Source organism: Dasypus novemcinctus, chromosome 3, assembly GCF_030445035.2.
Source record: "Dasypus novemcinctus isolate mDasNov1 chromosome 3, mDasNov1.1.hap2, whole genome shotgun sequence".
Taxonomy (NCBI): Eukaryota; Metazoa; Chordata; class Mammalia; order Cingulata; family Dasypodidae; genus Dasypus; species Dasypus novemcinctus.
This window is the reverse complement of record NC_080675.1, coordinates 87,490,163-87,562,251: the sequence shown is the minus strand read 5'-3', so window position 1 is coordinate 87,562,251 and position 72,089 is coordinate 87,490,163.

Below are 72,089 nucleotides of genomic sequence, written 5' to 3'. Positions count from 1 at the left end.
TCCCTGTCAGCCATATATCACCTGTCATTGGTATCCCATACCAGTATCCCTCCATTGCCATTGTTGAAACACTCTGTGATCCAGAACTCCCCGAAATTTGAAGCCCAATATAATGTCATGGTCCCTTACTAGGGAATGGCATATAGCAATGGGTTTAAAGGATAGATAAAGAACTTGGATAAAGTTAGATAAAGAGCTTAGATAAAGAATGTTGACTTGAAAAAATTCCACATCCAATCTTTTTCTTTTTTTTTTTTTTTCCCCCCCTAATTATTCAGCTTTTCTTCACAGGAGTCCTAGACCACAGCAATGTATATATATAATATACAGCCCTCCCACACATCCACCAGAAAACCTTTTCCCTTCCACAGTGATACTCTTACGCCCTATTCATATCATATTTACTTAAAGTGATGTACAGAGTCTGAGACATTAGCTTTCTAACAAGGTGACATCTGTGCTTACATTATGGTGCATACTTTAGGATACACAGTTCTTTACATTTTTAGTTATCCTATGTTTTACATTATGGTTTACATTATCAGTCTGTCATCTCCTATATGTTATGGTGTAATATTGCATGTTTTATATCCATCCTTGTGTACTCTCAAGAAACTCCTCTCTTACCCCCCATTTACTTTGGTTCCACACATTCAACATCCATTTTCCCTTCCACCTTGGTGCCCACAGTGACAGCCAACCTCCGTTTCCTGAGGAGCCACTTCCAGAGATAGATGGAATAGTGTTCAGGGCCTAACTTGCTCAACTGCCCCAATGCCCTGGGAGCCACCCTTTCTCTTGAGGGATACAGTTCCCTCTATTTGATGGCATTAGTCCTCCCCAGGATGTGGGTCCACCCCCACTCTCACTACTTGGGTTTCTACCCCATGGTGTCACCCACTCTGACAGAATTAGCATTTAGACATTCCCCAGGAGCCCGTCCTGCATCAGACCCTCCCCTCCGAGCATTCTAAGCAGGTAACCCTCTTTATTATATTTTGATATGATTTTCTCGGCATTTTACTTTCCACCAACACCTGACCCTCTCCTGTATTCGTATGCTACCCCTCCCTCCCCCCACTTTTGGGCAACGTTACCCATCCGTCCCTCCCCAGCCACCCTCAAACCCGCAAAGCCCTAACCAAAGGCACCCCCTTGCCCCCCTTTTATCTCTTCTTTGTGTTCATACTTACCACCATCTCGTCTTAAATTCCACCCCTACAGACATCGGCTCATATCCTTCCTCCACCCTCCGATTTCCTGTAAGCCTATCGTTCAGTCTCTTGCTATCTAGGGCAGCTTGTTTATTTCATATCATTGAGGTCATGTAGTATTTGTCCTTCAATGTCTGGGTTGCTTCACTCAACATAAGGTTCTCAAGATTCATCCATGTTATCACATGTGTTTGTAGTGTGTTTGTTCTTACAGCTGAGTAATATTCCATTGTGTGTATATACCACATTTTATTGATCCACTCATCTGTTGATGGACATTTGGGTTGATTCCAACTTTTGGCAATAGTGAACAATGCTGCTATGAACATTGGTGTACATATATCGGTTTGTGTCCTTGTTTTCAGTTCTGCTGGGTATATACCCAGCAGTGGTATTGCTGGGTCATATGGCAAATCTATGGCTAGTTTTTTGAGAAACCACCATACTGTCCTCCAGAATGGTTGGATCCTTCTGCATTCCCACCAGCAGTGGATGAGTGTTCCCCTTCCTTCACATCCTCTCCAGCACTTGTATTCTTCTGTTTTTTTCATAGCTGCCAATCTTATGGGTGTAAGATGGTATCTCATTGTAGTTTTGATTTGCATTTCCCTGATAGCTAGAGATTTGGAACATTTTTTCATGTGCTTTCTTGCCATTTGTATTTCTTCTTCGGAGAAGTGTCTGTTTAAGTCTTTTTCCCATTTTTTAAATGGGTTGTTTATCTTTTTATTTTCAAGATATAGGAGTTCTTTATATATGCAAGTTATAAGTTTCTTATCAGATATATGATTGCCAAATATTTTCTCCCACTGTGTGGGCTCCCTTTTTACTTTCTTGACAAACTCCTTTCAGGTGCAGAAGGCTTTAATTTTGAGGAAGTCCCATTTATCTATTAGTTCTTTTGCTGCTCGTGCTTTTGGTGAGATATTCATAAATGCATTTCCTATTACAAGGTCCTGTAGATGTTTCCCTACACTGCTTTCTAAGGTTTTTATGGTCTTGGCTCTTATATTTAGGTCTTTGATCCATCTTGAGTTGATCTTTGTATAAGGTGTGAGATGGTAATCCTCTTTCATTCTTCTACCTATGGCTATCCAGTTCTCCAGACACCATTTGTTGAATAGGCCACTCTCTCCCAGTTGAGAGGGTTTGGTGGCTTTATTGAATATTATGTGGTTGTATATGTGAGGTTCTATATCAGAGCTTTCAATTCGATTCCATTGGTCTATGTGTCTCTCCTTATGCCAATACCATGCTGTTTTCACCACCGTAGCTTTATAGTATGTTTTGAAGTCAGGTAGTGTGATTCCTCCAATTTCGTTTTTCTTTTTCAGTATGTCTTTGGCTATTCGGGGTCTCTTTCCTTTCCAAATAAATTTCATAGTTAGTTTTTCTAGTTCCTTAAAGAAGGCTGCATTGATTTTTATTGGGATTGCATTGAATGTGTAGATCAGTTTTGGTAGGATAGACATCTTAATAATGTTCAGTCTTCCTATCCATGAACAAGGAATAGTCTTCCATTTATTTAGGTCTTCTTTGATTTCCTTGAACAATCTTGTATAGTTCTCGGTGTATAAGTTCTTTACCTCTTTAGTTAAATTTATTCCTAAGTATTTGATTTTTTTATTTACTATTGTGAATGGTATTTGTTTCTTGATTTCCTCCTGATCTTTCTCATTATTGCTGTACAGAAATGCTACTGATTTTTGCGCATTGATCTTATAACCTGCGACTTTACTAAACTCATTTATGAGTTCTAGAATCTTCGTTGTAGATCTCTCAGGGTTTTCTATGTATAGGATCATGTCATCTGCAAATAATGAAATTTTGACTTCTTCCTTTCCAATTTGAATGCCTTTTATTTCTGGTTCTTGCCTCAGTGCTCGAGCAAGTACTTCTAAGACAATGTTAAATAGGAGCGGAGACAGTGGGCATCCTTGTCTTGTTCCTGAGTTTAGAGGGAAGGAGTCTAGGATTTCTCCATTGTAAACAATATTGGCTTTAGGTTTTTCATATATACTCTTTATCATGTTCAAAAAATTCCCTTGTATTCCAACCTTTTGGAGTGTTTTTATCAAGAAAGGGTGCTGTATTTTGTCAAATGCTTTTTCTGCATCAATAGATATAATCATGTGATTTTTTTCCTTCAATCTGTTTATATGGTGTATTACGTTGATTGATTTTCTTATGTTGAACCATCCTTGCATACCTGGGATGAATCCCACTTGGTCGTGGTGTATAATACGTTTAATGTGTTGTTGAATACGATTAGCAAGTATTTTGTTAAGTATTTTTGCGTCTAGGTTCATTAGAGAAATTGGTCTGTAATTTTCCTTTCTTGTGATGTCTTTGTTTGGCTTTGGTACTAGGGTAATGTTGGCATCATAGAAGGAGTTGGGTAATGTTCTTTCTGTTTCGATGTTTTGGAATAGTTTCAGCAGGATTGGTGTCAGTTCTTTCCGGAATGTTTTGTAGAATTCACCTGTGAAGCCATCTGGCCCTGGGCTCTTCTTAGTTGGGAGATTTTTAATAACTGATTCTATCTCTCTGCTTGTGATTGGTTTGTTAAGATCATCAATTTCTTCTTTTGTCAATATGGGCTGCTTATGTGTTTCTAGGAATTTGTCCATTTCCTCTAGATTGTCATTTTTGTTGGAATATAGTTTTTCAAAATATCCTCTTATGATAGTCTTTATTTCTGTGAGGTCAGTGGTGATATCACCTTTCTCATTTCTTATTTTGTGTATTTGCATCTTCTCTCTTTTTTTCTTTGTTAGTGTTGCTAAAGGTTTGTCAATTTTGTTAATCTTCTCAAAAAACCAGCTCTTGGTCTTGTTTATCTGTTCAAGTGCTTTCTTATTTTCTATTTCATTTAGTTCTGCTCTTATCTTTGTTATTTCCTTCCTTCTTCTTCCTGTTGGGTTACTTTGTTGTTGTTTTTCTAATTCCTTCAAATGTGCAGTTAGTTCTTCAATTTTTGCTCTTTCTTCTTTTTTGATATATGAATTTATGGCTATAAACTTCCCTCTCAGTACTGCTTTTGCTGCATCCCATAAATTTTGGTATGTTGTGTTATCATTATCATTTGTTTCAAGATAGTCATTGATTTCTTTTGAGATTTCCTCTTTGACCCACTGTTTTTCTAAGAGTGTGCTGTTTAATTTCCAAATCGTGGTGTGAAATCTGGGCTTCTGTCCCTTGCCAATCTCCAGCTTGACTCCACTGTGGTCAGAGATAATGTTTTGTATGATTTCAATCTTTCTGAATTCGTTCAGCCTTTCTTTGTGGCCTAGCATATGATCTATCTTGGAGAATGATCCATGTGCGCTTGAGAAAAATGTATATCCTGCTGTGTTTGGGTGTAGCGATCTATATATGTCTATTAGGTCGAGCTCCTCTAATATACTATTCAGATGTTTTGTTTCTTTGGTGATTCTCTTTTGAGATGTTCTGTCCAGAGTTGATAGTGGTGTATTAAAATCCCCCACTATAATTGTAGATGTATCTATTCTTTCACTTAGTTTTTCCAGCATTTGCCTGATGTATTTAGAGGCACCCTTGTTAGGGGCATAGATATTTATGATTGTTCGATCTTCTTGACAGATTTTCCCTTTGACTAAAATGTAGTATCCTTCTTTGTCTCTCACAATTGTTTCACATTTAAAGTCTATTTTGTCTGATATTAATATAGCTACTCCTGCCTTTTTTTGGTTATTGTTAGCTTGTATGATTGTTTTCCAGCCATTCACTTTCAATCTCCATGCATCTCTGGGTCTAAGATGTGTCTCTTGTAGACAGCATATGGATGGGTCATATTTCCTTATCCAATGTCCCAGTCTGAATCTTTTGATAGGTGAGTTTAATCCGTTGACATTCAGTCTTATTACTATCAAGGAATTATTTTTGTTAGCCATATTTTGATTGGATTTGTGTTTGTCATATTTTGTTTGTATATTTTTTTTTGTCTTTTTAGTTGTTGTTGTTGGTCTTATACTCTCCTCCAACTTTGCCTTTCCTGTTTTTTCCTTTCTTCCTGCAGAACTCCCTTTAGAATTTCTTGAAGGGGAGGTTTCTTGTTGGTATACTCTTTCAGTTTCTGTTTGTCTGCGAATATTTTGAACTCTCCATCATGTTTGAATGCTAGTTTAGCTGGATAGAGTATTCTTGGTTGGAAATTTTTTTCCTTTAGTACCTTGACTATATCATACCACTGTCTTCTTGCCTCCATGGTTTCAGAAGAGAAATCAGCACTTAATTTAATTGAGCTTCCCTTGTATGTGATAGTTTTCTTTTCTCTTGCTGCTTTTAGGATTTTCTCTTTGTCTTGAGCATTGGATAATTTGACAAGTATATGTCTTGGGGTGGGCCTGTTGGGGTTTATGACTTGTGGAGTGCGCTGTGCTTCTTGGATATGTACATCTGTCTCTTTCAGTAGATTTGGGAAGTTTTCAGCCATTATTTCCTGCAACACTCCTTCTGACCCCTTTCCCTTCTCTTCACCTTCTGGAATGCCTATAATACGTATGTTTGAGCGTTTTGCATTGTCATTCAGGTCCCTAAATCCTAATTGGATTTTTTCTATCTTCTTACTAACCCCTTCTACTATCTGTTTGATTTCTGATGTACTGTCTTCCACATCACTAATTCTCTGCTCTGTCTCTTCTAGTCTGCTGATATTTGCTGCAAGTGTATTTTTGATTTCTTGAACTGTGGTGTTCATTCCCATGATATCTGTTATGTTTTTGCGTATGTCTGCAATTTCCCCTCCAAGTGATGTCTTCATGTTGTTAACCTCTTTCATTACTGCATCAAATTTGTCGGTGATAAATGTTCTGAGATCTTTCATTGCTTGTGCCAAGTTTTGCTCCCCTTCGTGATTATTGGTTTGTTGATTGGATTCAGCCATGTTTTCCTGATTATTGGTTTGGTTTGTAGATTTTTGTTGCTTTCTGGTCATCTCTTTATTTTGACGAATTTAATCAGTTCCTTAGCTTCTTTGTCTGCTGTTGGAGGTTAATTAGTTGTTATTTTTGCATAGGTGTTATATCTTCTCTTTGTCACTTTTTTCTTCTTATTCTAGTTACTTGTTGTTGGTTAAGCTCACTTTAGAGGAAAGTATTAGTGTTGGGGAAAGGCAATTGTGTAAGCAAGGGAAAAGTGTAAAGTAGTATTGGTGATGTATGTTAACAAAGCAAGAATATGAGATCTGGGAGGATGGAGGTTAGATTCGTGTAGATTGTATAGAGTTATAGCTGTAGGTAGAGTACCTTTTATGAAGTAGATGACTGAATATGGGAGGTATATGGTATGAACTACAAAGCTATTGTTTTCATGAGAGAGGGAAAAAGAAAAGAAAGGTAATAGTTTCAATAGTGGATAACAGACAGAAAACAGAACAAAGGTATTAGAAATTAAGAGTTAGACACTTTGTGGATCAAAGAACGGGAGGTGGGGGGTGGAATATAGGAGAGACAGTAGATGATAGTGGATATCAAGATGCAGGGGAAGGGGGATAGTGTAGGTAGCCTAAATCGGTTCACACAGAAATGAGACAGTGGAGGATGGGAAAACCCCAGCAAATGTGAGGTGTTCCCTGTAGCACCTATTGTATACTTGAATTAAAATAAAATAAGTGGAAGATGAGGGACAAGAGGGAAAGAGAAAACCGAAAAACAAAAAAACTAATTATAATAAAGAAAAAAAGAAAGACAAGAAGAAAGGAAGAAAGAAAAAGAGGATGGGCAAACGGTGGGGAACGGATAGGGGGAAGAGAGATACAGGTATACACGTGTCACAATTGCAACACTATCTAAAACAACAACTTCCCCCCGCTTTGCCCTAAAACCCCCCGTCTGTCTGCCCAAATGGGTCTGCAAGCACCTCCCTTCCCACAAACCCCCAATAGGCTGCCCAGGGCCCACAAACTCCCCAGTACTGCAGATGCTCCAAAAAAAAAAACCAAAAAAAAAAAAAAAAAAACAAAGAACAGAAACCCCTCCGCAGGCCCGGCTCTGCCCGCCGCTGCCCGCCGCGGAGGCCTGGACCGGCTCTGCCCGGCTCCTTACGCCGCCGCGGCCTGGCCTGGCTCCGCCCGGCTCCGCTCGCTACAGCGGCCCAGCCGGCTCCCGCGTCCACCTCCCGCCACCGCGGCCTGGACCGGCCCCGCCCAGCTCCGTACGCCGCCGCGGCCTGACCCGGCTCCGCCTGACTCCGCTCGCTACAGCGGCCCGGCCGGGCTCCGGCGTCCGCCTCTCGCCGCTGCGTCCTGGACCGGCCCCGCCCGGCTCCGTACGCTGCCGCGGCCCGGCCCGGCTACGCCCGGCTCCGCTCGCTACAGCGGCCCAGGCCCGGCTCCGGCGTCCACCGCCTGCCGCCCGCGGCCTGAACCGGCCCCGCCCGGCTCCGCACGCCGCCCCGGCCTCGCTCGCCGCCGGCGCAGCCCGGCCCGGCTCCGGCGTCCGCCGCCGCGGCCCGGCCTGGCTCAGCCCCACCGAGCGGGGCTAGATGCCTCGTCTCCGCCCACCCAAGGAGGGAATCCCCCACAGGTAGCTGGGATCTCCGTGCATACCCCACAGACGGACCCTCTCCGCTACCCTCCCTCCAAATCGATGTCCAGACACCTCCGGACCAGCAAAAATCCCGAAACAATCCGGTCCCAAAGAGTCTCCCTGTGACATTTTTTTAAATTCCCAGGCAGACTGAATTTTAGTTGGTTTTCTTAGTATTCTAAAACATTTTTCAAAAAACACATTCCCTCCCTGCATACTCCCTTGCCTCTTCACTCACCTCAATTTCATTGAAAGGTTTTTAAGAACAAATAAAACATACATGACCTGGCTATTATGATATTGCTGTAGGCATAATTTCACTTGTCTTCCAAATCCTAACTAAGCCTAGATGTAAATGCGATCTTAATATTTCAAATGGCATTTCTTCTTTAATCTTAATATATGTATATTATAAAGTAAAAACCCAGGATTTTCTCCCTCCATTTATTTGATGTGAACTGAAAAAGAGGGAGTGATAATTAAAAACACCTCCAGAAGATATTTGTAAACAAAACTATTGCTAAATTCTACCTACCTATTGAAAATAGTTTTATCCTAAATATTCCATATAATTAATATGTTACTAGTACACATATTATCAACTTAAACTACATTTTTAGAGGTATATTTTGGTTTTCATTTCAAATATTTGAGAGTTCAAGTATGTAATCACAAAATTTTAATGTGTGTAAACTGTATTAAATGTTTAAATAGATATAAATGAAACATATTAATTGAGATATTTTTCATTTCTATTGAATTTTCTAAGGTTAAGGTCACACTTTACATATTAACAGACTATGTAACTATGTAGTAAATAAGTCCTACCTTGGTGTGAAAAAAGTACATGTGTCTACTAATGGCTGATAATATTGAACACTATATCTTATACTTACTGGTCATTAGGATATCTTCTTTTGCTAAGTGTCTATTTAGGCTTTTACACATTTTAAAAATTGAGTTTTCTGATTTTTATTGATTTATAGGAGTTATTTATATATGTTCTTTAGATGAGTCCTTTATTCTGGTGGTTTGGAACTGTATGTACTCCAGAAAACCATGTTTTTAAATTTAATCCATTTCTGTGGGTTTAAACCTATTGTAAGGAGGGCCTTTTCATGAGATTACTTCAGTTAAGGCACGGCCCAGGGTGGATCTAAATTCTCTTACTGGAGTCTTTTATAAAAGGGATGAATACTGAGAAAGAGAAAGCCATGGAGGCAAGAAGATAAAGGCCAAGAAACCCGGAAGGAAAGAGAAAGACCACCAGATCAAGCCATATGTCTTGCCATGTGACAAGGGGGCCAAGGATCACTGGCAGTCAGTCTTTAGGTGAACAGCATCATCTTGATGGAAGATGCCTTGATCTGGACATTTCCAGGGCCACAAAACTGAAAGCTTTTAAGCTAATAAATTCCCAATACATTTCATTATATCTGCTTTGAGCAGCTTAAAAAACTAAAATATTTTTCATATATATATAATCGTCTTCCCTTTGTTGACTTAAATTCTCACTTTCTTCAGTGGTATCTTTTGAGGAAAAGATGTTTTATTTTAACATTTTGCCAGTCATTTCCTTTATGATTAATGTGTTCCATGTTTGTTTAGCCTTTTTAAAAATCTTTACCTAGTCCAAGGTCATGAAAATATTCCATTAATTTTCTAGAAGTTGAATTGTTTCACTACTCAAATTTAGCTTTATAATCCATATGAATTTAATTTTAGTGTATGAGTTTACATAGAAGTCAAAGTTATTTTTGTATGGATAACAAAGTTATTTTGTATTGTGTATTAAAAAGATCAGTCTTTCCCCCTGTGCCATATTAATGACCATTAATTATCTTCTGGGATTTTCATTAAAATTGCACTAAATCTATAGATAAATTTGGAAGTGAGCAATTAGCAGTATTGCAATGTCTAATTGAAGAATATAAGGTATTCCTTCAAGCGCTTATGCCTTTAAAATATTTTAGTGGGTACTCTAGAATTTATAACATGCAGTCTTTATTTATCAGGGTCTAACTTAAATTAGCACTTCCCAGACCCTGCAAGAACTTTAAAATATTTAAAAATATTTTCATCACTCTTTCATTATATACTAATAGTGTCTTAAAACTTTCTTCTACATATATTCTAAATCTAAGGTAGAGTAATATTGAACCCAATTCGTCTATTAAATATAGTTTCAACCATGATCAGAAGGTCTAATTGGATTCCCAAAAGAGATGATAAGAGTGAAGAGAGAATAAATAGAAGCACTACTCAAAGAAATATTGACCAAGTTTAGTTCAAACTGTGAAAAGATGTCAAACCATAGATACTACAAGCTCTACTGACTCCAAGTATCTACAAATCAAAATCCACCTAAGCCACATAGTAGGAAAATAATACACACACAAAAAAATTATTTAATACAGGCAGTAAAAAGTGCACATAAGCTTTAAAAGAATTATACCTAAATATTTTATGCTTTAAAAATGCATGTAATAAAATGTTTGAATTTGATAGAATATTCTCATTGATGGCTGAAAGATTTTGGTTTTTATTTGTATGCCAATAAATGCTATGATGTATGAAGTATCATATATGATGATATAGAAAATATAGTTTTTCAAAAGTGTGTATGTCAAGATAATATTTTTTATGTTGCTGGAATAAATACCCCCCAAACTTTAATGGCATATAATAAAAAGGTGCATGTCTATCACGTGCCTAGATACATGGCTTTACTTTTTGTTTCCTTTATCAAGGATCCAGAATGATGGTGTGTACACCATCTGATCATCCCTGTTCACAATGGCAGAAGAAAAGAGAGCATAATAATTTATTTATTGTCCCTTAAATCTTCTTCCTAGACTAGAGGCACATAGTTTCTGACATTTTATTGCTGAAGGAAGTCTTATTGTCATCTGGTCAGTGGGATGAGAAAGTGTCTGGAGGAAAACCATAAATCATGCAGAACAATGAACAAAGGCCTAAAGGTTAGGAAGAAAAATCATGGTATTACTGTCACTATCCTACCAATTTATATAATTTCTAGTGGGGAGATCACTTATGCTTTTGTTTTGTCATGCTTTGCTTTGCTTTTCAGTTCACAGGTCTCAAGTTCAAGAGAAACTATTTCTGGATCCGATATAGAAATATCTATGCATTATTCACCTCTGGTACAAGATGCTACAGGGCATTATCCAGGGTCTAAGGACTATGAGCTTGATGTTTAACATGAAGGGGATTTGGATTTTTTTTGTTGTTGTTAAAATGGGAAGAACATAGATCCATTGGAAGTTAAGTGGTAATCATCAGGGTTTATTAAAGATATTCTGATTATCCTTCTTATAAAAACATGGTAAGTTTGCATATTTTTGCTGTACCAGTGTGGATTTTGTCAGTAAAATGAGTTATTAAGTTCTATACATAAATTAACATAGGGTTTGATGTTTCCATGATGTGGAAGGGCTGGGGGAAAAGAGTACAGGGGAGACTGTGTGAAAAGAAAATGAAACTGCCACCATAAATTTAAGGAAGCAAAGTTGAACACCTCACAGTGACATATTGAAGAAGACATTTCTCAAAAGCTATCTGGAAGCTGTTGCCATTTTTAGGAATGTCTAAGAAAGATCTCACCACTTATCTCTGTTGACAGAAGCATAGGGGTGGCTACCAAATCTCACCTTTCACAGGGAAGCAGCTGTGAATCTCACATCTGTTCACTTGACTGATTGCACCACTTCTAGGGGATAATGACCTCTACTTACCTCTCACTTTCTAACAGGACATTCTAAGAAATACAGTCGAAAGCTTCTTCTCTGTTATGTAGAGAGACTTTAAAAGAGTGTGGGTCTAGCTATCATACATTCCAAGGTAAGACTCTCTGACAGAGTGCTGAATTTCAGGGATTCTCTGCTCTGCCTATAGTGTCTAGATGACTCTAGAACCCTCAGGAGCACCCCTACTGGAGGCACTGTTTTTCACAAGGTATACACTTAAAGCAATGAAGAGTTATCCAAATATTAATGACACACTATTACCATCCAGAAATGATATCCATTGTTATAATAGTAAAAAATTAAATAGTAGAGACGTATTTGCTTTAATGTGTTATCATAATCACATAATATAGTTAACTTTACATTCAATTTCTTTATAATGGTGCATGATGATTTCTGGACATATATCATTGAGAAGTTCCTTAAAAAGCAATTATATATTTGCTATATAAATATTTCTACACCTTAAGATTTTTCTTTTAATAACCATAAAAGTGATTGCAGTCAGTCTTATAAAGTCTAATACTCAAGGAGAGAAAAATAAATTGTGTCTATCTAATCTGTGTATGTCTAATTCATGCAACATTGATCAAAATCTCATTTCTGTTGAATAGTAATTCCATGTATAGTCCTCATTGTAAAGTAACTGTTTACATTATAAAATGGTATGGCAGTTTGATATGGTTATGAATTCCAAAAACAATGTTTGTAATCTGGTCTATTACTGGGCATGATTGAGTAATGATTAGGTCTCTGATTGGGCCATGTCATTAGGGCATTGAGTCCCTGCCCCTTGGTGGGTAGGGGCTCACAGATAAAAAGCATGGCAAAGGACAGAGCTGAGGGATTTTTGTGTTGGAGTTTTGATGTTGGAGTTTGATGTTGAAGCTTTAAGGTGGAGCTGTGGGAAGTAAGCTCACAGAGAAAATAGAAGCAAGAGCCTGGAAAGGAGGAACCCAGGAAGCCAGAACCCTTCAGATGTTGGCAGCCTTCTTGCTCCAACACATGAAAATAGACTTTGGTGAGGGAAGTAACTTATGCTTTTTTTTGGCCTGGTATCTGTAAGCTCCTGTTCCAAATAAATATCCTTTAAAAAAATCAACCAATTTCTGGTATTTTGCATCAGCATCCCTTTGGCTAACTAGTACAAATGGATTTGAAGAGTGTATTTGGTGGTAAGAATGTGTGAGTGTGTATATTAAAACACAAATAAAGAACAATGCCTAAACTTCTAATAGATTTTGGTTCCAGAATACATTTGTGCTTTCCACCAGAAAGATAATAAAAACTTAAGCTTACCTACTTGAAAAGGAAAGAGACTATACAAAGGAGACTGATTTGATGCAATATCAAAATAATTCTAAGTGTAAAATATGGAAATGAATGTTTGAAAATTCATTCAACATTAAACATAGAGGGAAAACTTGAATATCTTCAAAAGGAATGAACTGTTTATTATTTCAAATGAAATGAAATTCAGGAAGCCAATACCTGCACAGTAATAACATAGATAGTATTCTAACAATATACTCAAATTTTCCTAAGTTTGAGAATTCACAAATGACATTATACTCAAATTTACGTGAAGCCTTGTGGTTGCTGGGACAATTATGTTCTAAAAACTGAAAACTCAATCTGTTCATAAATCATTTGTTGCTTTTCTACAGCATGCTTGTTATTTATTTATGGAATGGTTTAGAATAAAGGAAAATGATGTGTTTCATACCATAGATTTTTAACTATTTGAATAATTTTCATCACATGATGATACTTTAGTTCACAATAATTTCCCCCAATTTCCTACTTTTGGAGTTACTGCTTCATTGCTAACTAGGTTGAAAATCTTGGATGTTTTTATAAAATCAGCATTTAATAAATATTTTGAGGTGAAAATTTTTATTTTTCCATTGTAATTGAGTCCTAATAACTTGAACTTGATTAATCAGAAACTGAGTACTGTTATAAGTATTGGTAGAATGAAAAGATGAGATCTGTTTTTTAAACCTGAAAGAAGGCCATAGTGTGAATTGGAGACCAGGGCTTATTAGGAAAAGAGCAAATGCTATTTCATGAAATAATGTTAGAACTGGATGATCCCTTGCATGACATAGAATTTGGTTTCAACATTTTGCACAATGAATAGAAGCAAAAATTATTTAGTAATTTGCTCAAAGTTATTCAGAAATTAGTGGCCAAGACAAGAATAAGACAATGAGTGGCAGCATGTGGTTGACAATATAATTGACATTAGTGTTAGAAAATTTCTTAATCAGCCACCTCATTTGATGAAAGTACGAGTCATCCTTAAACTCAATGGGCCTGAGTTGGATTCTATTTAGAAATGGGTGAATGGTTGCCAAAACATAGGATTGACAGGAAGGTTAAATAGGGTTATAAATGTAAACCATCTGGCATATAAAAGGAGATCAATCTCTTTTAGTTATTTTTCCTCTCTAATCATCCTATTCCTGTCTTCAAATAAGAGTCTGAAATAAAGCATAACTGAAAAAGTCAATAGGCAGAAATTTTATAACTGAGATGCTCAACTGTATCATTCTGAGTACAGTGAGGAGCTGTATAAAATGGAGCCTTCCACCAAACTAAGAGGGATAAGTTAGACCAAAGAAGGACTCAGACAAGTCCAGTTTAGTGAGTAATTTGGCATTTATTATGGGGCTACATGGGGTCCTTGTCCTCAGTAGTGGCAAGAAAGACAGTGTTTTTCGAGCTTGATTATTTACACCTACCAAGAACTTTGTGGGCCTTTTTTATTGTATTTGCTAAGTACAAGTGAGGCATAAGCATAACTCTGAAAGAATGGAGCACTTTGCTCATGATTAAAGGTACATACGTTGAAAGATGTTATCAGGGCATGCAGGAATGTGCTTCACTTCTACAGAATGCTTCTTTGATGGTACCATCAAAGATGTTCATATTGTTTATGGAAGGAGGGAACCATCAGATATTTAAGTTTTACTGACTTTAAGATCTACTGATTCTGAGGCAATGGTTACTTAAGCAATGTCTTGTACCTAACTGAATCTAGTTGGCAGTTTAAGGAAAGGGCAGTAAGCATTGGGGGATGTTAAATTACCTAACCACAGTACCTATCCCTATAGAGAAGGAAAATAGGAAGACAACTAAAGAGATAATTATACTATCTTTCAGAACCAACTAGTAACCTTTGAGAAAAGAGCCAAAATTATATTTGATAATGTTGATCAGGAAATGACAGTGGCAAAAAATTGATTTATTATTGTTAACCATGGGCTCAAAAGAGCCTAGAAGAGTTAAAGATTCCCAGATCTTATTATCTTCCATAATTACTAGCTAGAAGGAAATACGAAACAAGTGAAAAGTAATCCAATCTTAACTTTTTCAGGCTTCAAAAAAATTCTCAGCATTAAAAAAAAATGTATCCTTATCGATCTACTCCTGGATTAGTATTATTAAATGGAAATAACTACCTTTAAAAATCCTTTATTTCTCTTATGCTTATCCTGGAGTGCTTCAAGGAGACCTGTGAATTAACTAGGCAAACAGCTTGAGACATTGCCTTGAGATAGATTTATTTAAAATAAATGGGTACCATTAATCTAAAGCAGACACTTGGCCAGGAAGACATTTCTGCTTAAGTGTGCAACTGCACACTGCTGAGCAGTCACTCCGGGATGCAGAACAGATCTCTGAAATTTGATTTAGTACTGTATTCCCCCAGGTTTCTGAGAGTTGAGAAAGTAAATTTGACATATGGAATATTTTGCCTTTTTTGCCCAGTAGCCCCTTCAACAACCAAGTGCTATGCCCAGGGGACCAAAAATATACCAAGGAAATGATGCCCTTTATAGCATGACTTTTTCCTATGAAAAGACAAAGGAAAGAATAGTAGGATTTTTTAAAAAATACCCATCTTGACTTAGTTCTTTTTTTTTTAATCAAGAGTAATTTTTACATATGTATTGTACAAATGACTGTTAATTCAGTTGTGCTCGTCTCTGTAAGGGAAAGATTGAGAACAAGTAAAGCCAAAATATTAAGAAAAAACAGATCATGTTATGAATCTAATTTAAAGTTAGAACAATGTCTGTTCACAGATTATTGTGTAGTCAGGTGGGACCCTTGAGAAGGATACGACATTAGAAAGTCTGAAATACTTGGCCAATGAACACCAGTTGGTTTTTCACAGAGTTATCTAGATTTCTGGGTCAGAAGCCAATGGCATTGACCCATTACAACTTCAGGCAATGTATCTTTCAATTTCTGGGACACAGAACCTCTTTCTGACTCTTATTCCTGCAACTATGGAGAAGAGTTTAGAGACATCCAAGAAAAAAAAGTCTTTCAGTATATCTTAAATCATATGTGGGTTTTAAACACAGAGCTAGAGTGTTACTCCCTTATACATTTGCATGTTTTCATATACTATCATCTATGTATATGTTAAAATAATTTTAAAAAGAATTGTGCTAACTTAAAACATTAAGATTAAAATAAAATTTGGGTATAATCATAACAAAGGAATAGAATATGCAGATGCAGATTTAACTCCTGGATTAAATGTCCAGCAGAGCAATTTATACTGATTTTGAAGATTCAATACACAAAATACCCACATATACATAAAAAGCACTATAAGAATACCATTGCTTGATATCTTATTATGTGCATGGCACTGTATACATTACCTTAAAAGTTGATAATTATTGATGAGAAAATTGAGGTTTTGTAGGAATGAATATAAAGAGTAAGTGGTTGGATAAAGATTTCAGGATCTGGTTGAGATCTGGGTTTGTCAGAATCCAGCGCTAATAATGTTTTCAATGAAGATAATATGGATCTAAATATTCAAAAAAGAGCAAAACAAAAGATTTTATTAAAAATTAGCCAACACAACAGGAACAAAATGGAAATTGAACATTATTTAAGGAAAGGCATTTTTCTTGACTGTCCTCAAACCCTTTTTTTTTCCTTTGTGCTTACAAAGCCCAAGAAAGGTTAATTGCAATAGTGGTGTATACCTAAAATAATTCTTACTTGAATAATGTATACATACAAACATACACACATGCACACACTTATGAAGTGACATAAGATAGATGATTTTTAGCTAGGTAACTAGATAAGGATGGATGTGTGAATAGATGGATGGATGGATGGATGAACGGGTGGAAGGATAGGAGGGAAGCTGGGAGGAAGGTAGAGAGGAAAGAAGGGAGGGAAGGAAATGAAATATATTAACTCAGAGTTGGTTTCAACATTCAGAGAAAACAAAGCGAGCAAAGAGAAACTGCTATAGTGAGATTAGCAATGCTCCTTCCTTAGAAACAAAATCAAAAGTTTAAACCATGCATAAAATAACAATAAGATAAATAACATATTTATTCTATTTAGTGAAAAATTATCTGGCATTGCAAATATTTTTCACTAATTAAAGCCATTTTGTTTTGCTAAGTATACCTGTTAAGGACCAATTCTATTGGAAAATTGAAAGATCTCAAGCACTGAAATTTCTCTCCATTTGACATTATATCCATTGATTTTTCTTAAAAGATATTTTTGTGCATCAATGTAACAGCTTTCTAGAGGAAAGTGCATAATTATCTATTGACATTCTGAAATGTGTATTAAAATAGAAAATTTATAATTATTTTTATTTTGAAATTGATAAAATATGAGTTGAAATATTTCTTGCTATTTATGATAATGTCCATTTATTCCAATATTTGCTTCAAATCAGATCGTGATTAATTCATTGCACAAACCCACTGAGGTTTTCTTGCGATTATAATTAAACACTTTTTGTCTTTATCAGATTCTAAGTTAAAAAAAAAAAAGATGATTGATTTTGAAGCCAGTAAATTGTCTTCTGCTTCAAACATCAAGGCACAGTTTTTTATTGAGAAAGACATTATCCAAAGCATGCTTGAATAACAAATCATTGATCTCCTATCATAATTTTTGTTTTTGAATTTTTCTTCAATCATGATCATTTCCCATGAATTTTAGTCTTATATTTTTATATACACAAGGTTTAATTATTTGATACAAGATAGGGAGAGAGAAAAGCCAATTTACCTGCCAGTGGAAAAGCTTTAATTACTTCTGTCTTTGTGTAGTCCCTCCATTCTCACAGCACAGAGAATTAGATGTAAGCAGTTATCATTTAACTCTATGGAATCAAAAATTAATTAACATTTCTCCATCCCTTTTCTTTCCATCTATTTCCCCAAAGTCTTCAACTGTGAAATAGGATGTCCTGTATCAATCCCAAGAGAAAGGAAGAAATTGTGCACAATTAATTGTAATTTCTTTTCTTAACAACATAATTCATCTTATTATTTGAGGTACTATTACAACGTACACAAATCCATATAAATACTGTACACCATACTGCAGCATAAACAATGGAGGCAAACAGCCCAGGTTGAACCCTGTTTCTTTCATGTGCTAGAAGTGTGACCCTTCTGTGACTCCATTTTGTCCTCTTTAAACTATGGATAAAAATAGTATCTACTGAGAAGATGGGGAGAAAGAGGAACACTCCTTCACTGTTGGTGGCAATGTAGAATGGTGCAGACCCTGGGCAATACAGTTTGGTTGTTCCTCAAAAAGCTAAATATGGGACTGCCATATGATTTGGCAATTCATCTTTGAGGGATATATCCAGAAGAACTGAAAACAGTGATGCAAACAGACATTTGCACAACTGTGTTCACAGGAACCATATTCACAATTGACAAAAGATGGAAACAACCCAAGTGTCCATCAACCAATGAATGGATAAACAAATGTGGTGTATACATATGATGGAATACTATGCTACTGTAAGAAGAAATGAAGTTGGAACACGTATGAAAACATGGAAGAACCTTGAGGACAATATGCTAAGTAAAATAAGCCATATAGAAAAGGACAATATTGTATGGTCTCACAAATATGAACTAAATACAAAGAATAAACACATGGAGTTAAAACCTAGACTATAGGTTACTAGGAGATAAAATGAAGGCTGAGAAGGGGTCTGATATTTAATGTATGTACAATTTTTAATTAGTTTGACTATAAAAGTGTGGAGATGGATAGAGCTGATAGTAACACATTACAGTGAGTATAACTAACACAGATAATTTATAAATGACAGTGTGGCTAAAATGGGTAGTCTAGGGATGTAAATGTCATTTGAGAGAAAGCTAGAGAATAATCTAGGGACTGACTAGCACTGTGAATCCTGAGGTGGAAGAGTATGGTTATTAATACAAATACAAGAATGTTCTATGAAGTAGAACAAATATACGTCACTATTATAAGATGGTAAGAACAGTGATGTATTGGAATAATACAAATAATGTAACTTATAGACTGTAGTTAACAACACATCATAACATTCTTGCATCAGTGTCAATGCTAAAAGTCAATAATAGGGGTGTATGGGATTTTTTTCTTTTGGAATAAGGAAAATATTAAAAAATTTGCTGGAAGATTACTGCACAAGTCTGTGATGAAAGTGAGAGCAACTGAATGCACAGTTTGGATATATTTTACAAGGCATGGGACTATATAACACAGTGGAAGAAGGACTGTGGTTAACAGTATCACAGTGTTCTCTCAAGTTACAACAAATGTACAACATTAATATAAAGTGTTAGCAATAGGGGTTGTATGGAAAAAATATACCAAATGTAAGCTATAAACCATAGTTTATGGGAATAGACTGATCATATTCTTTCATAATCTGTAACAAATGTTCCACAACAATGTAAGGTGATGGTGGAGGGATGATAAATGGGAATTCTGCACATTATGCATGATTATTTTGTAAGCTCACAACCCCTCTAATAAAAATAATATTAAAAAATAGTAACTAATGTACTGGGTCCATGAAAGGCTTAAATGAGTTAATAGATGCAAAATATTTAGAGTGTCTGAACTATAGACAGTACTTTTTTAGTTCTTGCTATTACATTCGTTTTTTTAAATTAAGTTTTTCAATGCATCTTTCAGTTACATGTCTATTTCTGTATATGACCAAAAGACTTCTATTAAGGAAAGGTTTTGGAAATCTATTCCTGCTTCAATATTGAGAAAGGCATTTTTATGCAATAGCCCATTCAAAAACTAAGGATTTTTATTTAAAAATTTTCCAAGAAAATCTCTTATATATTGAGGTCAAAGTGTATATTACTTAACCCATTACTTAACTGATTATATAGTCAAAAGTAAAAGTAACTTTCCTATGATTAAAAGATCTGTAATAAAGCAACAAATAAATTTATTGATTTGCTGTGATATGGAAACTTATTATGACTTGACTCAATTTAGTATAACATATATTGGTGTACTTATTTATCAATTATGTTTATATTAAAATGTTACTGTATGACAAACTAGCAGATAATAGACTTTGGGTAAATAATCAGTATAAATATGAGGAAATTTGTGGTTTGAACATGTCAGCAAATTTTTAGGTACTTCGAAAATGCTAAGACATTTTGCAAAAGTCAAATCAGCATAGTATTTTCATATATAATTATTGGTGGGTTGTAAAATATTCTGTTTTGTGTCTTGTTATATATATATTGTTTACATATTAAATTGTATGTTAATGTTTCTAACTTAATGTCATAAAAATGTAGCTCTTCTATTTTACATAAATTTGATTAGTTGCTGATGAAACATGAAGATTGTAGGTTAAATGACCTGAATTCTTTTTTTCTCTTTAAACACGGAAATTCTAAGAGCAAAGTTCACATAAATACACAGCAAAGCAAAAATTATACTCTTTACTTAAAGTTCTGACTACCTGGGCAAATTTTTTATTTTGACAGTGGTCCACAGAAATTAGACTATAATTACTTTATACTCAGTGACACATGAACTAATTTTAAAGGTGAAATTTTGTTTGATTTCTCAAATACACAATATCTAAATATTTTTCCAATACAAAGGATTAGTGAGAATAATCTACCTTATAAAAAGAATTCTGTCATTAACATGTATATGGGAAAATGCTGAAAATCTACCATCAAATATTAAAAGTACCATTGTATTTCAGATCACAAACAACAGAAATTATGTCTTAAATTGTGATTTAACCAATGTACATATGAGTAGACAACCTACACTCAGACTTAGCCAAATTCAGTTATTAATGGGTATTGAAGGAGAGTCTCTTAAATGAGTAAATAGAATTTATTCTTTTGATACTTCAAAACTAAGCCTGAATCGTCTTTGGGACATGGAGCTGCCCTGGATGGTGCTTCAGAGGTAATCACCGGACATTGTAAATCCTCACAGGGCCCACTGGATGGAATGGAGGAGAGTATGGGCCATGATGTGGATCATTGTCTATGAGGTGCAGAGGTGCCCAAAGATGTACTTACCAAATCCAATGGATGTGTCATGATGATGGGAACGAGTGTTGTTGGGGGGGAGAGGGGGGGGTGGGGGGGTGGGGTTGAATGGGACCTCACATATATATTTTTAATGTAATATTATTACAAAGTCAATAAAAAAAAAAAACAAAAAAAAAAACTAAGCCTGAAACTCAAGGACTATACTTTAACATTGTCTTCTACTTTTACTAGGAAATAAATCATTACTTCATTGGCCACCAATAAATAAATAAATACCCAAGGTAATCTAAACCTAAACACAATGTAAGATTAATGGGCTAGGTACTTCATATCTATAGTAAAACCCTAGATATTTTGTTGGGCAGAGATAGACTTTGGAAAGTAGAAATGGATTTGTATTTCTAGTTCTGGTCCAGCTACTTATTATTCTTTTTAAATTACCTTAGGAAAAGAAAGTTCTTTAATATAAAATAGGGGAAATACCTCACAGTGCTGTTTTAATGTATTTGAGAAATTTGTAATCTATGAAGTTCTCATAGTATTATTTTTATATTAGGACAATTATATTTAGATAGCTCTTTATTTGTTTGCTTTAATTTAAAAATACAAGAAAGGAATACCTTCCAATGTGGTGGTATGAGGAGGTTGGCAAATCCCTTTTTCAAGACACAATTATAAAAAACTGAACAGAATTGCTAAAACAAATATCCCAGGACTTTAGAAGTTGATCAAATGTAAACATATCTATTCTTGAAAAGTCAGTGAACTCTGGGTAGGAATGATTGTTGGGGATTGCTCCCATCTACACAGTCTGGTAAGTCTGTCATTTCAACTGGAGGGGGAAAACACATAAACTGTCAACCTCACCGCCAGTGGAGAGTCACTTGAATGGAGACAGAATGTGAAAAACCCATGCCCAAATCATCAATAGAACTACAAAGTTCAAAGACAAGTGAACAGAGTAGATCAGCCGCTCTGCTGGCCCAACGTTACAGTTCTGGTTAGGACAGGCAGCAGATCAGAAATTTATCAGGGAGATTCTAGAAGTGAGACAGCCTTATTAAAGGTCTCCACTCTTTCCTAGCTGCCTCTGTATGCATATGCAGAAGAGCCTGGAGTCAGCCCACATTAAAATAAATATCCATAGCCAAATGGAAGGACTGTTCATATATGCAAAGGAGATAAAAAAGTGCAGGGTGGAAAGGAAAAGTTGCTCAGACCTAAAAATTGCCAGTTTTTAAAGGCATTCTCCTCTGAGGTGTGCTGGAGCATAGCCTCTAACCAATAATTGGCTGACCACTAAGCAATGCAAAGATGCTAGTGGTTGAACCCTAATATGGAGACAGATTTTACAATTTAATACAGGAGAGTTACTAAGCAATCAATCAAAAACAGCAGCAACATCTCTCATGGAAGGGGGGGTTGATCACAATATGGAGTTGCTAAACGCATTATCTAATATATCTAGTATTCAACAAAAAATCATGAGCATCTAAAGAAAGGAAGGTATGACACATACTCAGGGAAAATCAGTGGAAACTGTTTCTTAGTGGGCCCAGATGTTTGATTCAGCAGACAAAGACTTCAAAAAATATTTATTATATATACGTTCAAAGAGCTAAAGAAAATCATATTTAAAGAGTTAAAGGAAAACATAAAGTCAGTCACTCCATGAATAGAGAATTTCAATAAACAGGAGTATAAAAAAGGAAATATTGAAATTGAAAAGTATAATTGTGAAGAATAATAATAACCTGGTGATTAAGAGTTTCTGATTTCAAGACTTTCTATAAAGGTACAACAATAAGTATAATGTGTTATTAGAAAAATGGAAAAATTGAACATAATAAAACCTAAAATATACCCAAACCTATATGATCGATAAATTTTCATCAAAGTCATGATAGTAATCCAATATGGAATTTTCAACAAATACTGCTGGAGCAACTAGATAAAGTTATGAGACAAACAATGAACACCAACACATCCCATTATACAAAACATCAATTTGACACAATTAATAAACCTAAAAATAAAAAAAAAACTACAACTATTACCTTTTGGAAATACAAGAGAATATCTTTGCAGTTTTGGGCTAGTCATAGGAGTTTTAGACAGGACACACATGGACTAGCTATCAAAGAAAATAATAAAATATTGCATTTATCAAAAAATGTCTTTTTTCCCACTGAGAAAATGAAAAGAGAACTCACAATCTAAAAGAAAATGTTTATAATGTATCCATTTTTCAAAATCTTGTATTGAAAATGTATAAAGAATTCTTACAACAAGGTAATACAATGACAAGTCATCTAATAAAAATGGGCAAAATTCTTGAACAGATATTTCAAAGAATACATAAAAAGAACATGAATTAATGTTCCATATCATTTTTCATTGTGTTTCATCATTTTGCTATATTTTACTGCAAATTAAAAATAATATTTTACACCCACTAGAATACCTAAAATTAAAAAGCTTACTAGTGTCAAAAATTGGTGATTTGGAGCACCAGAAATTATTATATATTTCTGGTGGGTGTTAAAATGTTATATTCACTTTGAGATACATTCTGGCAGTTAATTCTGTAAAATTATTTCTGACTCTTCTGGGTATATGGTAGGATTGCACTGCCTAGCTTCCTCATTGTTTGGTAGAGTCATATGTATAGATCTGGTCAATGAATTTTGAGCTTAATCAATGCCTGTCACTTCTTGATCTGAACATTTAATTCCCTATATACCTTCTTCTTCCCTCTGGCACAGTGACCAGAAACATTTGAAATGGTAGGTGTCAATTACCTTGAGTTTCTGTGTGTGTAACATTCCCTGCATCCACACTCATAAACCACAGTAGACAAATAGCATGCATCAGCTTGAAGCCTATATTATTTAAAGATAATAAAATTTAGGAGTTGTGCAGAATAAACTAACCTCTCTTCATTGCTAAAGTCTACATTTCACTGTACATTCTCCCTCCTAATGTGAAAACTCTATATCATGAAGCCAATGTTTATCTATAAAAAACATATACTATTGTTTTGCTCACATGGCACTTATGTATTATATAGATCTTTTTAAAATACTTTGTATTATTTAAAACTAATATGTATATATGTAGATTAATTTAAAATAAGACATAAAAATGGTAGGAAAGTGGCATCAGATTAGGTAGGCAGGGCTAAATTCTCTCATAAAAACAAGGGGGAAAGGGCTAAAAATTGTCTGAGGGACATTTTTTTTGGGATCAGCAGATGGAGACAGTGCTTCAGAACTCCCAAGAGGGTGAGGGACAATGAGACAAAGTTCCCCAAAAAACAAATGTGAGTTACCAAACATCCATGGCAGCCAGGATGGGCTCTCCTCCCCCACTTTCAAAATATTAAGCTAGGTTAAAATACTTGGCTTGCTGCAGCTGACTGAGAGGGGAACAGACATCTTCCTCTCTGTCAGCTATTAAAAGAGAAAAGGGAGGGGGAATTGGGGGCTTGTCTTCAGCGAATTTGGCCAGCAGAGTCCACTTTGAATCTTGGCTCCAGCCAGACCAAAATACAGGAAAGTGGAGGAGCCCTATCTATTGGATAGTCTGGAAATTGCATGGATAAAACTGTTTTTCTTTCTCTCTGTACTTAAACTCCTGTGAAAAAAATGTCTCCAATTAGTGAGCCCTTGACACAATTTTGATAACTTAAGCAGGGAAATTTTAAAGATATAGAATAAGTTGAAACAAATATCAAAGAAGAGCTGTGAGAAAAAAAGCAGGAGAGAGAAATTGGTCATCAGAGTAAATTTACCAACATATCAGATGCCTAGACATTACCAAAAAATTAAAAAACACAGTAGGAAAGAGTAAGAGATGGCCCAGGTAAAGGAACAAACCAAATATCCTGAAGAGATACAGGATTTAAGACAATTAATGATAAGCACACAACTCTTCTAAATCAATTCAAAGAATTTAAAGAAAATGTGACTAAAGAATTCAAAGATATCAAGAAGACACTAAGTGAGCATAAAAATCAATTTGAAAGCCTATAAAGAAAAGTAACAGAGTTTATGGGAATGAAAGGCATAACAGATGATTAAAAACATACATTACTGGCATATATGAGCAGATTTGAACTGCTTAATGACAGAATCAATGATTTCAAAGACAGAATATCTGGAAAAGACAGGAGAACAGAGAGAAGAGAATGGAAAAAATGGTATTAGTTCTCAGAAAATTGAATGGCATTGTGAAATGCACAAACATGCACATTATCAGTGTCCCAGAGGTAGAAGAGAATGGAAAAAAGGCAGAAGGTAATATTTCAGGAAATAATGACCAAAAACTTCCAAATACTTATGAAAGATATAAATACACTATCCAAGAAGGACAAAGTATCCCATACAAAATAAATCCAAATAAACCTACCCTAAGACACCTACTTTTCAGAATGAAAAGTATCAGAAATAAAGAGAGGACTCTGAAAGCAGGAAGAGAAAAGCAAAGTGTCATGTACAAGGGGAAAGAAGATTAAGAGCTGACCTCTCACAAGAAAAAAATGGAAGAGAGAAGAAAATGGTATGATGTACTGAAAGAGAAAAACTCTCACCCTAGAATTCTGTATCCAGCAAAGTCATTCTTTAAAAAATGACAGTGAGTTCAAAGTTTCACTAACAAACAAAAACCAATAGAATATGTCAGCAAAAGACAAAATTTACAAGAGATACTCCAGGGACTGCTGAAGTCTGAAAGGAAAAAAACCAGGGCAAGAGATTTGGAGAAGAGGTTAGAAATGAAGATTATTAGGAATGGTAAATTAAAGGCTAAAAAAGACAATAATGTAATATGACAACAGAAATCCAAAGGGCAAATGACTGAAGTAAATAAAGCCATTACAATTATATTATAAAATTGAATATTCATGACTTGAATTCCCCAATAAAAAGATATAGACAGATTGAATGGATAAAAAATATGAGGCATCTATGTTTTGTAAAAGAGACTTACATCAGTCACAAGGACACAGTCAGGTTAAAAGTGATAGGTTAGAAAAAGTTATTTCATGCAAATAGTGACAAAAATAACTAGAGTAGTGATACTAATATTGGACAAAATATATTTTAAATGAAAAACTGTTAAAATGGATGAAGAAGGTTATTATATATTAATAAAATGGGCAATTCAAAAAGAAGAAATAACTACATGAAATTTTTATGCACCTAATCTCAGTGTCCCAAGATATATGAGGTACGTACTGGCAAAGATAAAGGGAGAAATAGATGTCTCCCAAATAATAACTGGATACTTTAATACAACACTCTCAGTATTGGAGAGAATATCTGGACAGAAACTAACTAACTAAATAAAGTGTGAATAATATGATAAATGAAATAGCCCTAACAGACATCTATAGAGTACTGCACCCAAAAAAGAACAGGATATAGATTCTTCTCAAGTACTCATGGATCCTTCTGCCAGATAGATCATAGGTTGGGTCACAAGACAAGTCTCAATAAATTTAAAAAGTTTGAAATTATACAAAACACTTTCTCTGATCATAACGGAATGAAGCTGGAAATTAATAATGGATGGAAAAAGGGAAAATGTATAAATATATGAAGATTAAACAACACATTCTTGTATTGTCAGTGGGTCAAAGAAGGAATTGCTAGAGAATTAAGCAAATGTCTTGAGATGAAAGAAAATGAAAACTCAACGTATCAAAATCTATGGGACACTGCAAAAGCAGGTCTGAGAGGGAACTTTCAAACTCTCAGTGTTTACATTAAAACAGTAGAAAGACCTAAAATTGAAGACCTAACAGCACACCCGGAGGAACTAGAAAAAGAACAGCAAACTAATCTCAAAACAAGATGAGGGAAATAAATAGTAAAGATCAGAGCAGAAATGAAATCTAGAGCAAACAAACAATAAAGAACACAATCTAAAGTGGATTCTTTGATATCAGCAAAATGAGCAAACTGTTGGCTAGACTGGCAAAGGAAAAGAGAGAGGATGCAAATAAAATAAGAAATGAGAGGGAGAACATTACCACTGACTCTGCAAACTTAAGAGAGATCATAAGAGGATACTATAAACAACTGTATACAAAATGATTAGAAAATATAGAACAAATCCCTAGAAACACATGAACACCTATACTGACCCAAGAAGAAATAGAAGATGTTAACAAATCAATCACAAGTGAAGGGTTTGAAAGAGTCATAAAAACTCCCAAAGATGAAAAGCCCAGGACCAGATTACTTCACAGTGGTATTTTATCTATCATTCAAAGATAATCTAATGCAATCCTGCTTTTAAGCACTTCCAAAACTTGTCCAGGAAAGAACTCTATCAAACTCATTTTATGAAGCCAGGGCCACCCTCACACCAAAACCAGATAAAGATACTATGAAGAAAAGAAAATTACAAACCAATATCCTTAATGAATATAGATGCAAAAATCCTCAACAAAATACTTGCAAACAGAATCCAAAAGCACATTAAAATGATTATATGGCACAATCAAGTGGAATTTACACCAGGAATGCAAGGGTGGTTCAACACAAATAAATCAATTAGTGTAATAAACCATGTTGATAAGTTGAAGACGTCACATTATCCTTTCAATTGATGTAGAAAAGGCAAATGACTAAACACAGCACTGTTTCTTAATAGAAACACTCCAAAAGATAGGAATAGAAGGAAGCTTTCTCAATATGGTAAAGTGCATACATGTAAAGCCTACAGCTGGTATTGTATTCAACAGTGAAAGACCAAAAGCTTTCACACTGAGATCAAGAACAAGACAAGGATACCCGCTGTCACCATTATTATTGAATATTATGGTAGAAGTACTATGTAGAGAAATTAGGCTAGACAAGGAAATAAAAAGCCCCCAAATAAGACAGGAAGAAGTAAACCTTTCACCAGTTGCTGATGACATGAACCTATATCTAAAAAATCCTGAAAAATCCAAACAAAGCTACTAAAATTAATAGATGAATTCAACAAAGTGGCAAAATATGATTAAAATGCAAAAATTAGTATCATTTCTATGCACCACTGATATGCAATCTGATTAGGATATCAGAAAAAAGTTCCATTTATAATAATAACCAACACAATCCACTATTTAGGAATAAACTTAACCAAGGAAATAAAGGACCTGTATTCAGAAATCTATAAAACATTGCTAAAAGAAACCAAAGAAGACTTAAATAAAGAAGTGTGTTACATGTTCATAGATTGGAAAACTAGTATTTTAAGATTGTCAATTCTACCCAAACTGATTTACATATTCCATGTAATTCCAATAAAAATACTGATGGCTTCTTCTGCAGAAATCAAAAAGCCAATAATCAAATTTATTTGGAATGCTAAAGGGCCCCAAATAGACAAAAATGTCTTAAAGAAGAACAAAGTTGGAGGACTCTCAATTCCTGACTTTAAAGCATATTACTTAGCTAGAGTGGCAAAAACAGTATGATCATGGATAAAGACAGACTAACTGACCAATGGTACAGAATCAAGAACTTAGAAATTGACCCTCACTTCTACACAAGCGATTTTTGACAAGGCTGTTAAGCCCACCCAACTGGACCAGAACAGTCTGTTCAACAAATGGATATCCATATTCAATATAAAGAAAGAAGACCCCTCTCTCACACCTATGCAAAAATTAACTCAAAACATATCAAAGACTTAAATATAAAAATGACAACCATAAAACTACTAAAAGAAAATATAAGAAAATATCTTTAAGATCTTGTGGAAGGCTGTATTTCTTAAACCTTATACCCAAGGTACAAGCAACAAAAGAAAAAATAGATAAATGGGATCTCCTCAAAATTCAACACATTTGGACCTCAAAGGAATTTGTCAAAAGTGTGAAAAGGTAGCCAACTCAATGGGAGAAAATATTTGTCAATCACATCAAACAAGGGTTTAATACCCACAATACATAAAGTGATCATAAGACTCAACAACAAAAAGACAAACTACTCAATTAAAAAATGGGCAAAAGACTTGAAAAGACTATTGCCCAAAGAAGAAATACAAATGATCAAGAAACTCATGAGAAAATGTTCAACAGCACTGGTGTATTAGTCAGCCAAAGGGGTGCTAAAGCAAAATACCAGAAAACAGTTGGTATTTATAAAGAGTATTTATTTGGGGTAGAAGCTTATATTCACCAAGCCACGAAGTGTAAGTTACTTCTCTTGCCAAAGTCTCTTGCCACATGTTAGAGCAAGATGGCTGCCAATGTCTGCATGGGTTCAGGCTTCTTCTTCTGCTAGGCTCCATGGTTCCAGCTTCTTCCAATATTAGCTGTAGGCTGGCATAAGCCTTGTCTGTCTTCCAGGGCTCATTTCTATCCAGACTTGGCTGATCTTCTCTTTCCACAAGGCCAGCTATAAATTATCAGACTAATGGCTTATCTCTCTTCCTGGGGCCCCTGTCACATATGCTTCTCTGTATTGACTCCCTGGGGCTCCAGCCCAAAACTCCCACCTCCTTTCTCTGTGGTGCAGTTTTTCAACAAAAAGACAAACTACCCAATTAAAAAACAGACAAAAGACTTGAAAAGACAGTTGTGCAAAGAAGAAATATAAATGGTGAAGAAACCCAAGAGAACATGTTCAACAGCACTAGTATATTAGTCAGCCAAAGGGGTGCTACTGATGTGGCCCAATCAAGACTTAATCATTATTTAATCAAGTAAAAGTGAAACCTCTGAATCCAATATAATTTAATATGCCCAAATTAATAAACCAGTTTACAAACATAATCTAATATCTATTTTTGGAATTCATAAACAATATCAAACTGCTACAACTAGCAATTAGAGAAATGCAAATCAAAATAACAATGCAATATCATTTCATACCTATTAGACTGGCCACTATTAACAAGTCAGAAGGAACGTGGCCATAAGGTTAGGCAAATAAGTCTCAGCTATCACAAAAATAGCAGAGAAAAGGCAAAGCATGCCCAGGGGACTTGCTCTGGGGTTCACAGAACAGGTCAGTGCTTCACAACTACCAGGAGAGTGAGGGACAGAGAGATGAAGAAACTGAAACTAAACCTCACTGCCACTGGGAAGGGCTATCCTCCCCTACCCCCAAGTTTTACCCCTAAGTGGAGGTAAAATCACTGGCACAGTGCAGCTAAGAGGACACCAGACTTCTTCTTTCCCACCAGCTGTTATGAGGGAAAAGGGAGGATTACTCAGGGGCTTCACTTCAATGAGTTTGGCCAGCAGATCCTGCTGTGAATTTTGGCTCAGGCCAGACAAAAACAAAGGAAAACCTGAGAGAGATACACCTCTGCAGAAAGGTGTGACAATGAATGCCATCTACTGACTGGTCTGGAAATTAGATGAACGGAAACTGCTTTTAGAGCTCTCTTTAACCCATCCTGGGAGAAAGTCTGTGACCCACTAGTCAGACCTTGGCATGATTTTGGTAACTTAAGCTTAGCAATTTTAAAGACTTAAGAGAAGTTGAACCAAATATAAAAGAATGTGAAAAAAATAAATTCAGTAGGCAAGAGAGAAATTGGCCATGAGAGTAGTTTCACCAACATACAAGATGCCTAGACATCAGCATAAAATTACAAACCATACTAAGAAACAGGACGAGATGGCCAAGCAAAAGAACAAACCAAATATACTGAAGAGATTCAATATTTAAGGCAATTAATCAATTACAATCACACAAAACTCCTAAATCATTTTAAAGAAAGAAAATATGACTAAATAGATAAGGGATATTAAAATGATAATGGGAGAGCATAAAGAACAATTTTCAAGTCTACAAAGATAACTAACTGACCTTATGGGAAAGAAAGACATAATGGGAGAGATTTAAAATACATTAGAGGCACTTAAGAGCAGATTTGAAAAACTTGAAAACAGAATTAATGATTTTTTTGCAGGGATTTTTGTTTTATTTTCTGCTGTGCCTTTTTTATAATGATATATTTTTTATTTATTTTAAAAATATAAATAGATCACACAAAATGTTGCATTAAAAATATAGGAGGTTCCCATATACCCCACTCCCCCCACCCCCATTTTTCCCACGTCAACAACTTTCATTAGTGTGGTACCTTTGTTGCATTTGATGAATACATTTTGAAGCACTGATACACTGCATGGATTATAGTTTACAGTGTAGTTTATACTCTCTCCCAGTCCATTCAGTGGGTTATTGCAGGATATATAACATCCTGCACCTGTTCCTGCATTATCATTCAGGACAACACCAAGTCTCAAAAATGCCCCCATATCACACCTCCTTCTCCCTCTCCCTTCATTCAACAGCTCCCATTGCCACTGACTCCTCATCAATGATATGATTTCTTCCATTGCTAGAGTCACAATAATTCTATAGTAGAATACCAATAAGTCTGCTCTAATCCATATTTTATTCCTCCATCCTGAGGGCCCCAGGATGGTGATACCCACTCCACCTCTCAATTGAGAGGGGGCTTTGATCCCACATGGGTGGTGAATGGGACTCTCATGCACACAGCTGTAGACTCTCTTACTTCCTTGGTATGGTGTTCGCCCATCCTCACCTTACTGTCAGCTGTCCGGGGTAAGTCCAACAAACTGGTGAGTAGGTGTTGCAACACTGCTGAGGCTCAGGGCCCAGCTGGCTTACAGACAACCTAGAGATTCAAGTCTCCTGGGAATTCACCAACCCCAGTACCAACCACAGGTTCAATAAAGGGGACAGAAGAGGCATGTGTAGAAAAGTCACATCTGATTCCAGCTCCCTCACACTCAGGAGCTCAACTTCCAAACTAGGGCCCACTGGCAAGGCACTGAGCTCTGGAGCTATTCACCATGACTGTAGGATCTGGGTGTCTCTGTAGACCTCAGGAATATCATCACCTGGGGCTGTATCTACTTAAAATTAGAGATTTTTAAGATAGAATATCTGAACTGGAAAAGACAGAAGAACAGTAGAATAAGAGAATGGAAAAACAGGAACTGGTTCTCACAGAATTGAATGGCTACATGAAATATAAGACATACACACTATTGGCATTCCAGAAGGAGAAGAGAAAGGAAAAGTGGAAGAAAGAATGAGGAAATAATGACTGAAAACTTTCCTACCCTTCTGAAAGACATAAATATCAATATCTAAGAAGGACAACACACCCCAAACAGAACAAACACAAATAGACCTACCCTGAGACAACTATTATTCAGAATAACAAATATCAGAGGTAAAGAGAAGATTTTGAAAGCAGCAAGAGAAAAGCAAAACATCACGTACAAGGTAAACTCACTAAGAATAAGTGCCGACCTCACATCAGAAACCATGAAGGAGAGAAGAAAGTGGTTTGATATATTTAATTATTGAAAGAGAAAAACTGTACGCCAAGAATTCTGTACCCCCAAAACTGTCCTTCAGAAATGAAGGAGAGTTGAAAGTCTTCACAGACAAACAAAACTGATAGAATATGTTACCAAAAAACCAGAATTACAGAATATACTAAACGGAGTGCTGCAGCCTAAGAGGAAGAAACAAAGGTGAGAAAATTGGAGAAGAATATAGAAATGAAGAATATGAGAAAGGTTAAAAAGATTATAGTATGATATGACAACAGAAAGCTAAAGATCAAAATGAGGGAAGCAGACTTGCCCAGTGGTTAGGGCATCCATCTATCACATGAGAGGTCAGCAGTTCAAACCCCGGACCTCCCTGACCCATGTGGAGCTGGCACATGCGCAGTGCTGATGCGCCCAAGGAGTGCCGTGCCATGCAGGGATGTCCCCCACATAGTGGATCCCCATGCGCAAGGAGTGTACCCCATAAGGAGAGGTGCCCAGCGCGAAAGAAAGTGCAGCCTGCCTAAGAATGTCACCGCCCACACAGAGATCTGACACAACAAGATGATGCAACAAAAAGAAACACATTTTCCCATGCTGCTGACAACAACAGAAGCAGACAAAGAAGAAGACGCAGCAAATAGACACAGAGAACAGACAACCGGGGTGGGGAGCGGGAAGGGGAGAGAAATAAATAAATAAATAAATAAATAAATAAATAAATAAATAAATACATCTTTAAAAAAAAAAGATCAAAATGAAATACATAATGCCTTTATGGTTATAACATGGATTGTTAATCACTTGAAATGACCAATCAAAAAACACAGACTGATAGAATGTATTGAAAAATATGAAGCATCTATATGTTGGCCACAAAAGATGCATCTTAGATGCAGGAATACAACCAAGTTAAAACTGAAGCATTGAAAAAAGATATTCTAGGCAAATTGTAACAAAAAAAAATGTTGGGGTAGGAATACTAATATAGAATAAAATAGATTTTATTTTTTTAAAGATTTATTTATTTCTCTCGCCTTCCCCGCCCCCCGTCCCAGTTGTCTGTTCTCTGTGTCTATTTGCTGCATGTTCTTCTTTTTGTCTGCTTCTGTTGTTGTCTGCAGCATGGGAATCTGTGTTTGTTTTTGTTGCATCATCTTGCTGCGTCAACTCTCCACGTGTGCGGTGCCATTCCTGGGCAGGCTGCACTTTCTTTCACACTGGGCAGCTCTCCTTACAGGGCACACTCCTTGAGTGTGAGGCTCCGCTACGTGGGGGACACCCATGCATGGCACAGCACTCCTTGTGCGCATCAGCACTGTGTGTGGGCCAGCTCCACATGGGTCAAGGAGGCCCGGGGTTTTAACCGAGGACCTCCCATGTGGTAGACAGACGCCCTATCCACTGGGCCAAGTCTGCATCCCTAAAATAGATTTTAAATGCAAAATTGTTATAAGAGATGAAGAAGGTCATTATATATTAATAAAAGGGGCAATTCAACAAGAAGAAATAATTATTCTAAATTTTTATGCAACTAAACTCAGTGCTGCAAGATGCATGAGACACACACGGACAAAGCTGAAGGGAGAAATAGATGTCTCTACATAATTGTTGGAGACTTTAATACACCACTTTCAGTATTGGACAGAACATTTGTACAGAGCCTAAATGAAGAAATAGAGAACTTGAATATTATGAAAAATGAACTCGACCTAAAAGACATCTATAGAGTATTGTACCCTAAGACAGCAGGATATATATTTTTTTCAAGAGCACATGGATCCTTCTCCTAGACAAGCCATATGTTCAGTCATAAGACAAGTCTCAATAAATTCAAAAAGTTTGAAATTATACAAAACACTTTCTCTGATTATAATGGGATGAAGCTGGAAATCAATAATGGAAAGAAAAAGGGAAAATTCATAAATATGTGGAGATTAAACAACACACTCTTGAACAACCAATGGGTCAAAGAAGAAATTGCAAGGGTATTCAGGAAATATCTTGAGATTAATGAAAATGAGAACACAATATATCAAAACTTATGGGACACTGAAAAAGCAGTGCTGTGAGGGAAATTTAAAGCCCTCAATGCTTACATAAAAAAAGAAGAAAGAGTTAAAAATGAAGATCTAACTGCACACCTGGAAGAACTGGAAATGGAACAGCAAGTTAATTCCAAACCAAGCCAAAGGAGAGAAATAGGAAAGATCAGAGCAGAAATCAATGAAATCAAGAACAAACAAACAAACAAAAAACAATAGAGAGAAACACCCAAAACCAAAAGTTAGTTCTTTGAGAAGATCAACAAAATTGAAAAACACTTAGCTAGACTGACAAAGGAGAAGAGAGAAGTGACAAATAAATAAAATAACAAATGAGAGAGGGGACATTATCACTGACCTTAAAGAAATGAGAGATCATAGGAGGACACTATGAACAACTCTATGCCAAAAACTAGGAAATGTAGATGAGATGGACAAATTCCTGGAAGCACATGAACCACCTACACTGACTTTAGAAGAAATAGAAGGCTTCAATAAATCAATCACAAATGAAGAGGCTGAAACATCATCAAAAACCTCCCAAATATGAAAAGCCCAGGACCAGATGGCTTCACAGGTGAATTCTACCAATCATTCAAAAATGAACTAATACTGCTCTTACTCAAGCTCTTACAAATAATTGAACAGGAAAGAATGCTACCAGACTCATTCTATGAAGTCAACATCACCTTAACACCAAAACCAGAAAAGGACACTACAAAAAAAGAAAATTACAGACCAATATCTCTAATGAATATAGACGCAAAAATTCTCAACAAAATACTTGCGATTAGAATCAAAAAGCATGTTAAAAGAATTATACACCATGATCATGTGGGTTTTATTAGTCATGCAAGTGTTGTCCAACACAAGAAAATCAATTAGTGTAATAAACTACATGAATAAATTGAAGAAGAAAAATCACGTTATCCTCTCAACTAATGCAGGAAGGCTACTGAAAAAATGCAGGACTGTTTCTTGTTAAAAACTCTACCAAAGATAAGAATAGGAGGAAGCTTTCTCAATAGGTAAAATGCCTATATTAAAAACCTACAACTAGCATTGTACTTAATGGTGAAAGACTGAAAGCATTCCCACTGAGATCAGGAACAAGACAAGGATGCCCACTGTCACAATTATTATTGAATATTGTGCTAGAAGTTCTATGTAGAGCGATTAAGGGAGACAAGGAAATAAAAGTCATCTAAATAAAAAAGGAGAAATTAAACTTTTCATTATTTGCTAATGACATGATCGTATATACAGAAAATCCTGAAAAAATCCACAACAAAGCTACTAGTATTAAGAGACAACTTCAGCAAATTGGTGGGATACAAGGTAAACACACAATAATCAAAAATATTTCTATAGACTATTGATGTGCAATCTGAGGAGGAAATCAGAAAAAAAATTCCATTTATAACAGTGACTGAAACAACCAAATATTTAGAAATACACTTAACCAAGGACATAAAGGATTCAGAAAACCATAAAACATTGCTAAAAGAAACTGAAGAAGACTTAAAAAAATGGAAAGACATTCCATCTTCATGGATTAGAAGAATAAATATTGTTAAGATACCAATTCTACCTAAACTGATTTACAGGTTCAAAGCAGTCCCAAAAAAGTCTCAACCACCTTATTTGAAGGAATAAAAAAGTCAATAATCAAATTTATTTGGAAGGGTAAGAGACTCCAAATAGTCAAAAAAAAGTCTTTAAAAAGAACAAAGTTGTCTGGCTCTCTCTTCCTGACTTTAAAGCATATTACTTAGCTTGTGGTAAAAACAACATAGTTCTGGCATGAGGACAGATAGATTGACCTATGGAACCAAATCAAGACCTCAGAAATTGACTCTCACATGTACAGTCAAGCGATTTTGACAAGGCTATTCATCCCAACCAACTGGGTCAGTCAACAAATGGTGTTGGGAGAACTGGATAGCCATATTCCAAAGAAAGAAAGTACATGCCTGTCTCATGTATTATACACAAATGAACTCAAAATGGATCCACAATATAAATATAAAACAACAACTATAAAACTCCTAGAAGAAAATGTAGGAAAACATGTTCAAGATTTTGTGGTAGGTGGTCCTTTCATAAACCTTACGCCCAAACCACAAGCAAAAGAAGAAAAAGGTAAATACATAGGACCTCCTCAAAATTCAACCCTTTTTCACATAAAGGACTTTGTCAAAAGGTGAAAAGGCAGCTAACTCAATGGCAGAAACTATTTGGTAATCACATATCTGATAAAGGTTTAATACCCATCATCTATAAGGAGATCATACCACTCAACAATAAAAAGACAAAGTATCTGATTAAAAAATGGGCAAAAGACTTGAAAAGACAACTGTCCAAAGAGGAAATAAAAATGGTGAAGAAACACCTGAAAAAATGTTCAACATCACTAGTGATTAGGGAAATACAAACCAAAACTACAATGAGATACCATTTCACACCTATTTGGCTGCTGTTAGAAAGTCAGAAAACTGTAAATGTTGGAGAGGACATGGAGTGATAGGAATGCTTATTCACTGTTGGTGGGAATGGAGAATGGTATAGCTACTGTGGATGACTGTTTAGCAATTCCTAAGGAATTCGAATATAGCCTTGCCATGGGACATGGCAATACCATTATTAGGTATATATTCGGAAGAACTGAGAGCAGTGACACAAATAGACATTTACTTACCAATGTTCAAAGCAAACAACCCAGGTGTCCATCAACTTATGAATAGATGAACAAATAGTTATGCACACAAGATGGAATATTAATCAGTTGTAAGAAGAAATGAAGATGTGTAGTATATGACAATAGGGATGAACCTGGAGGACATTATCTTGAGTGAAGTTAGCCAGACACAAAAGGACAAATACTGTATAATTGTACTATTATGAACAAATACATTGTGCAACTCATAGAGTTACTTTTTTAGACTATAGGCACCAGCAAATAGAACAAGAATAGAGAATGGAAAGCTGATGTTTAATATGTGTAGAATTGGTTAAAAGTTGTTATAAATCTTTGAAATGAATGGAAATTTGACAGAAAATCATGCTATTTGCGACTAGCAGAGCAATTATATGTGTATGACAGTGGTTGAAAGGGAAAGTCTAAGGACATTTGTATTACTAGAAGGAAAGCTAAAAAATATTACATGGGACTGTATAACATAGTGAAACTTCCTGTAAAATACAAATATTGTGATAATGTATACATGATTGTCTTTATAAAATATAAATACAAATAAACTAGAGAGAAGGAAATAATAGTAGCTGTATATGCCAGGGGAAATATAGAGAGATTGAAATGTGATGAGTTTTGTTTGTTTATTTGGTTTTTGTTTTATTATTACTATTATTATTATTACTATGACTGGAATAATGAAATTGCTAAAAAAGTGATTGAAGTGATGAATGCACAACTTGTGATTATAATAAATACCATTGATTTTAAAACCTAGGATGGATTTATGCTTTTAAGTATGTATCATTAAATTTTATTTGTTAAAAATAATAATAATATTTCATTGTAGGAAAGGACAACATTATTTTATCCATCCATCTCCTGATGCTAGTTCACTTCTTCTTCACTATCATAGCATGGGAGCAAATATCCTTATAGTTGTTCCATTTTGCATTTGTACAAGAATTTCTTTAGACAGAAAACTAAATATAAAATTGACCATGTTTTGGATCATGCCCTTCTTCAGTTTTATTAGATTTTACCAATTATTCTACAAGGAGGTAGAATTTAGGTTAATTTTTATCTATTTTATTGATACATAAAAATAAAGCATACAATTCCTCCAAGGTTTACAGTTAATGGTATTTGCTATAATCATATAGTTGGGTATTCATCACTTCGTCATTATTGGAGCATTTTCATTATGTCAATATTAATAATAATAAACAAAAAACACACAAAGAAACAAACAAGAAAACTCCTCACCTCTCAATCTCTATATGCTTTCCCCACTGTACAAAGCTGCTGTTTCTGGCTATTCTATCCTAAGAAATAATCAATGGCTTTTAATATAATCACAATGTCATACATTCATAATCTTAAAAATTCTCGAACAATTTCATTACTCCAAGTCTTTTAGCATTCCTTGCTCAGGCCAATATAATAACTAATCTTTCATTTTTATAAATTAATTTATATTTATATTTATATGAATGGAATCATACAAGATGTAGTACTCTGTATCTGGTCTCCTTCACTTAGTATAATGTGTTTTTTCTTCTGATATTAACATTGTGTAGTATTAACTTTTTTTAGGTTCAAGGAAAACTGGTTTTATATATACAATTCTACCCATATTCATATTTCATATAATATATTTTAATTTCACATAATATATTTAGTTCATAATAGGGCAATCATACAATATTTATTCTTTTGTGTCTGGCATATTTCACTCAAGATAATGTCCTCCAGATTAATTCATGTTGTCATATATTTCATGAATTCATTTCTTCTTTCTGCTGCATAATATTCCATCATGTGTATACTCCACAATGTGTTTATCCATTAATCAGTTGATGGGCACCTGGTTGTTTCCAACTCTTGGCTATCACTGCTATGAACATCAATGTGCAGATATCTATTCATAACACTGCTCTCAGTTATTTTGCATTATATCTAGCAATGGTATTGCCATGTCTTATGGCAAGTCTATATTCAACTTCCTTAGTACCTGCCAAACACTCTTCCTTAGTGGCTATGCCATTCTACATTCTATATGTAGGGCATCCTCTCCAATATTTACAGGTTTCTGACTTTTTAATAGCGTCCAGTCAAATAGGTGTAAAATGGTATCTCATTGTAGTTTTGCTTTGTATTTCCCTAATCACTAGCGGTGCTGAACATTTTTTCAGGTGTTTCTTCACCATTTGTATTTCCTCTTTGACAGCTGTCTTTTCAAGTCTTTAGCCCATTTTTAAATTAGATAATTTGTCTTTTATCATTGAGTAGTATGATTTCCTTATAGATGATGAATATTAAACCCTTATCAGATATGTGATTACCAAATAGTTTCTGCCATTGAGTTGGCTACCTTTTCATCCTTTTGACAAAGTCCTTTAGGTGAAAAAGGGTTGAAATTTGAGGATATCCCATTTATTTACTTTTTTCTTCTTTTGCTTGTGGTTTGGGTGTAAGGTTTATGAAAGGACTACCTACCACAAAATCTTGAAGATGTTTTCCTAATTCTATGGTTGTTGTTTTTATATTTATATCATGGTTCCATCTGAGGTCATTTTTTATATAATGTGTGAGATAGTCATGTTCTTTCTTTCTTTGGGATATGACTATCCAGTTCTCCCAACACCATTTGTTGAATAGATTGTTGTGGGCTAGTTGGGTGGGCTAAACAGCCTTATCAAAAATTGCTTGATTGTAGATGTGAGGGTCAATTTCTGAGGTCTTGATTTGCTTCCATAGGTCAATCTATCTGTCCTCATGCCAGTACCATGTTGTTTTTACCACTGTAGCTAAGTAATATGCTTTAAAGTCAGAAAGTTAGTGTCAGTCAACTTTGTTCTTCTTTTTAAAGACATTTTTGACTATTCAGATTCTCTTACCCTTCCAAATAAATTTTATTATTGGCTTTTTTATTTCTGCAAAAAATGCTTGTGGGGATTTTTATGGGGATTGCATTGAATCTGCACATATGTTTGTGTACAATTTGTATCTTAACAATATTTAGTCTTCCAATCCATGAACACGGAATGTCCTTCATTTGCATAAGTTTTCTTCAGTTTCTTTAATCGATGTTTTGTAGTTTTCTGAATACAGGTCCTTTATATCCTCAGTTACATTTATTCCTCAATATTTGATTTTGTGTTTTTGCTGTTATAAATGGAATTATTTTTCTGACTTCCTTCTCAGATTGCACATCAGTAGTGTATAGAAATGCTATTGATTATTGCATATTAACCTTATATCCCACAACTTTGCTGAACTTGTTTATTAATTCTAGTAGCTTTGTTGTGGATTTTTCAGGATTTTTAGATATAGGATCATGTCATCAACAAATAGTGAAAGTTTTACTTATTCCTTTCCCATTTGGATGCATTTCATTTCTTTGTCTAGCCCAATTGCTCTACATAGAACTTCTAACACATTATCGAATAATAGTGGTAACAATGGACATTGTTGTCTTGTTTCTGATCTCAGCAAGAAAGCTTTCAGTCTTTCACCATTGAGTACAACGTTAACTGTAGGTTTTGGTATATGCATTTCACCATATTGAAAAAGTTCCCTTTTATTCCTATCTTTTGGGGTGTTTTTTATCAAGAAAGGGTGCTGTGTTTTGTCAAATGTCTTTTCTGCATCAATCAAGAGGATCATGTGATATTCCTTCTTCAATTTATCAATGTGGTTTATTACTCTAATTGCTTTTGTGGTGAACCACCCTAGCATATGTGGGATAAAACCCAATTGATCATAGTGTATAATTCTTTTAACGTGCTTTTGGATTCTGTTTGCAAGTATTCAGTTGAGGATTTTTGCATCTCTATTCATTAGAGATATTGGTGGGCAGTTTCCTCTTTTTGTAGTATCTTTATCTGGTTTTGGTGTTAGGGTGACGCTGGCTTCATAGAATAAGTTTGGCACATTTCTTTTTTGTGCAATTCTTCTGGAAGTGTTTGTGCAAGTTCTGTATTAGTTCATCTTTGAATGATTGGCAGAATTTACCTGTGAAGCCATCTGGTCTTGGGCTTTTCATCTTTGGGAGGTGTTGTTGTTTTTTTTTTTCCAAATTCTACTCACTTTATTCATTTTTTAAAAAATATTACATTTAAAAAATATGAGGTCCCCATTCACCCCCACCGCCCCCACCCCACCACTCCCCCCACAGTAACACTCTCCCCCATCATCATGATTTGGGAGGTTTTTGATGACTGTTCCAGCCTCTTCACTTGTGATTGATTAATTGAAGTCTTCTATTCTTCTAAAGTCACTGTAAGTGGTTCATGTATTTCCAGGACTTTGTCCATCTCAGCTACATTCTCAATTTTTTGGCATACCATTGTACATAATATCCTCTTATGGTTTCTCTTATTTCTATGGGGTCAGTTTTAATGTTCCCCCTCTCATTTCTGAATTTATTTATTATATGTTCTCTCTTTTTTCTTTCTTTTTCAGTCTAGCTAAGGTTTTATTTTATTTTATTGATATTCTCAAAGAATCAATTTTTGGTTTTGTTGATTCTCTCTATTGGTTTTTGTTCTCAATTTCATTGATTTCTGCTCTGATCTTTCCTATCTCTCTCTTTCTGCTTGGTTTGGGATTAGTTTGCTGTTCCTTTTCTAGTTCTTCGAAGTGAGCAGTTAGATCTTCAGTTTTAGCTCTTCATTTTTAATGTAAGCATTGAGGGCATAAATCTCCCTCTCAGAACTTCCTGTGCAGTGTTCCTTAGGTTTTGATATGTTGTGTTCTCATTTTCATTCATCTCATGCTATTTGCTGAATTCTCTTGCAATTTCTTTTTTGACCCACTGGTTGTTCAAGAGTGTGTTCTTTAATCTCCATACATTTATGAATATTCCCTTTTACTTTCCATTATTGATTTCTAGCTTCATTCCATTATTATCAGTGAAAGTGTTTTATATAATTTCAGACTTTTTAAATTTACTGAGACTTGTCTTTTGACCAAACATATAGTTTATCTTGGGGAAGGATCCTTGAGCTCTTGAAAAGAAAGTATATCCTGCTGTTTGGGGTATAATGCTCCATAGATGTCTGATAAGTCTAGTTCATTTATCATAATATTCAAGTTCTCTGTTTATTTAGCCTCTGTCCAGATGTTCTATCCAATACTGAGAGTGATATATTGATGTTTCCATTTATTAATGTCAGCTTTGCGCCTCATGTATCTTAGGGCACTGAGATTAGATGCATAACTATTTAGAATAGTATTTCTTCTTCTTGTATTGTCTCTTTTATTAATATATAATGACTTTGTTCATCCCTCATAGCAGTTTTGCACTTAAAATCTATTTTGTCCAATATTATTCTTGCTACTCCAGCTCTTTTTTTGGTTACTATTTGCATGAAATATATTTTACCAACCTTTCATTTTCATCCTCGTTGTATCCTTATGTCTGAGGTGAGTATATTGTAGACAACATGTAGATGGGTCATATTTTTTTCCACTTTTTAAAATCCATTCTATTAGTGTGTCTTTTGATTGGTGAGTTCAAGCCATTAACATTCAATGTTATAACTATAAAGGCATTACTTACTTCATCCATTTTTTTTTTGTCTTTCAATTGTCATATCATTATTGTCTATTTGTTTTACTCTTTCTAATAGTTTCCATTTCTACACTCTTATCTAAGTTTCTCTCCCTTGATTTTTCCTTTAAGGCTGCAACACTCCCTTCAGTATCTCTTGTAATTCTTGTCTTTGGTCATATATTCTATCAGGTATTTTATTGTCTGTGTAGACTCTGAGATCACCCTCATTTTTGAAGGACAGCTTTGCTGGATACAGAATTCTTGGCTGGCAGTTTTTCTCTTTCAATATCTTAATTATATCATACCATTTTCTTGTCTCCTCCATGGTTTCTGATGAGAAGTCAGTACTTAATCTTATCAAATTTCCCTTGTATGTGATGCTTTGCTCTTTTCCTGCTACTTTCAAAGTTTTCTTTTTTGTTCTGTATAGTAGGTGCCTCAGGGTAGGTCTATTCAGGTTTATTCTCTAGGGGAGCATTGTCATTCTTGGGAAGTGATATTTATGTCTCTCATAAGGGTAGGGAAGTTTTCAGTCATATTTCCTCAAATATTCTTTCTTCCCATTTTCCATTCTTTTCTTCTGGGATGCCAATAATACATATGTTTTTGTGTTTCATGTTGTCATTCAATTCCATGACACCCTGTTCCATTTTTTCCATTCTCTTCTCTTCTTTTTCTGTTCCTCTCTTTTGCAGTTCAGATGAAGACACTAATTCTATCTTCAAGCATTTCAAATCTGCTTTTGTGTGCCTCTAATGCATTTTTTAAAAATATTTATTTATTTATTTATCCTCCCCCTTGCAGCTTGTTCCTTTTCTTTTGCTGTCTCTTCTCTGTGTCCATTTGCTGTGTGTTTTTTCTGTATCTGTTTATCTCCCTTTTGTTGCATCATCTTGCTGCATCAGCTCTCTGTGGTGCACAGGTCAGCTTTGCCTTTACAAGGAGGCACTAGGACAAAACCCCAGAGCCTCCCATATGGTAGATGGGAGCCCAACTGATTGAGCCACAGCTGTTTCCCCTCTAATGCATTTTTAACCTCATCCATCATGTCTTTCATTCCCATAAGGTCCATTCTTTTTCTTTGCAGACTTTCAAATTACTCTTTATGCTCACCCAGAATCTCTTTATTAGTCTTTATCTCTTTAGTCACATTTTCTTTCAATTTCTTACAATGATTTATGAGAGTTGTGTAATTATCATTGATTAATTGTCTCAAATCTTGAATCTCTTTAGGATATTTTGTTGTTTCTTTGGCTGGGCCATCTCTTCCTATCCCCTAGTATGGCTTGTAATTTTTTTGTCTAGGCATCCGATATGCTGGTGAATTTACTCTGATGGCCAATTTCTTTCTCTTGCTTATTGTTACTATTTTTTCACAACCCTTTGATATTTGGTTCAATGTATCCTGAGTCTTTAAAATTGCCTAGTTTGAGTTTGCAAAAACCATGCCTAGAACTCACTAATGGGGTTAGTGAGGTAATTTCTCACTAACCTGGGGTAATTTCTCCCATGGGTTGGGTTAAAAGAGAGCTCTAAAAGCAGTTTCTCCTCCCTCACCTTTTCCAGCAGTACTACTAAAAAACTATTTACTTGTCCTTCCAAGCTTTATTATTGATACCTTAAGAAGGGTACTTTAACAAAAAGAGGGAGAAGGTGTAGCTCAAGTGGTTGAGCAACAGCTTCCCATGTACAAGATCCCAGGTTTGATTCCCAGTACCTCCTAAAAACACAAACAAATGAAAAAAACAACTCTTGTTGTGGAGCAGATGTAGCTCAGTGGTTGAGTGCCTGCTTCCCATGTACTAGGTCCTGGGTTCAATCTTTGGTACCTCCTTTAAAAAAAAAGCAGTAAGGTATCTGCTGGGGTGGGGGTGGGAGCTATATGGGAACCTCATATTTTTAATGTAACATTTTTTGTGATATATGTATCTTCAAAAAAAATACAATTTAAAAATGATGGGGATGGGGGTGGGGAGTGGGGTATATGGGAACCTCTTATGTTTTTTAATATAATGTTTTGTGTGATCTATTAACTTTAAGAAGATAATTAAAAATTAAATTAAATTTTAAAATGTAAAAAAAATAAAAATAAAAATAAATAAAAGCAGTTTCTGTATATGTAAATTCCAGACAGGCAGCAGATGGCGCTTGTTGGCACACATTTTCACAGAGGCAGAAAACAAGTATTCCATGTTTTCATCCAACCTGAGCCAAGATTCAAAGTGGGTTCACTGACCAAATTCACTGAAGCAAAGCCCCCTGACTCTCTTTCCCTTTTCCCTTGTAACAGGTGGCAGGGAGGAAGACATCTGGTCTCCTCTCAGTCAGCTTCACGTCATTGTGGGTTTTACAGACTCTGAATATCTCAGGAGTGAGGGAGGGGAACCCTTCCCAGTAGCAGGGGGTTTAGTAACTCATGGTTTGCAGTTTAGGCTTCTTCTTCTCTCTGTCGCTCAACCTCCTGGGAGTTGTGAAGCACCGACCTGCTGACTCCCAAAGCAGGTGCCCCTGGAAGCTTTAGACATTTTCTCCATTGTTTTTGTGAGAGCACTGAGCCTTACCTGCTAACCAATATTCCTACAATTTCCTAATTTAGATAAATTTTGGCAACATACGACAGTTCCCTTTTCTTATATAATTTCCTAAACATAGGTTTATGGGGCATTTATATTTTGCCACTCTGATGGGTGTTAAAGTGAATTCATGACTACTTTAATCCGCATTTCCCTGACTACTGTTAAGATTGGCTATTCAGGTTTGGGTTTTATGTTTGTGTAAATTACCTGTTCAAATATTTTACCCATGAAATTTTCTATTTGGTTATTAAGCGTTCTCATAAAATTATGTAGAAAGTCTTCCATATAGTCTGAATACTAAACCTTTGTCAGTTATTTGAGTCAATTACCTATTGTATTTCATCTCACTTTGATCATGGTTACTTTTATAATAGAGATTTGTAAAAATAATTGATGGACTTAAATTTATTCTTCTTTTCTTAGTCATGGTCATAGCAGGAAAACAAATCTCTTAGTCTCAGATAGAGAGAATTTAACACAGGAAATCAATTACAGAGATGATGGAAAAGTGATAATCCAAATATAGTTAAGACAACCCAAATATTTAGCAGCAGCATGAAGAAGCTACTATCTCAAGGCCTGGAAGCAAAAAACAAAACAAAACAAACAAAAAAACGAAAAAACAAGGGAAACTATTACCCAAGTTTAGGAATGGGTTACCTAAAAGAGCTTTAAGTAAAATGGGCTGCCCATGGCTTGCTGTGAAAATGAATTACGTGGCTATCTGCTACTAGGCAAGTTTGAGCAAGAGAAAAAGGTAGCCACATGGTCTACTTCCTTCCGCCCTATCTCCAGTCCCTCTAGTGATTTCCACTGGCTACGTCTAACTAGAGACCATAAGGCATAAGGACTGGACATGTGGTTCCCTATAATTCTGTAAAGAGCAGTGGACAGGAGGGGAATGGATCCAAGAATGAATCAAGTGGTGTATTTTCAGTTATAGTTTGTATCTTTTTGTAGGAAGCTTAAGAAATTCCTCTCTTCCACAAGTTTAAAAGTCTTCTATGTTTTTTTCCATAAGTTTGACAGTTTTGCTTATCACACTTAAGCCTTAAATCCATATGAAATAGGATTTTCTGGACACCATAGAGGTAGAAATCTAATATTTTTTCTACGTGGATAAGTAGATGAACTGCTAAATTGTATTGAATAGTTATCTCATTCTCAGTTATTTATAATGTCTCTGTATCATGTCCCAAGTGCCCTTAAATACTAGGTTCTGTTTTAGCAACTCTCTCTTTCTCTCTGTCTAATGTTCTACTTCTTGAATGCTATAAAATACCATATGTAGCAGTTTGATATGGTTTATGAATTCCAAAAATAGATATTGGATTATCTATTTTTTTTGTAAACTGGTCTTTACCTGGGCATGGTTAAATTATGATTAGGGCTTTGATTGGGTCACGTCAGTAGGATATTTGAGTTCCCAACCCCTTGGTGGTGGGGATTTGGATAAAACTACATGGCAGAGCAGAGGAATTGGTTAAAGTTTTAAGGTTGGAGTTTTAATGCTGGAGTTTTGAGATGAAGCCTGGGAAGTAAGTACACAAAGGAGTAGAGCATTTGAACCCAGAGAGAATTGAGTCCCAGGGAGAAAGGCAGAACCAGTAGTCTGATAGTCTACAGTCAGGCCTAGGCAAAACCTAGAGAGCCTCATGGTCTACAGCTTATCTTGTGGAGAAAGAGAGGAGCTGAACCCAGAGAGAAATAAGCCTTGGGAAGAGAGGAACGCAGGAAGCCTGAACCCTGGCAGATGTCAGCAGCCATCTTGCTCCAACACATGACAATAGATTTTGACGAAAGGTAACTTATCCTTTATGGCCTGGTAACTATAGCTTCTATACCAAATAAATACCCTTTATGAAACCAACTAATTTCTGGTATTTTGCATCAGCACCCCTTTGGGTGATGAATACACCATACTATATTATCAGAATCTTATAACCAATGCTCCATCTATGAAGGAGAGTCTCTGCTTGAAATTATTCTTGAAAATTGTTTTGATCATTTTTACCCTTTCCTTTTACATATAAAAGTTTGGGATCAGTTAGGCAAGTTCTTTGGATTGGAATTGCAAGGTATTAATTGATTAATTTGGGGGAGAATTTGTAACTGTACAATATTGTCAAATATGATATTTTAATTTATTTAGGTTTCTTTTTATGTTTTAGATTTGATGTTTGGTCCAGGATTATAATATTCTTTATACTATTTTTGCATATTTAAAATATGTGTTACTAATAACTTATAGAAAGGAAATATTTTAATTATCTAATTGTTGCAATTGTTTATAGTATATTTTAAAATTTACAGTTTCTGATTTTTAGACCCACTGTATATCTAGAAGACCTGATATCATATAATGCATAGCTAAATAATATTAGCTATTATTTCACTTAGAATTTTTACATCCACAGAATTAAGTGGTATTTTCCTTTCTCATACAGTTCTTTGTTATACAAGCCACACAAAATAACTTGAGACCATTTTTCTATCTTCTTTAGTACAGAGTTTATTTGTCTTCAAAGTTTGGTAGAAGTAACTTGTTAAAGCATAAGGGGATGGTGATGAGGAGAGGTCCAATGTTCATTACAGATTTTTAAAATTTATTTATCCCCCCTGCCTTGCCACTTGCTTGCTGTCTGCTCTCTGTGTCTATTTGCTGTGTGTTCTTCTGTGTCTGCTTGTCCCCTTTGTTGCATCACCTTGCTGCACCAGCTCTCCATGGGTGCAGGCTGTCAGCTCTCTGCAGGCGTGGGCTCTCTACTCTCCATGGATGCAGGCCAGCCTGCCTTCACAAGGAGGCCCTGGGAAGCGAAACCAGAGCCTCCCATATGGAAGACAGGAGGCCAATCGATTGAGCCACAACCACTTCCCTCATGGCAGATTTTTGACTAGTGATTTATTTTCTTTAATGGTCACAAGTCTTTCCTGGCATTTTATTTCTTTTTAAATATATTTAAACATATTGTTTTTCTCAGAAATTATCCTCTTATATATAATAGGTAATATTGATTGCACTCTTTAAAAATTTCTCCTGTATGTGTAAGTTTGCTATTTTTATTTATTTGCTTATTTGTCTCTCATCTGTCTGGCTTTACCACAACACCTTGAGTTCCTTGAAGGCAGGGATCACATATTTCTTTTTTTTAATCTAGGACCTCACCCATCACTTGACACACAGTAATACTCAAGAAATAATTGTTGAATACATGAGTCAATGAAGAAACAAACAGTGGACATTTTGCTTTCTACTCATATATTTTATTATTTTGCCTTTAGTGTATTGCTTAATTCCACTAACTTTTATTTTATCTCATAAAAACTGCAATCCATTTCAATTTTCTAAAACCTAGAAAGAGCTGAATGTAAGAATGCAACTTATCTTTTAACTAGATGAATTTCAACTTACCTCTTCTAGAATTGACATTAGACAGATTTGCTAAGCCGACCCTGTGTATATAACTCATGTTCAAGGGTAAAGCTGAAAATAAAAGGAAATATTCAACCTACCCCCCAAAAGTCTTTCTTAGACTTTTAAAAAATAAATAAAAAGACAACATAAACAATAATTATAGAAACATTAATAATGTGAAATATCATGATTGGTAATATAGCTAATAAACCTAGAGATTTTCTTATTAAAAATAAAGCAAAACATCTAATTGGCACTATCAATTCAGGATGATAATATATTATACTGGAAAGGCCCTGGGTACAGCCAAAATCTTTACAGCGGCAAAGCTGTCTAATTAAACATCGCACAATGCAAGAAGCATCTGATAAGCTATATAATCTTGATGGTAAATGAAGGGTGACTTTTACAAAACCCATGAAATCACTAATAATTTTTCATTTTAAAGAAGAAAATGAATGACAGCTCTCCTATATATGGAAAATGTAAAATTTGGTGTGTCTGAAGGAATGAACGTTGCCCTGTCACATGAGCCTTGCTCAAAATTTAAAGATTTTTTGAAATAATTCCTAATATACTTCTTGTTTTAATTTATATTTTAATTATTTTTTTATTTTTAAAGAAGCTTTAGATTACATAAATGTTACATAAAAAAATATAAGGGATTCCCATATGCCCACTCCCCATCCCATACTTTCCCACATTAACAACATACTTCATTAGTATGGTACATTTTTTATAATCGATGAACACATATTGCAGCATTGCTTCTAACTGTGGACTGCAATTTACATTATAATTTATACTCTGTCCTGCACAATTTCGTAGGTTATCACAAAATATACAATGGCCTGTATCTGCCACTGCAATGTCATGCAGAACAACTCCACTGTCCTTAAAATGCCCTTAAAATGCCCCCACATTACAACTATTCTTCCCTCTCCCATCCCTCAGAACCTCTGGTGACCACTGCCTTTACATCAATGATAATAGTTCTTCCATTTCTAGAATAATAGTAAGTCTATAGTAGAATAATAATAACTCTACTTTAGTCCATTTTTCATTCCCCAGTAAGGGATTTTGGGATGATGATGTCCATTCTGCTTCTAATTGAGAGGGAGCTTAGATCCCATGGGTCAGATGGAGGGAACTATCTTGCTTTCAGTAGCAGACACTCTCTGTTCCTTGGGATGGGCACTGTCCATCATCATCCCCTGGTTAGTTGTCCTGAGTGAGTCCAATGAACTAGAAAGCAGGTGTTGCAATTCTTTTCAAATTCAGGGCTCAAGTGCACATGAACAGACCAAATATTTAAGTCTCTGGGACATATATTTATCAAGTATAGTGCTAATTATAAGTTCAAATAAAAAGGGCAGAAGAGCCATGTGTAGAGAACCTGTAAATGAGTCTAACTCATTTACATGCTCTAGGGAGCATAAATTCCAAAGTAAGGCCCACTGACAGCGTGCCAAACTCCAGAGCTGTCTGCCCTGCTTATTGTTGTTGAATGTGCTGGATGTTGTGATTTTACGTTTTTGAGTGCTGGAATCTATATTTTGATTTTTTTTCTTTTTTCCTTTAAAATTGTTGGATTTTGTTTTGCGTGCAGTTACATTATTTTTGGTTCCACGCCATCTTGTTATGCTTAATGTAAACTTTGTTAGGGAAGTATACTTTAGCCTTATTAAGGATTAGGGTGCAATCCTTCAGGGTCTTTACTGATTGTGTTTGATGAGACTTTCTCCTCTGGATGGATATAAAACTGAAATGTCTCCCTGTCCTGTGCAAGTTCTGAAAATGGTGACTCTTACACTTTCCTGGGAGTTCTTGGCCCAGCCCCTGCACATGTGAGGCTGAATATTCAGCAATGTACTCAAGGAGGCCTCTTTCTCTACATGCTTTTATCTCTCCTGTAGCCTTCTCCACAAATTTCAGTTATCCCAGTGTCTCTAAACTCCAAGCTTCTCTTCTCAGTTCAGTGAGTCTGCTGTGACCTGTACGGCATTCCTTTTCCAGCCTCACAATCCTGCAGGTGCCTCTAAGCAGAAAACTAGGATGATTATAGGTCTCACTTCATTAGTTTCTTTTTCCTCAGGGGATTCCAAATCTGTGCTGCTTGTTTTCTAACATCTGAAAATGATTGTTTCATATACTTTGTACAGTTTTCTAGTTATTTTGTTGTGAGTATATGTCTGGCCCCTGTTACTCCATTATGGCTGGAATGTTATCCCTCTTTTTTCTTAAATCACATTGCCTCAAGTGTTTACTGCCTCTGATATATTTTCTCACACAGTATGAAAGGCTGTTATTTCCTTCAGATTTTTCTTCTTGGGAGGCAAGACATTCGTAAGTGAAAAAATCATAACAGAAGTCCCCCATATTTTCTTCTTTACCTCGGCTTTAATTTTTATTAAAGGACACTGAACTAGTGGGTAATAGTAGGAGTCAGAAACCAGATGTGGCACTTATTATAGAGGAATTTACTCTACAAAATAACTGGAAAATTTTATCTAATCACAGATAAACTATAATATAAATTAGAACTTTCAAATCTTCAAAATCAGTGGAAAGCAACCGAGAGTAATGGGTTAGGGCAGGTGGTTAATAATTTTTAACAAGGAAATTGTCCAAATAGAACATTTCTGAGAAGAAAGCCGGGATGGTTGGTTCAAAATAGGAAAAAAAAAAAAAAAAGAACCAACCGAAACTAGATATCATGCCCCTTCTGATGAAAGCTTACAAGCCTAGGAAGAGTCCTGGCAAGCTGATTAACCCTGACTATGATCAAGCGTCTGGATCTAGTTGGTAATTGTCAGGCAATAGAGAGGATAGAATAACATGCTGAACTGAGCTATGAGTGTAAAATCAGGAAAATCCAAACTCTGGAAAAATCCACAGGTCAAATGGTCTAAGTTTTTCAACAGATAAATTAAGAAAAAGAAAGGAATGGTGGCGGGCCTGTATATTATGAGGCCTGAAATTAATATTGAGTTAAATATTTGGCTAGAATAGATTGTAGTGTCAAAGAATATACACTAGTACAATAAAACCATAAGGAAACTCAATGAAGTAATTACAAATAGATTAAGGTAGTCATTAATTTTGGAGGGAAGAAAGAGGCTGTGATTGACAATGGGCATATGAAAAGTGTTCACCACATAATAATTCACTAACTCATGCATTTGTTTTGCAGGTTTTCTGTATTTGTATTTTATTATGCAATGAAAGAGAACTAAGAGAACATGAATGGAGAAAATGTACAAACAAATACCACAATTTTTGGAAGATGTTAACTTTTGGTTAAAGTAGTAGAGGAAGTTATAACACAAATACTTCCCCAGGGAATAACCCATAGGAAGGGAACTGGTTTGCTGTCAGAATGTGGATAGGTTCAACACTTGGAAGAAACATATGAAGACATGTCCAAGAATAAATATATAAGGATTGACTACAGGTTAAAAGCCCTGATTTTCTTCCCGATCCTGTTCAGTCAGGGATTAGGAGGTTCTTTTCTTGAGAAATTTAACCAGAAGACTCTTAGCAATGCGAGTGTCTAGCACAGTGAATGGTTAGATTGGTAGCATCTGGGTGAAAAGAGTGGCCCAAGAAAGGCTACCCTAATTTCTCTTCCCCCAGTTTTCTTCCAGAACAGCAGCAGTCAAGTATATTTCTCCTTTATTCCACTAGATGTAGGATTTTTCTTAAAAGAAACTGAATCAGTTCACAGAAAAATTTTCATAGCCGCATATTTGGGGTTTCCTCACTGAAAAGGCCATTTTGCTATATGATCAACTGAGAGTAAAGTTCAGCAGTTACATATGTCACCCATGCATACAGAGTATTCATTTAGTTTCTCACTGTATACTCCTTAAATGAAAACTAAGAGACAAGAATAGCTAGACATTTGAAGCAAGTTAAAATAAGAAAAATAGAACCAAAACAAGAGGAAAAAAACAAGGACATGAGCAAAAGATGATTCCAAAAGATGCTTTATTTTCTGACATATAAAATAAAAATATTATGCATAAGCCAAGGATAGAATGACTTTCAGAATAAGAGGGGAAAAAAGAGCCCCTAGAAATAGAAACATAATCACTGAAATTAATAAGTAATTTGGAAAACAATTAAAACAAAAACATCAGTAAAATTTTGGAGGATAAATTATGTAAAGTAATGAAATAAAAGTAAGCAAATGAAAAAGAAATGGACAATAAGGAAATTAGAGACATAATCCAGGGTGTCTAAAATAAGTTCTAAAATGAACTGTAAAAAGCAAAAACCAAGAATATGGCAGGGAGAAATTTACTGTAGAAATAACATGAGATTTTCTCAGAACTAAATGGGGTCAAGCTAAAGAATAAAGGGTCCATCAATTGCCAAGAACAAGAAAAAAAAAAAAGCTATGCATTATGAAAAGGCTATCTTATAAGAGAAAATTCTAAAAGTTTGGGGGCAGATCAGGGTATAGGATAGGCCAAAAAAGGAAAAAGTAGAGGTAAATAATTATCCACTTAAAATTTCTATCAGAATTAACATTATCAAATTGTAAACTCATTAAAAATACAGCTGTATATGCTATTCCTTAGGAATCAGTGGAGGATATGTGTCATACAGTACGGAAATAAACCATGATAGAAAAATAGAAAAACAGAAAATCTAGGAAATGGGAAATGTGGAGCCTAATCCAGGAAGCTGGTATAGGGAATTATGGGGAGGCATCTATAAAATAAGACTAGAGAGCAACAAATCAGGATGGAGAAGGCCAATATGACGGAAGGGCAAAACCTAGGGCAGATGAGGGTGGTGTAATGACCAAATGCAGTATTTGGAAAATACCTTGCTAGTTTATCAACAGATCTGTTGGAGCATGAGTTTAAGAAATCAGGAAAAGAGTTTAAGAAAAATGAGGAACAGGTTAAGAAAGAGTAAAGCAAATAAATGAAGTGAAACAATTATTAAATATAAGAAAAACATTTTATAAGAAAAAAACAATCAAATTATACTTCATTTTTGTATCTAGAATGTATTTCAATTAGTTAATTATTTCTTTTTTAATGGATATTTTGTATACATTTCATAGAGCATTTATATGCTGACAGTGAAATGAAAACAATTACAATACATTCAACAGAAAATGGTTAGCATTACTAAAATTCAATAAGCTCCTTCAAAGGAATTTAACAAATACCCAAACCGAAAGTTAAGTAACTAAAAGGCATGTCACTAAAGAATGCCTAATGAATAATAAATACATAAAAAGACATTAAGCAGAATGGTATGCTGTGGGTTGGCTGTCTATATCTACCAAAATGAGATCAGGTGGGATCCTCTCAAAACTATTGAGAATGGTGATCTGGGTGGTAGGAATTTTGAACTATGTCCTTGATTTAAAAATAACTATTTGAATTAAAAATTATTTTATAAGCATTCATTATCTTTGTTAATGGGACAATAAAATATATTGTTACAGAGGTAATATAATTACTCTATTTGCTAATATGAAGATATAATGAATAAATATATACTTTTTATTAGAAAGCAATCAATTTATACTTCTGGATTTAGGTGCAACAATATTGAGCATGAAAAAGTAATACAACTTTGACTGTGTAACCTATAGTCAATAAATATAACTATCTAGGAAGATAGGAGGAGGAGAAGCAGGAATTATATCCCTCATTATAGTAAAAGGAGTCAGTAGAAATCTGATGAATCAAAAAAACAGCACTCTATACCCCATATGTAGAAATAGGGAGGCAAACACCAGAGTATGCTAAGTGAAAGAAACTAGACAAAAAGTACTACATATTGTTTGACTCCAACTATCTAAAATGTAAATACAAATAAATTATAGAGATGGAAATAGATTAGCAGTTATGCATGGCAGGAGAAGGATAGATTGTGAGGGACAGGTTTTTTATTTTTTTGTTTTTGTTGTTCTTTGTTGTTTTTTCTCTTTTTTGAGAAAAATGAAAATGCTCTCATATTGATTGAAGTGATGAATGCACAATTGTGATTATACCAAATGCCACTGACTGTACAGTTTAGATGGATTGTATAGTTTATTAATACATTTCAATAAAATTGTAATTTTAAAAAATCAAAGCAACAAAATATTCCCACTTTCCTTACAGCACAAAATACTTAGAAAAGAATTGTCTAATCACTATTTAAAGTCATTAGGATATTTTTCTAACATTCTGCCTCTCAAACTTTCTAAGCAATACCTGACTTATGTATTCTTCCATAGTGAATTTTATTTCACTTTCCTGTTAAAGACCCTGTGTAGTCATGCTTGGACTTCCCCAAAGTGAAGACATTAGGATATAAGCCTATATAATGAGATCTAATTGGAGTATCTGAAAGAAATATGCAGTTTTTAAATTAAAGTCACTGTTCTATATTCCTATTTTCTGAAGAAAAACAAAAAAGGAAATATATATGCTTTCCTTGGTTGTAAATGGGTCAAATAAATCCTAATAATTTTTCCATATGCATTTGAGTAATAGAATTATAGGTTTAAGTACCACAACAAACTATAGTATTACAAACCCACACAGATATTTTAGAAGTTCTCACCTTCTTGTTGCACCATATCCTAGAGCATAGCCCAGCTCTGACTTTTTCTTCACAAAGAAATATAAACGTTGGATTTATATTTTGTCTATGTACTTGAGATTCAGCAGCAAGGAGCACATTTTAAGGAAATCAGATAAAATAATTAGTAGTATGTCATTTCATAATTGGAAATAGCATACTTACCTTTGGAGAACATATAGTCAAGAAGGGAGAGAAGGAATAAAAGAGATTATAAACATGGACTACAGTAAAATCATTCTTAATGTTTTATCTACTTTATTTTGAGCCAATAATCCAAAAGCCCAAAAGAGATCATCAAGGCTGTGATACTTGTTTCCTGGCATGCTCAAAAAAAAAAAAAAGAAAGAAAGAAAGAAAGAAAAAAAAAGCAAATTGGAATGTATGATAGTGTTAAGGGAAGACAGCAAGGAGAGGATTAAAAAAGTAGAAAAATTACCTGCAAAGTGCTGAAATGTGCCAGATAGCCAGATAACCAGATAGTAAAATTTGGGGGCAGGATTCTGAGGCAAAGCCTCAGAATATCCCTAAGTATATAGTTCTCTGGCTTTAGAGTTACAGGAGAATCACCTGGCCTGATTGTTAAAATGCAGGTGCTGGGTTTCAACCCAGAGTTTCTGATTTAGTACACTTTGGTTAGGGCCTGACAATGTTGAATATTAGCTGAGACCAGAACTCAGGAAAACAGTGACAGGTAATAACTCTATCCATCCTTTTGTATTCCTGGAAATGACATAAAGCAATGAATATTCTTTTTCATATGACTTAAAAAAGACCTGCTGTCCACAATTTCTCATGATTCCCATAGACTGGCAAACTCCTTTGTTTAGCTATTGACGGGCCAAACCCAGATTCTTCAGCTTCCTTTTATTCACCTTATGAATGATTAGCTGAAATTGGAACTCTTTTTCTGCAGGCACTACCTAGAAACAGAGATAAACATTTGCTGTTGATTTGATTGCAAAACAATCACACCATCTGCAACCTGTTTTACCCTCACCACAAACATCTAAGAAAGAACAATCCTGCTGCAACACTCTAATCTTTGGTTCTGTAGTGTGCTCCTTATTGCAATAGCCTGAATAAAATCAATCTCCTTACTTCTTTGGTATTTTCTCTTTCACAGGTCCTAAAATTTGCATTTCTAGTTAAATACCCAGTCTATGTTCCTGCTTCTATTCTGGGAACCCAAATTTTGAGATTCACTGACCAAGTGCAATTTTAGGCAATTGGGAGAATATCTGATACACACTATTAAGCCAAAGGGAAGTTGTTAAGGAAGTGGATAAAGTAATTTTCTCAGGTGAAATTTAAGATCTAAAACAAGCACAGAGGTAAAACTGCCTGCTAGGATTGGTGCTGAATAGGATGTGGTTGCTTTTCAGATGATTTCTTTTTGCCTTTCTATCACTTGGTAAGGGGTCATCCCCAAGGGTAGAGTGATCCCTGCACATGAAGAAAGCTCTAGGCATATAGACCTGAAGAAATTGAAAAAGGAAAGGTGCCCTTCAAGATGCAATGAGTTAGGAATCCTAGACCTTGAGAATTCAAGGAAATACTTCTAATATTATTTCTATCCAAGTGATGAAGTGACAGGGATATTTTCTTTGTTCATGGAAGGTATTATTTTGTAATTTTCAGATCTAAACCATATTTCCTCATCTTCGAAAATAAAAAGCTCTGAATTCTATTTTAACTTGAGAAAAACAAGATGAAGATGCCTAACTGAAACCATGTTTCAGTTACAATTACTGAATGTTTTAAATATTGCCTCTCTATTCATTTATCATGTGAGCAACATTAACAATTTTGGTGTTGTATCTTAGAATAGCAGCTTGGGCATTCTCTTGCATTACAAACTTTGTGGCATGACATTTCTATCTTTGGCCCAGCGTTAATGATGTTCCATGCTGACCCTCTTGTATGAAGGCAGAGCTGGAGAGCACAGCTTTGATAGCAGTGTTTACATGAATGTTTGATAAGCATCTGTCAGCCCCTAGCACTCTACAAGCCTAGAAACACAAAAGAAGCCAGGGAACCCTGGAGCTTTTGCCACCTGAAAGCATAATATGGTGTGTTTGTTGAATTTCAAATCAGCATTGAGATTGTTCTCTTTGTAGCTCAAATTGTAATTTATGTATTATTTACTCAAAAAAACCCAAAAAACAACAAAACAGAAGAAACGATGAAAACAATTACTTTCTCCAAAAAAGGTTCTGAGTATAGAGGTCAGAATTCTTTTAATATATCCTTATCTTGCCGCATTTTGTTCCATGCCACTGGATAAAAAATATCCTGCAGGTTGAGATAGATTTGACAGGTTAAACTCCATTTTAAAACTGCTGACTTTGACCCCTTCCCAATCATTATGAATTTATCAACTGAAAGAAAATATGGTGCTTTAGTAAGATTGTATACATACAAACGAAGCTATCTTTATGTTGTGTGCCTGAATGTGACAGTACACAGAAAAAAAAAATTATACTATATACATATTAATTGGCTTTGATGATTTTTGAGCATCCACACCTTTATTTTGTCAATGCTTTTTGCATTTTTGTTCAATAATTCACAACACCTAAAATAGGACCAAGCTGGAGACAACTTTTTGTTGTTGGCAGTTCTGAGATATGCAATGTTAAAAAAAAACTTGTACTGCCAGAAATATCAGCTTCATCCCTCTAAAATAACGTCTCTGTAAATTTAGTGGCATTTCTGACATAGAAAATGGAGAAAATAGCTTACTGGTGTTTAGTGTTCTAAATATGGCAGATAAGTAATTGTAAAAATATAGTAATTAGTATTGCAGAGGTCTGCATATTATGAGCCCTAATAAAATTGTATATGTAAATATGCTTTTATTAATGTGAAATGCCTCAAAAGTAAAAGGCAAGAAAATATTGAAAAGAGAGGACACAATGAGAAAGCTAACAACCTGGAGATGCCTCTCATGTTTCCTGCTGACTGGTTGTGTTAAATTGACTGGGTTGCGTGATCTTTCTCAGCTTGATAAAATGGTTTGAATTTCCACATCAAGCTTTTCTTGAAGCTAGTCCTTCCGTCTGACTTTACTCATTTACACAAGCCAATACATTCCTTTAAAAAAAAATACACTAGTGTGAGACTTTTTTTTCATGCATAACTGAGAGACTTTTGACTAATGCATCATTTTCTTTTAGAATGAGTTTAACATTAAATTAGATATTCAATTTAATTCATCTTGTTTCTTTTTTATGAAACAGACAATTCCTATTATGATTTAGATTTCTTGAAGATATGTTAGGATTGGTCATTTATACTTTTTATGAATATTTTCAACATTGCATGATCTTTGCAAATTGTTAATATTAGAATTGTGCTTCTGCATTGACTTTCAGAGTGGGTCATTCTAGGAAGAGAATATGTTGGCTATGATATAACACATGCATTTTGGTACATAAGAGAGCTATCATGGAAAATTAATAAAGTAATAGCAATTTTTATAAATTTTGTAAAAGCTGGGTTTATGGATATATACCATTGGGAGACACTTTACTGTTGATCTGACATCAGGTTTCTGACCAGCCTGCAACAACCAACCCTGTAAAATGGCAGAGTTATTATATAATCACTACACTCTTACCTCCCATTCTGATTGTGACTCCTGTTTGAATATAATCCTACTAATCTTAATTTGGAAACATATGCATGCTTGAGCTATCTGAGCATTACTTTAATCAGAAATTTCTTTTAAAATTTTGCAACATAGACATGGGAAACTGGGTTTGTGGTTTTTCAAACTTTCTTATATGAAATCTGGAAAAAGGGATAAATAAAAAAGTACTTCAGAAATGCTAAATTCTACTCTATTAAACAACTTTCTTTACTAAGTTATACCTCAGAATAGTTAAGATTTTGTGAGTTTTTCTCATGGATTTTCTCAAGAAGTTCACTCTGGGAAATATTTGACTAGTGTGAGGTTGCATGAAATATGATAGAGGGTGTCCAGACAGTGAGAATAGGTTGCAGCAATTCAGTCTTGAATTCAGGCCAATGAGTTTGAATTTTATTTCTTTTTTGTAAATTAAATAAAGATATGAAAAAATCATGAGTGTGACACTTTCAGATTTGTACTTATAGAAGGTTATTCTTAGAAGCATTATTTAGATATACAATAGGATACTAATCACCTAAAAGTTGCAGAATATTTTTCTCTAGGTGATAAATGCATTCATGGTGTTTTCTCTTGTTTTCCCAGATTATTGCATAATAAGCAATTTAACTATTCTTACTTTAAAAAGTTGCATCTTCAGTTAAGAAAGATTGAAAGCCTTATTTTTAGAATAGAGTATACCCTAACAATTGAGAGAAGATCAAGTTGAAGGAATGGATGCAAAAATAATGGGAAATCATAGCAATCTATGACTAATGTCATTAACTAGAGGAAATAAAGAAAAAGAATAGTTACAACATATCTTGCAAATGACTATATGTTAAAATAGATAAATACTTGGCTTTGGCAAATGATGTGATGCTTAGGTTCCTTGGATTGTAGAGAGATGAAAATAAATTGCTACCATCAAAGCACATATTTTCGGAAAGAAGACTCATAAACATGATTTCACTGAAGAATAGTACTACACAGTGTAGAATTAGGTAGAAGAGGGAATAATAAGAGTTTACAGAGGGGGATACAATGATAGCTTCAAATGCCTAAAGAAAAAGAAATAAGAGATAACTCGATTTAAAAGGAAGATTTAGCCAATCAAAGGAGAAAAGCAAGGATAACCAAGTGAGGAATATATCTTAAGGAAGAGTGTAGTGATCTCACTGCTAGTAGCATGGAAAGAAAGAGTGAGAAAACAGGCCTTACTGTTGTATGAAATGCCATGTGGCACCAGAAGACAAATACAAAGAATAAAACGAACTTTACTCTTTACTTAAAGTAAAATACCTGAATTTACTTACTCATCTTCAGAATTTGGCCAAATCACAGATATACAGAGATACCACTCCTTTAACTATTTCATATGAGTCCTGAATATGAACTATAAAAGAGTTGGTGCACAAATATCCTGCTGAGAGAAAGAGCCTAGGGATGTTTGTGAAAGTAACATTACCAAAGAAGAGTGAGGAGGAGGAGTTGAGAGCATGAGCAGTTTGGAGGGGAAATCAAGAGTCAGGCCAAGCAGGGGCATTGTCATGATATGATTTTGCATCCTCTTTCAAGTATATTGGAAATATACCAGAGAATATTAAGCAAAGCAGTAACATGTTTTCAATTACATTCTAAAAATTTTCCTCTTCATTGAATTAATCAAAGAGGGAAGGACTGAAAATTAAGTTAGCTCAAAGATCAGTGCTATAGTCCTGGTCAAGAGCCCTGATAGTGCATAAGCAAAACAGTGGATAGGTTAGTGATAGATTTTGTAGGTACATCAAGAGGTATCAATAATTTAGATATAGATTGAAGGAGAAGAAATTCTCAGGAATAACTTGCAGGATTTTTAGTTTAAAAATTGGGGCAAATGTTATATGTTGTCCTTTCCTGCATGGGAGGAGATGCAATATGTTGAATAATATTGAACAATTCTAGAGACTTTAAAAGGAATTAAAAGTAAGCATGCATACACACACACACATACACACCTACACATACACACACACACCAGCAGAGGAAGAAATTATTGTAGGTAGTGGACAAGAAATTGAAAGAGGAAAGTATAGATACAGAATAACTTAAAATAAAAGTTGTTACAGTAAAGCAACATTGGAGAGCATGGGCATTGAATCAAGATAATGGGTTGAAGTGGAAATAGTATTGAAAGAGTCACTCTTAGAGGTACATTTCTGGGAAAAGTTCCAGGAAAAGTGATCCATAATGGTTTCCCTATGTTTTACTCAGAGGACTCATGATTTGCTTAGACTCATTCAACAAGTTTAGCCTTGTGGAAAATCATTTCCTTTCAGCTGTTTCCTTAATCTTAACAGAGGAGAAATAAGGAAATACACCTGACCAGGCACTAGACAGATTTGGTTTCTGAGCCAAAGATAAATTTAGTTTTTCCTTGTTGTGTAAATGGGAAGAAATCACATACCTTGAGCAAGTCTGTGAAACATTCAGAATTAACAGTGGAGATTTAATCTCTGATAGTGAGTTGAAAATTTGTGGAAATCCGTGGAAATGATTTCTGAAGAGAATTACACAATATATTGATAAATTAGCAAATAACAATTCAGTGAGCTGTAAGAGAAAGTATTTTTCCAAAAATACTAAAATCTTTGCTATAAAGAAAATATACATTTTGACAACATGGTTGTATATACAATTAAGTTTTTCATTTTATTATAAATTACTACTTATTTGACAACACTGAGAGAAGATTGATCTGAATTAACAAAAACCTACAGAAAAGAATGTTTTTTCAAGTGAAGTTGTATTACCTTAATTTTTATCTCAAAATAATAATAAATATCTCAAAATAATAATAAAAGTACTGAACCTCCATAATTTGTTCAATAAGTTGAAAAGGATAATTTTAAGTTAGGGCTTAGCATTGTTTGTAAATATTTTGAAATGCTTTTAAATTATTTCTAAGTGCATGAGAATAAATGATATTCACCACCAATAAATATGTAAATAATAATATTTTTATCATAAAGATATGTAAATACGTAAATATTATTATCCCTGCTTTTTCTGAACAAAACCAAGTTTAAGTCACTGGGATTTACATTCATCAATTAATATTGAAAGAACAAGTAATGGTATTTTTACTAAATATGTATAATTTTTAAGCAGTTAAAGTTAAAGAAATGCATAGATTTTTTTTAATGAATTCTTTTCCATTTAGATATATTAAGGCTTAAAATATATATCGTTTTTAAAATTGACATTAAAATATTAAGTGTTAAAATTATAAACTATGTAGGCCTTTTATTTGGCATATTTTTAAAATACTTTTTAATCACCTAAGAGACTACCTTTATTTTCTTCTCCAAGGGTGATAATCTTTGGATAAATTCTGTATTTTTCAAATATCAGTTCAATTTTTGCTCCTGCTCTTTAGAATGAACACAGAAAAATCCAAGAGGAAATTTTAAATTGTCTGTATTATATTTCCTAGAAAAGCAAAGAGTAAAATGCTAATTGATGTTTGTTCTGTTTTTCTACAAGCTGTGGAATAAATCGTGCACTATATACTATACAACTAGTTTAGAGTAATAAAATCCAGGAGGGGGTAAACTCTATTAGCTATATGCAGAAAACTTTTCTACATAGATGTAAATGTAATTTTATATTCATGTATGTTTGTCAATATCAAAAAAACTCATCCATTCTCTTACTGCATTTGATAGTCCAAATTGCTAGGAAGTCCTTTTTTAAAATCAATTTTATTGATATGTATTAATAAAGTATACAATTAAGCCAAAGTATACATACAATAACGAGTATTTGGTATGATCACACAGTTGTGCATTCATCGTTTCAATCACTGTTAGAGAAGTTTCATTATTTTAATAATAATTAACAAAAAACAGAGAAACAAAAAATTCCTCACCTCTCAGTCTCTCTGTGCTTCCCCCATTGTACAAAACTGCTGTTTCTGACTATTCTATCCAAACTGTATAATCGATGGCTTTTTTAAAATTTAATTTAATTTTTTAATTATCTTTTTTAAAGTTAATAGATCACACAAAATGTTACATTAAAAAATATAAGAGGTTCCCATATACCCCACTCCCCACCACCATACCATCATTTTTTTAATAGTAATTTTTTTAAGATACACACATCACAAAAAATGTTACATTAAAAAATATAAGAAGTTCCCATATATCCCCCCCACACCCCACCCCACTCCTTCCACCTCAACAACCTCATTCATCACTGTGGCACATTCATTGCATTTGGTGGATACATTTTGGAGCACTGCTGTTACCACATAGATAATAGTTTACATTGCTTTTACACTCTCCCCCAGTACATTCAGTAGATTATGGCAGGATATACCATGTCCAGCATCTGTCTCTGCAATATAATTTAGGACAACACCAAGTGCCAAAAATGCCCTCGCATCACATCTCTTCTTCCCTCTCCCTCCCCTCGACAACTACTATGGCCACTTTCTCCACATCAATGCTACAATGTCTTCCACAATTAGTCACAATAGTTCTATAGTAGAATATCAGTAAGTCCACTTTAATCCATAATTTTTTCCTCCATCCTGTGGACCCTGGGATTGTTATGTCTACTGCACCTCTATATCGAGTGGGGGCTTATCCCACATGGATGATGGATGTAATTCTGCTTGCAATTGTAGGCACTCTCAGTTCCCTGGTGTTGTGGTTGATCATCTTCACCTCCCTGTCCCACAAGTGCAATGGCAAAGACCAACAAAGAAGGATGGTCTAATGATAAGCCCTTGATGCTGATGACTATACTTATGTGCCTGTGTGCCTAAAATATGAATGAGGTCTAGAGCTGCAGGGTGCCTAAAAGTTACCTCCTGAGAGCCTCCATGTTGTAGAATGTGGCCACTCTCTGAGCCAAATTCAGCATGTAAATGCACTATCTTTCCCCCAAGATGGGATATGACTCCTGGGAATAAGCCTCCCTGGTGCTAAGGGATTCCTACCATTCATTAACTGGTGATGCAACTAGAAAGAGACCTTGAAAAAAAGGGTCAACTCAGACCAGCAGAATATCTCAGCCTACAGGTAGTATCATATGTTAAAAACTGCTTTTTGACCTTGAATAAAAGGGAGAAATGGCAAACATGAATGAGTTTATATGGCTAAGAGTCTTCAAAAAGATTTGGGAGGTCATCAGAGGGGTTGCACTTAACACATGCCTTAGCAGGATCCCAGAGACAGCCAAAGTAGATACAACCCCAGGTACTGGTGCTCCTGAGGGCTATGGAGACACACAGGTTCTGTGGTCATGGTAGATGGCTCTGGAGTTCAGTGCCATTGTGGCCGTCGCTGCGGTACCAGGGGCGGGTCGCTGTCGGGAGTCGGGCCGAGCCCACGGCTGGACTAGGGCGACAGCGGGCGGCTCAAGGCTTGGTGGGGACGCGCGGTCGGGTGGAAAGAACCACGGAGACGAGGTCTATGCGCAAGTCTGCTTTATTAAGGAAGTACACTTGGCTTTATAGTGCTGGGTAGGGGAGGGGTTGGAGCTAGGGCGGGCTAGCTACGGGGTGATAGTGGATAGGTGGGTAAGGGCGGGTGGCTATGAGGTAAGCAGTGACTAGGGGAGGAGGTAAGTTCTATGTTGGTAATGTGGGCGGGACTGGCAGGAGGAACAGCAACGGCTGGAGGGGGAAGATAACAGTGGCTGGGAGGAGGGGTGGAGGGAGGCAGCAGCATAAGCTGCTGCTGAGAAGGGCTATAATACAAAGAGGTTACTAAGAACAGGCGGGTAGAGTATAAGGAAGTGAAAAGCAGGGTGGGGGCAGGGGACATGCCATGTCAGTGGGCCCTACTTTGGAATTTGTGTTCCTGAGTGTGATGGAGTTGGACTCAGATGTGATCTTTCTAAACATGACTCTTCTGTCACCCTTATTGAACCTGTGGTTGGCACTAGGGTTAATGTATACTCAGGAGACTTGAATCTCTAGACTGTCCATGTGCCAGCTGGGCCCTGAGCCTCAGCAAAGTTACAACTTCTACTCTCTGGTTTGTTGGAGAAAGTCCTTACAAATTCACTATTTTTTACTCATATGCCTACATCTAATAAATATTAACCCAAGAACTCTTCAGGAATCCTGGTAAGAGACTACATACAATACTGTGTTGTTTCCCTGAACAAACTCAGCCATTTTTCCCCGTAATCTATAGGAGGTACTGGCTTCTGCACAAGACAAGCAAGGCTCTTTGGAATGTGGCCTCTGTCAATACCTCCAAGCACATATCTTACCACTCTACTTCATATCAGACCAAAAGATTGGCCATCATTTCATGTCCATATCCTTGCCCATACTGTTCCCTCTACCTTCAATTTCCTCCTCATGGATAAACTCATTTTCATTGTTGTGACTAATTTCACCGGTATTTTCTCTGAAGACATTTGGTAATGTCCCCGTCTCACCAATCATCTGTTTGCTTTTTTCTCTCCTCCCATAATATCTTGTGCATGTTGCTGGCATTTGACTACCCAGTTCATAGTGTGTCTTTTTACATGTTTCATTCAAAAGTAGCACAAAGTATATTTGAAAGAGCACAAAGGCATAAAGTACATGTAAAGTGATAAAGAACAATTCTCTATGCCGCCCAGTCACTAATGTCCATTTAAATTCCTTGAAATCTCAAGCATTGTGTTGATTTTTTGTTTGTTTTTGTATCCTCAATACCTTAGCTAATATCCAGCATATAAATGTATTTTCAGCAAATAAATAAACTTGTTTTTTAAAATATGACATTGTGGCATGAACCATACCCCTGTATGTGCTTAAAACTCTTGTGCCAAAGAACAGAATGCTCTAAAATAAACCATCTCTTTTCTAATTTGCCTCACATCATTACTAGTATAGAAATAGGCACTAGGCAATAATTAACGACCACCATGGAGATGGTATAACTTTAAAGCATATCCTGACAAGCAGACAACTTTTCCATTTTGATTTTCCTCTACTTAGCATTTTGCACATATGTTGGCAGGAAATAATTAAAACTAAATTTATAAATACAAATTAAAATAAGTGGAGTAATATTTTATCAAGGCACAGTTAGATGGTTCTAGTTAGTTTGCAATCTTTCTTTTGCTGCACTTGTCTCAATCTATAAAGACTGGATTCCTAGGGTGCAAAATGTTTCTCTTTATGCTGCCTCACCATTTAGCATCCTTATGAGGGGATTCACCACAGTATTCTTCAAAGGAGAGCAATTCAGCACCCCAGGGCCAGGCCAGCAGCAGCTTTTCCCAAACCATCATCAGGCACTTTTAAGGATGAACAACAGCTCTCCAGGAGGTGCAGTGCAAATCCAGCCCTTTAAACTCATTTACTTTAATTGTGTAACATTTTAAATACTGTGCGCCAGTGAGAGGCAGGTGGATCAGCAGGTGCAATGTGGCGATCTGCCAATAATGGCATCAGAAAAACAGTCCCTCACAGAGGCAAGAAGTGAAAGAGACTGAGTGAAGAACTCCTCTGAGCTTAATGTCTATTTCATCCTGTAATTGCTGTGGAGGGGAGGATTTCCAACTAATCTAAACCAAAGCTGTTTTATTCACTTTTAGCTATGCCTGTTCTGGAGAAGGACTCAAACACAATTTTAGCCCAAAATCAGCCAAGTCCTTTCTGCATTAACCCCACTGAAAACTCATTTATGGGTAAAGATGTTAAAGAAAAGAGAAATTGTGAAAACAAATGTTTTCTTTCTAAACTTTTCTCCAGAAAAATATCTAAGGCATTTCTCCTCAAAATTTTATATCTGGGTATTGATTTAATCTGAGTAATAATTAAAGACAAATTATCAAAAGAATTCATGAGATTAATTTCTAAACTAATAATAAACACCAAACTTTTTAAAATTCCTATTTGTGATTTCAATGGCATTCTTTATGTACAAGGAAGAAAGAGTGCAGCTATACAATATTCAAGAACATGTTTTAACAACAACAACAAACTACGAAAAGTTATATAGTTGTAGAAAAGGCAAACTGGAAGTTAGATATAGGTAAAAGAATGCATTTTTTTACTCTATGTTTTTTATTTGTTAGTTTATGAAAAATACTTATCTGGAAAATAAATACTATTTTAATGCGTTTTTAATCACAGACATCATTTATTAATTTTTTTACAAAATTTTAGTTCTGAAGATAAAATGGTAGTGATTAGAAAGAAATGAAATTTTATTTATGAGTACAATCTATATTTCCATTTCAATACCTTCTGCTGCAGTTTATACAGGACTGGCAATTAGTGAATTGCCATCATATACTATATCTTCACCTATCGCTCAAAACAAGCCAGGATAAGGCAGAAGAAGGAAAAACAGGAGGGAAAGGATAGTATGTTTGTTAAAAATCTACTAATTGCCAGGAGCTGTGATACTTGTTTTATCTGTTTCAACCACATGCTCTGAAAGTAGTGTTCTTTCTATTTTTCTTGCATGTTCATTGAGACTCAGCTGTGTTAGCCCTAACTACACAGCGATTGTGGTGCAAGATTCTGTCAAACTGTTATCTCTTTCTGGTACAGTGAGCTGTTTTCTCAGAGCATGTGTTTTGCAATAAATACTAATGACAGAATTGGGGAAATATGTGATTGAACATGAGAGTATATTGTCTCACCAAGATGATGACCTTATTGAAAGCCCTAGGAAGAGAGAATTCTATGGGGGATACTAAAAATAATCAGATTCAAAGAGTATTGTATTTAATATTGTACCAGTTTGTTTTTTTCTGCCTACTCTTTCATCCAGTATCATATGTTAACATATACTCACCTTTTTCATAACATCACTCCAGGTATCCTTTTAGTCAGATTTGCATACTAGGAAGAAAGCATGCACAGCAGGGATTTAAGGATATATTTATTCACACCAAAATAATACTGATGCCAAAAGTGAGATAAAAAAGACCACTTAGGTAATGGAAAACTGTACACAGCTTAGCAGATACTAATAACCAGTAATTAATATGGAATTTTGCATAATTGTCTTAAAAACTTGTCCACAATGACTTACTCACTACTTTGTTTCTGTTTTTAAAATTTCATCTGGCAGTATGAAGGTATTCTCCTCTCTGCCCTGGCACTCACAGTGACTAATCTTCACAAGCAACAGCAGGAGTTCTAAAGCTAAGTCAGGCAGAAGCAAGAAAGAACCTTCGTGATTGCTGATGAGGCCTCCTAGGAACCACAAATCTGTTACATAGGGATTTGATACTTCTTATCAGATATCTGGTGAGAACAAATGACTGGCTTAAAGTCGGTAATGCTCTGTCATTTGAGGGGTGAGAGGTTGGGTAAATGATTATCCAGTTTGTGGATTACTCAGATTCTAACTTTCTCATCCCAACCTTTAACAGCTTAAAATTCATTTGCTTCCTTCAAGGGAATAAAAGAGAAAAAACCCTATTTTCTCATTAACAGAAATGCAGGGTAAAAGAAGCAGCTGAAACTAACAATAAAATCATGTTGATGTGAAATATGGATTTGATTTACCAGATTCTTAATTACACTGAATGACAGAGTTTGCTGAAATATTCATGTGGTATAAATGATTAGAAACATTGTCTAGGAGGGGAGAAGACTGGTGCAGCATAATCTCTGCTTATATTCTTGTTTATGACAGAAGAATCTGGCTTAACAGGGGAGATATTAAAGAGTCAGAAATACACAGCAAACAGACACAGAGAACAGACAACTGGGGCGGGGAATGAGAGAGAAATAAATAAATAAATCTTAAAAAAAAAAAGAGTCAGAAATGCTATAATCTATTCCTCTTACAAGGAAAAGAAAGTTACCAGATGTAAGTGCATGGATTAACATGAAAAAATGGATTGAGAAAGAAATGAAATGGAGACACTGAGTTTTCAAAATTTTAGGGGAAATTTTTAAGAGAGAATTACTAAAGCCAAAAAACATATCAATAACGAATTGACAGCTCACAATTCCTAGACCATAGCTGAATGAATTACCAAAGGATGTACTTCAGTAAGCAGGATGCTATTCCAGAGGGAAGGATTGGGATGCAAGAAGCAATAAGAAGCAAATGAATTGGTACCTAAATGTGAAAAATTTAAATAGCTACCATGTATATGTGATGGTTTGCAGCTGTATTGACCACATAAAAATAATTTTGTAAAGCTAACCCATTCCTGTGGTATAAACCTATTATAAATAGGACTTTTAGATTAGGTTACTTCAGTTAAAGCATGGCCCATGGTGGATCTTAATCCTCTTACTGGAGTCTTTTATAAGTGGGATGAATACAGAGAGAGAAAGAGAAAGCCATGGAATCAAGAAGCTGAAAGCAAGGAAACCTGGAAGAGAAAAGAAAGACCAGCATCTGCCACCATTTGCCTTGCCATGTGACAGTGGAGTCCAGAATTGCTGGCAGCCAGTCTTAAGGGAGAAAGCATTACCTATTGATGCCTTTATTTGGACATTTTTCTCAGCTTCAAAACTGGAAGCTTTAAACTAATAAATTCTCATTGTTAAAAGCCAACCCATTTTATGTTAACTGCTTGAGATGCCTTAACAAACCACAAAAGATTTTGATACCAGGAATGTGGGGTACTGTTATTGCAAATACCAAAAATGTGGGAAAGCTTTATAAATGGGCAAGGGATAGATTCTGGGAGAACTTTGAGGTCCTAAAAGAAAAAAAAGCCTAGATTGCTTTGAAGAAACTATTGATAGAAATATGGACACTAAAGGAATTCTGATGAGGCCTTAGATGGAAATGAGGAATTTGTCATTGCATACTGGAAGGTGATCTTTGTTTTAAAGTGGCAGAGAATTTGGCAACATTGAGTCTTGATGTCAGATAGAAGGCAGAATTTGAAAGTGACAAGCGTGGATATTTAGCTGAGGAGATTTCCAAACTAAATGTGGAAAGTGCTGACTGGTTTCCCCTTGCAACCTAGAGCAAAGTGTAGGAGGAAAGGGATATGCTAAAAACTGAACTCTTGGGCACAAAGAAACCAGAAGGTGACGGTTTGGAAAAGTGTGCCCTTTCAAAAAGTCCCCAGATGCGACGGCTTGCTCGGTCGGTAGAGGTGGGGTCTGGCTGCGGACGAGGGGTCGGTCCAGATTGGGACGAGGGGTCAGTCTCGCTTGGGACGAGGGGTCGGTCCCACTTGGGACGAGGGGTCGGTCCGGCAGCAGACGAGGGGTCGGTCTCACAGGGGTTGCGCGGTTCGGCTGACAGGGTCGCCCGGCGAAGCCGGCGACGAGGGGGTCGCCCGGAGAAGCAGGCGACGAACGGGGACAAGGGAGGCCAGGCCCTTGTTGGGGGCTCTCAGGACTGGAGGGTGCACGGCAGAAGAACTACCGCGGAGACAAGGTAAACATGCAAGTCCACCTTACTGAGGGAGAGGCAACAGTTTTATAGGGGCTGGGGAAGGCTGATTGGTCGAAGCCATGCCCTGTTCTGATTGGTTGCCAGAGAAAGGTCAGTGGGTGGTACTGGACGGGGGAGGGGTGGTGATTAGGGATTGGCTGTTGCTGTTGCTGGGGGAAGTGGCAGGGTTTAGTGATTGGTGGCTGCTGTTGCTGGGGGAAGTGGCAGGATTTAGGGATTGGTGGCTGCTGTTGCTGGGGTAGAGGGAAGACTTGAGTTTCCCGCCCACGCCTGGCTGTTGCTGCTGTCGGGGGGAGGGAAAAGGGCAGACTGGAATTTTCCGCCCTGCGCCTGCACAGGGAGAAAAAAGGCATCGTGTGGCGCTATCTGGGAGGAAGGGCGGCCACAGAAGAATAGCTGCCGAGAAGGGGAGACCCGAGGGCACTCTGCGCCCATGCCGAGCTTCCTTCAGGGGTGGCAGTGGGCCCAACCAACCACCCTATTATGGGGCAGCGGTTTGGAATAGGCCTATTGCGGCCGCCGCCCCTCGCCAGGCCAGCAAACCACACTTCAGCCCGAGGGGTGACCGCACCCAGAGAATGGTGTTCCATGTGAGGGTTTAACTGAACATGGAACCTGTCAGCCATTTCAGTGTAAGTTAGGATTGTGGGTACAGTTATCCAGGAAGGATCTGTGGAAAGTCGTACTGACAATTTGAACCCTGTGTACTACATGTGAACCCTATAAGTTGTGAGATCTGTATGAATGAAGCCAGTGCCAGCCTGGACTAAAAGGGACAGAAAATGGACAATTTGAAGGAAAAACGATGTCAGAGGCAGAACCATGTAAACTGAGGACTGGACTGAAGAAATCTGAAGCTAAGAAAGTGGGCCTACCCCTGTATGTGGAAAGGGTGATTATGTCCTGGAACTTGGAGAGGGCAGGCCTTCTACCCCATTGTCCAGGAAGAGTGTTACCACCCCAGGATTCTCAGATGCCTGGGGGATTGCAGAGAATCTGGCCACTTACCTAGTGTGTAAATGAGAGTCTGGCCATCACCCTAATGTTTGAAGATGTAGAAGTCTTCACACCAGTGTTTGGGGAAAGCATGGCTGCTGAGCAAGCCCTTTAAAAGGATGGTGCTGTTGTTCCATCAGGGCCTGAGGTCAAAGCATCATTCTATAGATGACTTTCAGACCTTAAAATCTAATGGAGTATGCCCTGCAGGTTTTTGGGATTATTGGGGTCCTATGACTCCTGTTTTGCTTCCAGTTTTCCCTAAGGTAATAGTAAAAGTTATCCTATGACTGTCCCTCAATTGTATATTGGAAATATATAACTTGGTCTCTAGGTTTCATAGGTCTACAGCTGCAAGGGAATTGTGTCCCAGGACAGCCCACAGCTATCATTGTTTTGATGAAACTTTGTATTTAATATTATTACTGAAATTTTAAGGCTTTTGTAATATTGTGATGGAATGACTCTATTCTACATATGGAAAGAACATGTCGTTTTAGAGTCCAGAGGGTGGAATGTGATGGTTTAAAGCTGTATGGGCCCCAGAAAAATCATGTCCTTAAAGTTAATCCATTTCTGTGGGGGTAACACTGTTATAAGTAAGACTTTTTAATTATTTCAGTTAAAGAATGACCCAGAGTAGATCTTAATCCTCTTAATATAGTCCATTATAAATGAGATAAATATGGAGAGAAAGAGAAAAACCATGGAAGAAATCAACAAAACCTGGAAGAGAATGGAAAGACTAGCAGATACTGCCTTATGCCTTGCCATGTGACAGAGAAGTCCAAGACTACTTACAGCTGATCTTCAAGAAAAAAAGCATTGCCTGCTGATGCCTTTACTGGGACACTTTTCTCAGCCTCAAAACTGCAAGCTTGTAAATAAATAAATCCCCATCGTTTAAAACCAACATATTTTATGGTATTTGCATGAACACATTTAGTGAACTAAAACAGTATAAAACCTCATAATGATAAAA